The sequence below is a fragment of the Ovis aries genome, chromosome X (assembly GCF_016772045.2).
Source record: "Ovis aries strain OAR_USU_Benz2616 breed Rambouillet chromosome X, ARS-UI_Ramb_v3.0, whole genome shotgun sequence".
In the NCBI taxonomy this organism is placed as follows: Eukaryota; Metazoa; Chordata; class Mammalia; order Artiodactyla; family Bovidae; genus Ovis; species Ovis aries.
Genome location: NC_056080.1, coordinates 84,442,256 through 84,505,664, shown reverse-complemented (window position 1 = coordinate 84,505,664; position 63,409 = coordinate 84,442,256). Strand labels below are relative to the sequence as shown.

General features: G+C 41.6%; 1 protein-coding gene across 1 annotated transcript; it reads left to right on the top strand.

Moving 5' to 3' along the window:
* The first annotated feature begins 9,840 nt into the window (after nucleotides 1–9,840).
* Nucleotides 9,841–14,402, top strand: GPR50 (G protein-coupled receptor 50). The gene is given in 2 exon segments (NM_001009726.1): nucleotides 9,841–10,027; nucleotides 12,862–14,402. Coding segments are annotated over 2 exon segments (1,728 nt in total).
* Nucleotides 14,403–63,409: the final 49,007 nt, after the last annotated feature.

The following is a 63,409-nucleotide window of genomic DNA, read 5'->3' as shown; positions in this document are numbered from 1 at the left end:
AAACACAATGGGAAAACAAGGCTGGAAGGTAAGATAAGTTTGGTTATAAAGTGAAACTTAAATATGAAATATCTGTTTAAGAGGGTTCAGAAGCACCAGAATTCCTAGCATATTTTCAGGAGGTGTTCTGAAGATGCAGGGCAGGCAGGAAGCTTCTTTTTTTTTTTTTTTTAAAGTTATTTGATTTATTTATTGGCTTCACTGCTCAGCATATGGAATCTTAGTTCCCTGACCAGGGATTGAACCCTTAGCCCCCGCACTGGAAGCGTGAAGTTTCAACCACTGGACTGCTAGGGAAATCCCAGGGGCTTCTTTTTGACACTTAGTCCATCAGGTGCCCCCTCAGATCAGAGTCTTGCAGGTCAGGCAGAAGCAAGAGGCTCCAAAATGCCTATGGTTTCTGTTCCAGATGAGAACTCAGTGCACCCAAGTGTCCCCGGAACACAGTAATCACCTTGATCTAATTACCTGGGGCCTTGGGTCCTGGCAATTGATGTCAGCCTTGGCAATGAACAAACAGAAGCACCTGTGAGGGCTTGGCCCTTTTTTGACTTGGGCTAGTGTAGGATTGTTTCCTTATTTGACTCCCTTTACAGAAAGTTCCAAAGATTCCTTTAGTGACTCTACAAGCAAATGGTTGTTTCATTGCAGTTCGTCCTTCATTTCTTTAATATTCTAGACAGCCATGTCTCCTTGACTGGCCCTCCACATGCCCTACTCTCCAGGCACAATTTCCCACGTTTCACTCATGGACCTCCTTCTGCCTGAGATGGACACAGAAGGAACATTAGACAGTCCTGATCTGATCTGGTGGCTAAGGTGACTAAATTATATAAGTGAAAGTAAAATTTTTCTTAACTGCTTGTCAGTTATTGTTGTTGTTCAGTTACTCCATCATGTCTCACTCTTTGTGACCCCGTGGACTGCAGAACACCAGGTTTCCCGGTCCATCACCATCTCCCGGAGCTTGCTCAAACTCATGTTCCATCGAGTCAGTGATACCATCTAACTATCTCATTCTCTTTCTCCTGACCTCAGTGTTTCCCAGCATCAGGGTCTTTTCCAATAGCATTGTGTAAAAACAGCTAGATGGAAGTTCACCAAATTTGGAGGCAGCCCTAAGATGACCTGACTGTAGGTGAAATGGGTTATACAAAATTCTCTGGGAGGAGTCCTGCAAAGAATCCTGCAAATCTACATCTTCCAGGGCATCTAAAACTGAGGTTGTGAGAGATACTTACTATACCTTTAAGATGTCATCTGTAGAAGACAGGCAGTGGTATCAAATATTAGCCAAAAAAAAAAACAAACAACAAAAAAACCTGGAAATGTCAATACCTTAAAGCATAGGAGTCTACTTGTAGCCAAGCTGCTACTCAGAGGACAGCCCCATAGTGCTGGGTATCTCAGGTGAATGAGAGGCAAGGACTTCTTTTAGGATGGCTCAGGAATCTCCTGTGTGGATGGAGGATGCTGAATAAAGCAATCGGGAAATATGCACAGTCAGTATCTACTGGAGGCAAGATGGCCAGATGATAGCCACAGGGTAAACGGGGCTCCTCCGGCTTGAATCAACAGTCTGCTGCTCAGAACTGACCAAGCCCCTTTCTGAGGGAAAGTGTGAGAGGAAGGAAGGCTCTTTAGCAGCCAATGCCAAGTCCTCATATTTGACTTATTTAGGATCAGTCATAGGGTTGCTAGATAAAATATAGGATGCCCAGTTACATTTAAATTTCCAATAAACAATGGATATTTTGTAGTATAAGAATGCCCAAATATGGCACAGAACATACTCATAATAGGAAGATTTTGCTAGTATTTATTAGAAATTCAATTTCAACTGGACATCCTATATTTTCATCTGCTAACATAGGCAACTCCCCTCAGCAGGCCACCAGATGACAGCAGGAAGGGGGTGTGGTCAGGCCTATGGCAGCAAGGTGGCCCTGTTACCAGGGAGCTGAACAGGTTATCCTCAGGCATTGGGCCAGGAGTTTATGAACTAGAACAGGTATATAGTTGTAAAGAACCTGACTGACAATGCAGGAGACGTAAGAGACATGGATTTGATCCCTGGGTCAAGAAGATCCCCTGAAGGAGAGCATGGCAAGCCACTCCAGTATTCTTACCTGGAGAATCCCCATGGACAGAGGAGCCTGGTAGGCTACAGTCCACGGGGTCACAAAGACTCAGACACAAATGAAGCAACTTAGCATGCACACATGCACTCACACAAAGTCCCAGCAGGATCTCAGTCTCAGGAGCAGCCTGGGCTCTGAGTCACTGACTGCCAGGTCTAGACTTCCTTCAGTTGCCAGGAGCTAGGGGTAAGCCTGAGTGGTAAGAGCAGGGTTTTTCTAAGAGGGGTCCCTGGAACACTTGAATCAAGAATTATCTGGGGCACTTGGGAAACATGCAGATTCTGGGGCTCCACCCCAAACCTACCAAATCAGAATCTCTAGGGGACAGCCTTTGAAACCGGAATTTTCCCTAAGGAGTCCTGGTGGCTCTAATTTGCACTAAGTTTCAGAAACAGGACCATCGAGCCAAGAACAAGGCCTGAAATCAGTGAGGTATCTTGGGGAAGCCACAGACTCTGGAGTCAGACCACCCAAGCTAGACTTCCTGTGCAATCTGGAACAAGTGGACATAACCTTTCTGGCCTCAGCTTCTTTATCTGTGAAACAGGGATAGTCATTGTGCCCATCTCATAAGGCTATTGTCAGGACTGAATGCGAATATGTGAACACAGCACTCAGAACCATGGCTGGCTCCTCAGAAGGACACCCACACGTTAGCCAGCATTAGGGGCTGAGTGAACCCACTGGGGAGGAAGAGGATGGGCTTGGGCCTGATGGGTTCCCGTGTCCTATGCTTTGCAATAGAGGGAGCTAAAGCAGAGTCCCTGGGACAAGCTGCTTATTGCACCAGAAGTCATAAGGTTGATTAATAAGAGGGACAGTCTTTAAACGCACAGGTGATTATGCTTGGCTAGAATGAGCAGCTAGGAAAATGGATATTGTTCATTAAGCTCTAATTATCAGGTAAATTGAATAAGGGGACAGGAGTCCATGTGTTACTACAAGTAATTAATGTGCTGCTCCTCTCCCTGGTAAGCCTTTGATTTGGACCACCTAACCTGGAGTGTTTATCAGGCACTGGGATCCTGGAAATACTGGCTGCTAATTGTTTTGGTGAGTCCCTGATTGTGCTAAAGAAAATGGATGAGTCCTTCTCCCTCTAATGACTCAACCAGGGGAGAAGATAAAGTGGTCCTAGCCATGATGAATTAAGCCTAGAGGATTTTGAGAGGACAATCATTCTTTTGTTCATTTAACAAATCTGAACAGTGTCTCCAAGTTGGTAATGTAAATGTGACCAGACATAGTCTGTTTAGGAAAACAAATCTCCTGCCCCAAACTGCTCCTGAGCTGGTGGATGTCATGACCTGGCTGGCTCCCCTTTCCGGTGGCTTGATTCCTGCCTAAATCCTTTGAGATTCCAGTCTTGCCCCTGGAGTCCTGCAGGCCACCCTCGGTCTGGAACTAGACCTTCCTCAGCCTGGGCTGGTCCTACGTTCTGTCAAAACCCAGCTTCCTCAGCCCACTGTGGACTTCAGGTCTGACCTGCCTCTAGACCAACCATCTTCCATGGAGTATGTCAAGAAATCCAGAAACAAACATTGTATATTAATGCATATATATGGAACCTACAAAATGGTGTAGATGATCTTATTTGCAAAACAGAAATGGATAGATGTAGAGAACCAACGGATGGAAACCAAGAAGGGAAGCAGGGTGGGAGGAACTGGGAGATTGGGATTGGCATATATACACTAGTGATACTATGTGTGAAATAGATAACTAATGAGAATCTCCCCTAGATAAGGAAATGGCAATCCACTCCAATTGGTAATCTAGTATTCTTGCCTGGAGAATCCCATGGGCAGAAGAGCCTGGTAGGTTCCCAGTCCATGGAATGACAAGAGTCAGAAATGACTTAGTGACAAAACCACCACCAGCGAGAATCTACTGTGTAGCTTAGGGAACTCTACTCAGTGCTCTGTGCTGAGCTAAATGGGAAGGAAATCCAAAAAAGAGGGGATATATGTGGGATACTTGGGTTTGAGCCCTGGGTTGGAAAGATCCCCTGCAGAATGGGATGGCTACCCACTTCAGTATTCTTGACTGGAGAATTCCATGGATAGAAGAGCCTGGCAGGCTACAATCCATGGGGCTGCAAAGAGGAGGACACGACTGAATGACTTTCACTTGGAGCTTGATGGCTAATTGACTTTGCTATACAGTGGAAACTAACACAATATTGTAAAGCAACAATACTCCAATAAATTAATAAAAAAGAAATCTGATTCTTCCTTCTAATGGAAAATACACAAATCGGATCAGTGATGCATCTCAGGTACCAGTGAAAAGGTGAGTCACTCTGTATGTCCCTTTCCATCTAACACACTGTCACATGTCATGGGGGACTGGGATGATGGTAAATGCCCATTGGGTGGCTTCTGCTAGGAATTAGAGCCTAGAGGCAAGAGCCAGCTGAGGGCAGAGTCTCTGATGTCTCAAACAGCCTCTCTTCTCTATGGAAGTGTAACCAAATAGAGCTTATAGAGTATTAGAAATGTTCAGAATAAGGAGAATAACTAGCGGTTATTGAATGCTTACTCCGTTCTTGAGAGTGTTCTAAGTGCATATATTGTCTCATTTAACTCTCCCATCCATTCTAGGATGAGTAATGGGGCACTATTATTATTTTCATTTTATAGCTGAAGAAATTGAGACAGAGGCTAAGTCACATGTGCAAGGTCATGCAGCTGACCAATGGCAGAGCTGGGTTCAAGCTTGTTTTCATATTTAAGAATTGGGTCAATGCCCTCTGTGCCTCGGGCATTTGCTCGGTGCTGGGGTAGGAACAGTGGGGGTAGTAGGGACTAGATGAGCTGAGCACCTTCCAGACTGCTGTGTACCATCCCAAGAGGAGATAAGACACCCCCAAATGTTCAAGAACAAACGAGCTATGTTTTACTTGTACTCAAACTGAAAGACATTTTCACTCTTACTGGGTTTGCCCCAAATTCTCATTTTGCCACGTTTCATATGTTAAATTGATGATCAACGCTCTAATGTGGCTTTAGCACAGGGTCCAGTAAGGTCAGAGGAGTTTGGAGGCTCCCAGTCCTTGGCTATACTACCCTCCCAGGGTGAGAGAGGAGGTGTGAACTGGCACTCAGAAGCCCTCTGTCTTTCTTGGGCCAGTGGCTGCTTGGGGGCTGAAAGTGAACTCAAAATGTTCATAGCAACATTACTCATAATAGCCAAAAAGTAGAAATAGTAGAAATAGGCTTCCCTTGTGGCTCAGCTGGTAAAGAATCTGCCTGCAATGCGGGAGACCTGGGTTTGATCCCTGGGTTGGGAAGATCCCCTGGAGAAGGGAAAGGCTACCTACTCCGGTATTCTGGCCTGGAGAATTCCATGGACTGTATAGTCCATGGGATCACAAAGAGTTGGACACGACTGAGCAACTTTCACTTCACTTCAGAAATAGTTCCAAGATCCATTGATGGATGATTAGATAAACAAAATGTGGTCTCTCCATCTGTGGAATACTATATGGCCATAGGCAGGAATGAAGCACTAATACCTGCTACAACATGGATGAACCTTGAAGATACTATGCTAAGGGAAAGTAACGAGACACAAAAGGCCACATTTTGTACGATTCTATGTATATGAGACAGGAATCAGATTAGTGATTGCTAGGAGCTGGGGGGTTGGAGGCAATAGGGAGGGACTGTTGATGGATCCAGTTTCTTTTCAGGTTGACGGAAATGTTCTGAAACTTAATATTGATAGTAATGATGGTTACACACCTTAGGGACTGTACAGAAAACACACTCAACTGTGCACTTGAAAAATTTGCATATGGTATATGAATATATCTCGATAAAAATAATCAAACAAAAAATAGAACAACAAAAAGGAGAACACAGAACCCACTCTATTAAGTCTCAGAGCAAAACACTATCTTATGAAGTTGGATTGTGGGAGAAAGGCCCTGGGCTGAGAGGATATTGGGCCTGTGTTTAAGCCTGGGGTCCTCCACTGACGTTGGCATGGCTTTGGGGAAGTCCTTTCTCCTCTCGGTGTCTCAGTTTCCCCACCTGTTAAATGGCATTGCTGTGAGAATATATACCTGATGGGATTTTGAAAGGTATAAAGTGCTTATTTTAACTTACAAGGCACTAATTACAAGCGAGGTATCATTATAGTACTGGAGGGTGAACAGAGAGCCTAGAAGTATGATGAAAGGTAACCTTCTGCCATTGCCTCCATAATAAGAGATCTGAAAATGTGGCACTATCATTGTGTGTGCAGGGAAAAAAAAAATCATTCGCTTGCCCTCACTCACTTTTTAAAGAGAATGCCAAGTTGCCAGCTGCCATCCTGACTGCCAGTTCCACCCTGATCTTCAGTTTTAAAAAGATGAGAAATTTTGGGGGAGGGGAGATAAATTATAAGTTTGGGACTAATATATACACACTACTATCTATAAAATAGATAAACAACAAGGACGTACTGTATAGCACAGGAAACTATACTCAGTATCCTGTAATGACCTTTAATGGAAAAGAATCTAAAAAAGAACACTTATGAATCACTGAATCATTTTGCTGTATACCTGGAACTAACACAATCTTGTAAACTAAGTGTACTTCAATAAAACACCTTAAACAAGATGAGAAATGTGGGGGCTGAGATGAAAGATTTCTGTATCAACAAGAAGAGGGGGAAAATCTTTTAATATCTACCTTCCATACAGAATGCCCCTTGGCACCACCTCTGATTGGGATGTCTGAGCTTTCAGTGTTGGGGGTCCTTTGGGAGACTGTGTACTCTCCCTAATCTCATAATAAGTGGCCTAAGGGAAAGGATCACCTTGGGACCCCGCTGGGTTCCAGACAGCAAACTCTCCATACAATTCTGTCTGCTATCTGTTGTGTTTTCTTGAAGTTTCCCAACCTCCATATAGGTTTGTAAGGTTTTCCTGGGATCCCCAGGGAACGTCCAAATTCTGCTCTGTTTTGAATCTATATCCTAACTGCTTGCAAATCCCCAGTAAAGTGTTTCTCTCCATCTTCAGTTATTAGCACTTCCTAGCAGGTCTTTTAGAAAGACACAATTCAAAATCTTTTGGAAGCTTAAATAAACCATATACACTGCCCTCTACCCAGTAAAAATCTCTCCCCTTAACTGTTTCAATATAATTGCACATGGAGCTTGTCCTACCTTTTCAGAACCTGACTGGCTTTCTTCTTCATAGGTATCCACATAACGGATTCGATATCCATCTGTTTTTCTTAGGATGGGGACCATTTTCAGAATTTTTTGTTAAGATAATTCATAAAGATAAGAAAATTAGCCAAATGAAAATCGTTGCCTCGTCCACTTGTCTGGTATGGAAACATCCAAGCCCCATGAGGTTATGATCAAGCCGTGTTGGAACAGGGACAGGGGCCAGGGATCAGGTGACCCTCTGTCCTGCTCATTTCTCAGTCCCAAGGAAGTCTAGGCCACAGTCCATCTAGAATCCCCAGTGTCCTGGGCCTCCACTAGCTCTGGGCCATCTGATCTCAGGACAGTGCACTGGATAGCAGTTTGCCAGCTCCCTTTACAAGTTTTCTTTTGAGGGGGGCAATGGGTAGGGTCGGGAACGCTCCAGTACCTTAAGTCATTAGAATGCTGGTTTCTTTTTTCATTCAAATTTTTATTTACTTGAATTAAAAACCATTCTTTGCTACAAGTAAGAGGATCTAAACCCTTGGGGAACCTGCATCAGCAGCCAGATGTGAAAGAACGACTTCACGGTGCTGACGAGGTTTCGGCTTTGGCCTCTTTTTAGGAGCTTACGGTTGCCTAGGGGAGACATCGGAGCCTGTTGGGGGACTGCGTTTATCTCGAATCCTGGCTGAGTTCGGCCCTGACTGCGCGCGGCCGGGGCTCCAGGCGACGCGCAGCAGTGAGATACTGAATGAGAAAAGACTCCGGGTGGAAGATTGTTCTTGCAGTTTCCCTTCTCAGCGTGCGCAGAATGTGGGTGAGGCGTTCATGTTCAAACAAACAAGGGGACACATTACTAGTTTGGACCTCTCAACTAGAGAAGGTGCATGCGATCTTGATTTTTTCCGTCGCATCTGTCTTTCCCTTAAAGGTCCCTGAATGTTGAAGCCATCTGCGGAAACCTCCCCCCAGCCTTCCTCCCCCTCCCACCATCCAGGTGGTGGCGCTCCGGGACAGTGCAACCCCCTCTACCCCACTGCAGCCAAGTCTGGGACAAGTTTCAAGGTGTTTGCTGAAATTGTCTGGGAGACTTCTCAATCAGAGTCGTAACTTTGAGCAGCTGGCACGAAATCTACCCCCAAGACCAAGGTCGTTGAGGGACCGAGTATCCGAATCTCGCCCCTATATAGAGCCCGAACCTCTAGGATTTCGAATGGCCTATGAGCTCCGAGAGCCTGGGCGAGCCGCAGGGAACTGTGACTCCTGGGGAAGGGAGATTCGCGGGGCCGGGGGGGGGGGGGCGGCCCGACCCAGTTGAGGTCGAAATGAGACCCCCGCAAGGGAAAAGGATCGAGAGGAGTTATGCCTGGGGCGGGGCCGCTGTTCTGCCGAGGGCTTCTGGGTTGCACAGCCCGGCATCTCCGCGCCTGTCCCGCTGCTCTGGCATAGCTCCTGGAGCTCATCAAGCGCTCCGCGCCACTCGGTTAAGCATGCGGGGCACCTAGAGAGGAAACGCGAGTCGGAGCCGCTAGCCTGGGGTTTCTTTTTGAGCAGCAGCAGTCCAAGAGAAGGGCTTTCCCCCACCCCGCCCCTGTTTAACTTTCTCCCAGAGCAGCCTCCAGGGTACCAGGCAGCGGGGAAAGGATGCGCTCACATTCTCACTTGTCCCAGAGTTGAGGGCAAGCGACTCCCTTCCACCTCTCCTCACTCCCAGAGTACAAACTCTGCTCCCAGAGCCTGGCATAGGGGCCATCTCCTTAAGGAGAACACAAGTCTGGGACTGGACTAAGTGGCCACCCGCTGCTGCCACTAAGAGAGTCAACCAGCCAGGCACCGGAGTGGGGATAAGTTCCGTAGAGACTGGGGTGCAGATTGGGGATGGAAGCCGCCTGCAGCAGCTGTCCTCTGCTTCCCACACAGTACAAAAGGCTTTGAACAGGCAAAAGTAATAGGATGGGAGGAACCTCTCAAGGACACTGCAGGGGTGAATATCTATGATTCAAGGGGCCACTGGCTGCCCCCTACACTCTGTTAGGGGCTTCAGACTGGCTTGGGTTGGCCCTGGACCCCAAGAGGGACTCTATTGCCCTGCTCTGCAATCTACAGGGCTGTGCCAGGGTGTTTGCGTATGAAGAGCGAGGGAGAACTTGCTAGAAACGGATGTGCAGTGGCTGGTGCGGGGAGGTGGATTCCGAGCTGATCACAATGCAGGGTACCTGGGGACGGCGGTGGGAGGGGGAGCGGCTAGCGCCAAAGCACAAACAAGGCAGTCGGAAGCAAGACGACACCTCGCGTTGGATTTGTCCAAAACCAGTTAGAGATCAAAGAGGGGGCGGTCAGGGAGCTCTGATTGGTCGGGAGGAGGGGTTTGGGGTGGAGCTAGCCACCTCTTGAGGCTTTAAAAGCTCATCGGAGAGGGGCGGGAATGCTGTCATTTGCTCTCAGACTCTCGCAGGGGTGGCAGCTTCCCTGAAGCTCCCAGCAACAGAACAGGTGTTCGCTGTCCGGACCTGGCTGGGAGGACCTAACGATCCTCAGCAGCAACATGGGACGCACCCTGGCGGTCCCTACCCCATATGGCTGTATCGGCTGCAAACTGCCACAACCGGACTACCCACCGGCTCTAATCGTCTTTATGTTCTGTGCAATGGTTATCACCATCGTCGTAGACCTGATCGGCAACTCTATGGTCATTTTGGCTGTGTCGAAGAACAAGAAGCTCCGAAATTCTGGTAAGACCCCCTACCCACGGTGCAGCCACTTCCAACCCCTAGGGTGTTAGTTTGGGTGCCTGGAATAGGGAACATGTGGGAGGCCCTGCTTCCCATGTCCCGGCGAATCGCGGTGGTGATATTCTGCCAGGGGGGAGGTCTCATCAACTTAGAGCTTCTCCAGGCTGCGGACATTCGGAGAAGCTCTGGGCGTCCAAGTGCAAATCTCAGGTCCCTGAGGTGTGCAGCAGACCGCTGAGCCCTGCCCCGTCGGGGACCTGATGCAGAGGGAGCCGGCACCCGAGCGGAGAGTCCAGCAGCCGCCCGGGGACAGCACGCCGAGCCGGACGCCGCAGAGGTGGCCGCGCCGAGGCAGCGCGGGGGGAACTGACGCGGAGGGAGCAGCGGGGTTGCGACCCGCTTCGGTAAAGTTAAGTTCTCCGCGGCCGAGGCGGCATTTGCCAGAGCGCGGCGCGGCGGCGGTGGAGCCCAAGCCTGGCCGAGACCCTGCTCGCCTCAGCCCTGTCACTCCAGGGCGGCTCCCGGGCGGTGGAGCGCAGACCCCTCGAGCCTGCGGGTGGATCAGAGCTGTCTGAGCCCGCCAGAGCCGAGCTCTGTCCGCCCGTCCCAGGGCGCACGACAGAGAGAGGCGAGCGGGCGGCTGGGCGCAGCAGGCGGTGGCAGCGGCTGCGGCGGAGACCCCAAAGTCCGTAAGCGAGATGTCGGGGGTCGCAGGACGAGGCGGCGGAAAGGTTCGGGAACTCGGGGTTCCGGAGGCACAGAAGACAGCAGAACCGATAAGGATCGCTGGAAGGCTGAGGGAGAGCTCAGACGGCATAATGGGGGACCGCAGGGAGACCGCAAAGCCTGGGGATCTGGGATGGGGCGGAGCGCAGATCTAGATTCCCTTCGTGGCTCGCCAGTGGCAAGGGGAGGGGGCCGGCTGCGAGCGGGCCATGGAAACCGTGCAGGAGGGTGCTGGGCGCTGTGTGTCCGGGGCGGGGGCGGCGGACACTGCGGGCCCGCGAGCAGCGTTTGCAGGTTGGGCCGGAGAGGACTTTTGGGAGGGGGAGGCGGAGGAGGGGCAAAGGGGCCCAAACACCCTGCTCCGGCTTCCGGAGGGAGGGGGCGGTGCCCAGGGTCTTCGCCGCCTAGATCCTGGCCGGCTGGGGCCCGAGAGCAGAGGGGAGCAAGGGGATGGGATCTGAAGGGGATAGGCACCGACGGGACCCGGGCCGGAGGGGTACCAGGGATAGGAGGGCGCCAATCTCTGCGAGATTACTTTGCTTGGACGAGGAATCACAAACACCATAAAGTTTCTAGAGGCACAGAACAGCACAGTCATGAAAAGTTTTCTTTTAAACTCTGATAGGTGTGTCTGATTTCTCCGCTGTCCCCCAGAGGCTCAGGGCGGCCCGTTGGCATCTCACCTGCACCCCAGCAGTGCGGTCCGAAGGTGCCCAAAGCCGGAGCGCCCCAGAGGGGAACGCGCCTGCAAAGTCCGTTTTCTCTTCTTTCCTTCTTCTCCTTCCTTTCTCTCTATAATTGAAATAAAGGTGTTTTGGTTGTCGTGGTTTTATTTTTAAGGCTTTGCTTCTCTTCTTCTCCGATATGATGACTTTGAGGGAAAAACCTAGAAAGAACTTCTTGGGTAGAAGCACTGAGGCCCCGCCTTGGCAGCGCGGGCGGAAGCCGTCAAAAGGAGCCGTTCCTTTGCCCTTTTAAAAGTGCTCATTTTCTCCCAGTCCAAGATGAAGTGCAGTATTTTGCCAAATCAATTCTCATTAGCAACGAGGTGTTCCCAGAAAAAGGGATCGGTGTCTGCACTTTGACCTTACAACTTTTACGAACAGCGTTCCTATCGCCGCCCTACGAAACAGGAGCGGAGGCATGTCTCCCCTTCCCCCATTTCATGTTTAGCTTCAGTAAAGCCTGGGGCCGGGCGCCTGGAGCCTGTGTGCAGGGGAGCAAACGTGCTGATGCTGGGGCTCTGCACCGGGACCCGCGAGGAGCAGGCTCTTCTGCTGATCCTTGCGGAGATTTTTCTGATTTTTTCCCCCTCCTTGCTCACTATTTCTCAAGACAAAATTTTATAGGGCCTTCCTACCTCACCCGCCTCAGTTTTTACTCTTACGTTACCTGGGAAATGGTAAGTATTTACAGGGTTAGGTCTGAGATTCTTGTCTGATCCCGCTGGGAAAGACCGCTTAAGACAAGGACGGCCTCTAATGCCGTTTCTCAGGCAGTTCTCTTTAGGCGCGTTTGCTGTTGTAAATGCAATGGTTTAAGTTAGAGAAGGCAGGGGGCAAATTTATGTTTTGGGGTAGGCGAGGTTGAGACTTCTTGACAGTCCTCCAGACTCTCCCTCGCACCCCCTCATCCCCACCCTCCAGCCTGTTTTCAACGGACAGCTCCATCTAGAACCCAGTGCTCCCTTCCTACTCCCCTCGCCAAAAGTTTACATTTTGTTTTTGTTTAAAATAGTGTCCGCGGGTCTGTCCGTGTGTGGGGGAGTGTGGTCCCCCCAACACGCTTGTTCTGTGGTAACTTCACTTCTTTCCCAAAGCAGCGATGACATTTTCTGAAAGGGAAAACAAAACAAAACAAAACAAAACAAAAAAAACAACTTGGTGAAAGGACAGGAGCTTGAACCTGCTTGTGCATCAAAACCACTTGGGACATGCTTGTAACTAAAAATAAAAACACGACTGTATTTCTTTGAAAGAATTCTAAATAGTCACTTACTCCAGCTGGCCTTTCCCTCCAGCTTTATATTTGTAGATTTCTGAAACTTAACCATTTATTCCTCTCTGTCTTTCCTCCTCCCCCCCACCCCACCCCTGTATATTTTTCAGGCAACGTCTTCGTGGTTAGCCTCTCTGTGGCTGATATGCTGGTGGCCATCTACCCCTATCCTCTGATGCTACATGCCATGGCCATCGGCGGCTGGGATCTCAGCAAGTTACAGTGCCAGATGGTGGGGTTCATCACAGGCCTGAGTGTGGTTGGTTCTATCTTCAACATCATGGCCATCGCCATCAACCGTTACTGCTACATCTGCCACAGCCTCCAGTATGAGCGCATCTTTAGTGTGCGCAATACCTGCATTTATCTGGCTGTCACCTGGATCATGACCGTTCTGGCTGTCCTACCCAACATGTACATTGGCACCATCGAGTATGATCCTCGCACCTACACCTGCATCTTTAACTATGTGAACAACCCTGCCTTTGCTGTGACCATCGTCTGCATCCACTTTGTCCTTCCTCTGCTCATAGTGGGTTTCTGCTACGTGAAGATCTGGACCAAAGTGCTGGCAGCCCGTGACCCTGCTGGACAGAACCCGGACAACCAGCTTGCTGAGGTTCGAAATTTTCTAACCATGTTTGTGATCTTCCTCCTCTTTGCAGTGTGCTGGTGCCCTATCAATGCGCTCACTGTTCTGGTGGCTGTCAATCCGAAGGAGATGGCAGGCAAGATCCCCAACTGGGTTTATCTTGCAGCCTACTTTATAGCCTACTTCAACAGCTGCCTCAACGCGGTGATATATGGTGTCCTCAATGAGAATTTCCGAAGAGAATACTGGACCATCTTCCATGCGATGCGGCATCCTGTCCTGTTCCTCTCTGGCCTCCTCACTGATGTCCGTGAGATGCAGGAGGCCCAAGCCCACACCCGTGCCCGTGCCCGTGCCCGCACACAAGCCCATGAACAAGACCATGCCCATGCCTGTCCTGCTGTGGAGGAAATACCGATGAGCGTCCGGAATGTTCCTCTACCTGGTCATGGTGCAGCTGGCCAACCTGAGTGTGTCTCTGGCCACCCTAAACCAGCCTCTGGCCATTCCAGGTCTGTCTCTGCCCGCCGCAAATCTGCCTCTGCTCACCCTAAGTCTGCCTCGGGCCAGTCCAAGTCTGCCACTGTCTATCCCAAACCCGCCTCTGTCCATTTCAAGCCTTCCTCTGTCTATTTCAAGGCTGACTCTGTCTATTTCAAGCCTTCCTCCAGCCACCCCAAGCCTATCACTGGTCCCTCCAAGACTGCCATCAGCCCTGCCACCAGCTTCCCTAAACCCACCACTGGCTACACCCAGCATGCTACCATTCACTCTGAGCCCACCACTCTTGACTATCTCGAGCCCATCACCACCAGCCACTCTAAGCCTGTCATCGCCAGCCATTCTGAGCTTGCAGCCTCCTGCCACTTAGAGTGTAACATCTTTGACCTCTCTGACCCTACCTCCAGCCCTGCCAGTGACTCCTCCAACTCTGCTGCTAGCTTGCTGGACCCTACCGCTGCCGCTGCTGCCACTGTTAACCCCACTGTGGTCACCACTGATTACCATGAGATTGTGCTTATTGATGTTGATGCTGATTCTGATGAAATGGCTGTGTAAAAAATGCTCTTGGAGTGGCCAAGCAATGGTCCACTTTTAAGTTTGCCTAGCATATGTAATGCACACCGAGATAGCTTAGTGAATCTGCCCACAGACAGATGTGCGTGGGCATGGACTCACAGACATGGTAGAAGCTTCACCCACCTTTTCAGGCATACTCCTCCTTTGCATTATGTACTCTGAAAAAGCGTGAGTGTGTGCGCTTGCTATTAGAGATACCAAATTTCCCTCACATTTGACTTCTGTTGTTTTGAGCTTCCCTTTCCTCCTGGAATTAACTGTGAACCCACAGTGATCCTTGAACTTGTAGGCTATGATTTTTCCCCACGCCTGTGTAACCCATTCTCCCCTCTCATTTCCTCCTCCTTGTTTCTGCTTTCTTCTCCCATTCCTCCAGGGATGGGGGAGGAGCGCATGCTCAGTGGTAAAGGTGCGCTATGTTAAAGCCTTCCTTCAAGCTTTATGTGTTTAAGTGTGTAACTCTTTACTGTACTTTTAATGGCAGTCCGAAAGGCAGTTATGATAAAGTACAAGTACTTGAAAAAGTTTTTCTAAGTTCCAGCAACAAACTATGACCCATATCTGAAGAACACACTTAATAAGATCTTACTAAAAGAAATATTCATGCCTATGAGATCAAATGGCAAAAGGAAGGATGTGGCTGCACCGAATCATTTCTATTTTGTGAAAATTCAAATGTTGGTGCTGATTTTTATAGTCAAACACGAATGTAAATGATGAGATGTTTTTACATTATTTGTAGTTGCTTACCTTTTTTCAATATTTGCCAGGATTTTCTTTCACTTAGTTCCAGAAAAACAAATCCATCCATAACTAGTTTTTCCCCAGGTCCAAATTTATCATTGCTGAGATCATTTATGTCATGCTTTTAATATTATAATTCACAACTCCTCTTTATCTTAGAGATTTTTTTTACACAGCTTGATTTTTTATGTAGTCAGTTTTACACCTTTCTTTTTCATTTAAAAGGGAATTTGAGGTAATAACTGGTAGCCAGAAGTGAATGGAGTATTGCTTGAACTTGTAAACGAGTGCCTCTCTAAAAGCCTTTCTTTCCTGCCCTGTCCCTCTGAGCCTCCTCGCTGTGGTGGGGAGTGTGGAGGGACATGGGGAGGAATGCTTGCCAACATCAGCCAAGCTCACCACCTTGGTGGAGGTTCTGTGATCCACAGCATTAAGTTGTTGGCAGCCCAGGGAATGATTTTTTTCTCTAGAATTTAAGAAAACATTGTTTAATAAAAATCTCAATTATTGATTCAAATCAGCACTTAAAGCAAAGTTTATTGTACAGACGTTTGTAAGGATAATGGAAATGTATTATACTGCCTTAATTCAATTCTGTATTTGTGCTAGCAATTAAATAAAAGCATTTTTGTGTCCTTGGTGTGTGATTTGTGGATAAAGTTGCTTCTCCCACCAGAGTTACTTATGGGGAGGGCTAACAGGTAGGTGGAAAAGTGTCCCCCTTGGGGGGACCAAGAGACTTGGATGCAAGCAGTCTCCCTGTTATACCCCAGGGTGAATCACATGACCCCTCTCTCCACAGCTGTGTGGCTTAATGAGCTGGTCCGGGTGTGGTGGGGCAGAGGAGGGCTCCCTGGGTGTGGTGTGTTCTTCTCACTGATGTGGTGACAATGGACAACATGACCTGCCTGCTCTGGGACTCCTGGACCCTGCCTGTCAAGGCTTCTGAAAATAGGTCCTCTTTTACCCTCATGGAAGGAGTAGAGTGGGGCCTAAATTATGTCACAACTCCACAGACTGCTGGGACCAAATAACAGAGGTCATGATCCAATGGGGGCAGGCACAGGGGTGAGGGACAGAAGGATGGGTGGAAGTTAGGTGACAAGATCCCAGCCATGGGGCAAGCCTCCTTGGCTTCAGGAACATAGCCTCAAAAGAATCTCTAATTACCTTCAGGTAATGCCTCAAACAAATGACTCTATAAAAATAAAGATGGATTCAAAGTAATATATGGTAGGATATCAATTTGGTTAAGAACATGTACATTAAAATATGCACATATACATAGACTCACAGAGTTATGCATACCTATGTAGTTGTTCCATCCAGGTTTAACCAGACTGCAAGTATAAACTGAGGTCATCTTCATGTTTGATGCCCAAATTACAGGGGTTCAAGCCCCAACAGAGTGACTGCTGTACCTCAGGCCAATTCTGCATCAACATTCCTAAGTATCCCCGGATATGCAAAAAGGATGCTTACTTGAGTGCTCACAAATTGCTCTGCAGTCTCTCACCGCGCCCCACCCCCTCCGCCCCATGTTTTTTTCATTCTCCCTGTCTGCTGTAACTCAGGGAGCTTGCTTTAGGTAATATTGCAAGTGTTCAAACCAAGGGTGCTGGGTCACGATGCTCCCAACTGGGTGCAGGATTCTGAGAGGTGACAGGAGAGGTGAAAAAAAAAAAACTACTGGCATATTTTTACAACCTTGTTTCACACTCTGCCCTGAGGTGCCTGGCGACACTACTTATGTCCAGAGTGTCTCTCACAAAGTCTCATGAAAGCAGCCACTTCAGCCACTTTGCTAACCAGCAAGATGTGTTCGTCATTCCTGCCTCCCCACCTCCACCCCCATAATCTACTCCCATGGGAACAAGCATCAGTTGAAGTATGGTGCCTCCAGTTTATACATAGCCAAGAAAAATTTTTCTCTGCTCCCCTTTCTCTTATTCTGTCCCTCTCCACTCCCAAAGTCAAGAAGCCTTGTAAACATATCTCTAACTAGCCATGCCCACCATGAGTGGCCAAGGCAAGACACTGAATCTCTGTGATCAGGTTTAAGTGTTTTGTAGCTGTCCCCAGGACAATGCAAAGCTTCTGGTTTTCAACAAGCGGTAATGGAAGGGCCAAACTTACTAACTTCCCCAAAGAGAGAATCTGCCTCCAGGTGAGCCTGTCTCCAGGAACAAGGGATAAAGAAATGGAAGTAAATTTTAAATGACTGCTTTCCCCAATTTCTACTCCTCTTGATTTTCTTTTTAAATGAATATATAATGTATGTACTGTAAAGCGAAAATTTAGCAATGCTTTTACATAGGTATACATCCGTGTAATGACCACTCTGACCCTCCAGAAGGCTTCCTTTTACATCCTTCTAGTCATTACTCCAACCAAAGGCAAACACTATCCTGACCTCTATCACCAAACATTAATTTTGCCTGTTCTAGAGCTTCATTGGAGAAGGCAATGGCACCCCACTCCAGTATTCTTGCCTGGAGAATCCCATGGACGGAGGAGCCTGGTAGGCTGCAGTCCATGGGGTCTTGAAGAGTCGGACACGACTCAGCAACTTCACTTTCACTTTTCACTTTCATGCACTGGAGAGGGAAATGGCAACCCACTCCAGTGTTCTTGCCTGGAGAGCCCCAGGGACGGGGGAGTCTGGTGGGCTGCCGTCTATGGGGTCGTACAGAGTCGGACACGACTGAAGTGACTTAGCAGCAGCAGCAGCAGAGCTTCATATAAATGGAAACATGCACCATGCATTTTTGTCCAGTTTCTTTTTTTAAATAGTGATAAAATATATACAACATAAAATTTGGGAGGGAGGGTCAAAAGGGAGGGGATATATGTATATCTATGGCTAATTCTTGTTGGGGTTTGACAGAAAACAACAAAATTCTGTAAAGCAATTATCCTTCAACAAAAATAGAAATTTAAAAAGATTTACCATTTTAGCCATTTTAAGCGTGCAGTTCAGTGGCATTAAATACATTCACAGTGTTGTGCAATCATCACCACTGTTCATTTCCAGAACTTCTTCACCCCAAACATAAACTCTGTAGCCGTTAAATTGCTGTTGTTGTTCAGTTGCTAAGTCATGTCCGACTCTCTGTGATCCCCATGGACTGGCAGCACACCAGGCTTCCCTGTCCTTCACTATCTCCTGAAGTGTGCTCAAACTCATGACCATTAAGTCAGGGATGCCATTCAACCTTCTCATCCTTTGTCCACCTCCTCCTCCTGCCCTCAGTCTTTCCCAGCATAGGGGTCTTTTACAGTAAGTTGGTTTTTTTTTCTTGCATCAGGTGGCCAAAGTATTGGAGCTTCAGCCTCAGTCCTTCCAATGAATATTCAGGACTGATTTCCTTTAGGATGGACTGGTTTGATCTCCTTGCAGTCCAAGGGACTCTCAAGAGTCTTCTCTAGCACCACAGTCTGAAAGCACAAATTCTTTGGCACTCAACTTTCTTTATGGGCCAGCTCTCACATCCATACATGACTACTAGAAAGACCATAGCCTTGACTATATGGACCTTTGTCAGCAAAATGATGTCTCTGCTTTTTAATATGTTGGCTAGGTTGGTCAACTTCTCTTCCAAGGAGCAAGCATCTTAATTTCATGATTGCAGTCACTGTCTGCAGTGATTTGCAGCCCAAGAAATTAAAATCTACTGTTAATTCTTTCTGTCTCTATGGATTTGCCTATTCTAGGTACCTGATATTAATATAAATAGAATCATATATTATTAATATTTCTCCTTTTGTGTTTGATTTCTTTCACTGAACATAATGTTTTCAGGGTTCATCCATGTTGTAGCAGGTGTTAGTACATCATTATTTTTATGACTGAGTACATCATATTATGTTAGTCTACTCATTCATTGATGGACATTTGGGCTATTTACACTTTTTTGGCTGTTATGAACATTGATTTACAAGTATTTGAGCATCTGATTTTAATTCTTTTGGAAATACATTGACTAGTGGAAATGTTAAATAATTCGTTAGTCTGGCTTCTTTTGCTCAATTAATTATGTCTTTGAGATTCCTTCATGTTTTTGTATCAGTAGTTTGGGGTGATTTTCCATATTTATGTAGTGCTCTAAAACTCTTGAGAGCCCCTCAGACTGTATGGAGATCAAACCAGTCAATCCTAAAAGAAATCAATATTAAATATTCATTGGAAGGACTGATGCTGAAGCTGAAGCTCCAATACTTTAGCCACTTGATACGAAGAACTGACTCATTAGAAAATACCCTGATGCTGGGAAAGATTGAAGGCAGGAGGAGAAGGGGACAAAAGAGGATGAGTTAGTTGGATGGCAAAACTGACTCGATGGACGTGAATTTGAGCAAGCTTCGAGAGTTGGTGATGGACAGGGAAGCCTGGTGTGCTGCAGTCCACAGGGTCGTAAAGAGTCGGACATATCTGAGCGACTGAACTGAACTGAACAGTATGAATATACTATAAGTTACTGATTGACTGTATTATTGATGGACTTTTGGGTTGTTTATGACTTGGGACTACTATGAAAAATGCTTCTATATAGATTTTTGTGCATGTCAATTTAATTATAATTTTACCTATAGTGAAGTACATAAATCTTCAGTGTAAAGCTCAATGAATGTTTACATATGTACACATCTATGTAACCACCACACACATCAAGATATAAAACATCTCCAGCACTTAGAATGTTCCATTATGCCAGCTTAATTTTGCTGGTTCTTATATTTTATTTCAGTGGAGGTATATGGAATATACTCTCTTGTATCTGGCTTCTTTTGCTTACCATTTTGTCTGTGAGGTTTACTCTTATCACTTTGGGTAGAAGCAGTCCATCCATTTTATCACTGTGTAGAATTCTGTTATATTGAGTATAATAACTTCTTATCAATTCTACTATAGATGGACATTTGGAGTATATTCTAGTTTGTAGCTATTATGAAGAAAGTTGTTAATGAACATTCTTGTAGTACATATATGAACTCATTGCTCTTGGAAATATACCTAGGATTGAAATAACTGAGTTGTGAGTATATATGTATTTAGTTTTAGTGAAAAGTGAAAAGAAAGTGAAGTCACTCAGTCGTGTCCAACTCTGCGACCCCATGGACTGTAGCCTACCAGGCTCCTCTCTCCATGGGATTTTCCAGGCAATAGTACTGGAATGGGTTGCCATTTCCTTCTCCATTAGTTTTAGTAAGCACTGTCAAATAGTTTTCCAAAGTGGTTGAAACAGCTTGTATTTTCACTAGGCATGCATTAATTTCAATATGCTCTGTATTCTTGCCAACATTCAGCATTTTCAGAACTTTATTTTTTTACTTTTTATTTTGTATAGTGTTAGCTGCTCAGTCATGTCTGACTCTTTGAGACCCCATGGACTGAAGCCTGCCAGGCTCTTCTGTCCATAGAATGTTCCAGGCAAGGGTACTGAAGTGAGTGGACATTCCCTTCTCTAGGAAATCTTCCTGACCTAGGAATCGAACCTAGGTCTCTTGCACTGCAGGCAGATTCTTTACTGTCTGAGCCACTAGGGAATCCAGTATTGGGGTAAAGCCGATTAATAACATTGTGATAGTTTCAGGTGAAAAGCAAAGAGACTCAGTCATAAATATACATGTATCCATTCTCCCCCCAGTTCACCTCGCATCCAGGCAGCCATTTTAATTTTAGCTGTTCTACTGGGTTGTCTACTGCTATTTCATTGTATTTGCAGTTTTCAATTCTTTAATGAATAATGTTGTTGACCATATTCTCATATGATCATTGACCATTTGGATATTCTAAAAGTGAACAGTTCATTCAAATATTTTGACTGGTTTAAACTTGAGGTTACTGTTTTCTTATTGGAAGTAGAAATTCTTTATATTATATATTCTGGATATGAATAAATATATTTCAAAATATCTTCTCCATCTGTGGTTTGCGTTCCCTGTCTCGTATCTTTTGATGAGCAAAAGTCTTTAATAATATGAAGTGCAATTTATTAGTTTTTTTCTTTTATGACTATGCTATCTGTTTAAGAAATTTCTGATTATTCTAATATAATGAATATATTCTCCTCATTTTCTTTTGGAAACTTTATTATTTTACCTTTAACATTTGAGTCTTTGCTTAATCTCAAGTTAATTCTCTGCATTTGGTGTGAAGTAGGGGGTCAGTCTTCTTTTTTGTATATAGTGAAGGTTCATATTCTCATTTAATCACCATTTATTGAAAAGACTGTCCTTTGCCCAACTGAACTGTAGTGGAGATTTTGTTGTAAAATAGTTAATCACACAGAAATAAAAATTAACTATCTATCATCAAGTTGTTTGTGAACTATCTGGTCTGTTCCATAGACTGTTTGTCTTGTCTTGAACCAACGCCACAATGTTTGTTGTTTTTAATTGAACTATAGTTTCTATACAATGATAAGAACACATGTTAAGTGTAAAGATAAGTGGGCTTTTACTTATATGCATGTTTTTATTTTACCATCTTCCAGATGAAGACATAGAATGCTTCTAGTACTCCAAAAGGCCCTTTAACTTGGTCAGTAACTTTGCAAAAATTGACCACTAGTCTAACCATTAATATCACAGATTAGTTTTGTACATTTTAAATTTCATTAAGAAGAATAGAATAGCACGTATGCTTTTGAATCTGATTAGATTTGGTAAACATTATGCTTTTGAGAGGCATGTGTGTTGTTGGACGTATTAGTAATTTTTAAAATTTGTCATAGAAACATTTAATGATGTGGAACATATTCAATCGATATTAAGCTGAAAAAGCAGATAATAAAAATAGTATGCAATTTTGCTAACAAAATAAAAATACAAATATGAAAAGACACATTTTAAACATCTTCTATAGTAGATATATACACACATATATTCTTGTTGAGATATAATTCATTTACTATGTGAATTCACTCAGTCGTGTCCGACTTTTTGCGATCCCATGGACTGTAGCCCACCAGGCTCCTCCATCCATGGGATTCTCCAGGCAAGAATACTGGAGTGGGTTGCCATTTCCTTCTCCAGGGGATCTTCCTGACCCAGGGATCGAATCCAGGTCCCCCGCATTGCAGGCAGATGCTTTAACCTCTGAGCCACCAGGGAAGCCCTCATTCACTATAAATTTCATCATTTTAAAGTGTTCAATACTATTTTTTAAAATTGAGTATAGTTTATGTACAATATTATATTATGTTTCAAGTGTACAATATAATGAATCATAATTTCAAAAGCTATATTCCATTTATAGTTATTATACAATATTTCTATATTCCAATATATCCTTTTAGCTAATTTATTTTATACATATTTTGTACCTCTTTATCCTCTACCCCTATATTGCACTCCCTCTCTGCCACCAACTGGTAACCACTAGTTTGTTCTATATATTTGTGAGTCTGTTTCTTTTCTGTTATATTCAATACTTTGTTTTATTTTTTTAGATTCCACAATATAAATAATATCATACAATATTTGTCTTTCTCTTCTGACTCATTTCACTAAACATAATATGCTCCAAGTCCATCCATGTTGTTGCAAATGGCAAATTTTCATTCTTTTTATGAGTAGTATTCCATCACATACACACACACACACACACACACACACACACTTACACACAGTATGTATATATAGTACATATATGGGACTTTCCCACTGGCTAAGCAGTAAAGAATCCACTTGCAGTGCAGGAGACATGGGTTCAGTCCTTGGGTTGGGAAGATCCCCTGGAGGTGGGCATGGCAGCTCACTCCAGTATTCTTGCTTGGAGAATCCAATGGATAGAGGAGCCTGGGTGGCTACAGTCCATAGAGTCATGAAGAGTGACTGAGCATGAGCGCATAGTACATATATAGAGTGTATACACACACACACACACACACACACACACACACACACGAATGCTTCTATGCTCATAACTTTGTTAAGCAGATGAAATGGACCAATTCCTTGAAAGACACAACCCACTAAAACCCATGCAAAGAATTTTGTGTTACTCCAAACCTCTTAGCCAGTGGCCACTAGGCTTCTGGTTTTCAGAACTATTTTAGTCGTGAAGGATTGCCTTTCAAACCTACTGAAGAGCTAAGGGAGGAGAATGGAGTTAGGGTTAGTTAAAGCACCACCAAACTTACCAAGATTCGTCTTTTTTCTTAAATTCTCTTTGGGTTGTTGCAAGATTTACATAAATTTCCAGCTTTCTGAAAAAGTTGATTTTGACAGTTTTTGCAGCATTCTCCTTGCTTTTATGGAGAAACACATTCTTGGAAGCCTTTTTCCCTGCCCTGCTGTGCTTCAATTTTCTTCTCTTGGGCAGTATGTTGTGGAAAACACTCTGTATCAATTCTTCATTCTTTTTTTAATGGCTGTATAAGACTCCATTGTTCCAATGTTGCACAATTTATTCACACATTCTCCTATCTATGGGCATTTCAGTTATTGCCAATATTTTGCAATTGCAAACTATGCTGCAATGAACATCTTTGTACATGTATATTTTTGGATTGTTGGAAGTTCATCCTCAAATATAAATTCTTAGAATCAGAATTTCTAGGTTGAAAGGTTATGTTAGGTATGGCCAATTTCCCTCTGGAAGCATTGCAGTGATTAGTATTCTAAACAGCAATGTACAAGAGTGACTGCTTCACCACTAGCTCATCAATAGATTTTGTCATCACACTTAAAAAATTTTTGCCTCTCTGATAGGTAAGAAATGGTATCTCAGTTTTAATCAACAGTTCTCAAATTATGTACCAAATTTGAACATTTTTTCATGTATTTAAGGGACACTTTTATATCTTATTTTTTCATTGAATTGCCTATATATATATATATCCTCACTTTTCTATTGAGTTTTAGTCCCTTGCACTCAATTTTTTAAAAAATTTCAAATTGTTCTTTACTTTTATAGAGTTGTTAATCACAAGTCATGTCTGAGATTTGACATTTTTTCTTGTCTAAATATTTTATATTAAATTAAATGCCCTTTTCAGTGGCTGTGGTTCACTTTGATTAAATTCAAGCTATCTGACCATGTCATTAATTGACTGTTCTTAATTCTGGTGGAAGTTTTGGAGATCACCCACAGTTTCAGAAAAAGTTCAACAGCCTCAGTAATTTCCATCAGAGCCAAGCCATACAGGGACTGAGATTCCACTGTTGAACAAAACTCCTGTGTGGGGTTGGGAGTGGAGATTGGAGGAGTTGTCAACAAGTTTTCAGACGTCAGTCATCATCATCAGTCATCATTTGTCTGTGTGTGAGAGAGACATATTCAGCAAAAAATTTTGAGCAAGGAGGATGGGTTATAAGCATAAAAAGAATACTTTTAAAATGAAGGTTCCCCTACATGCATCACAGCTTTGTCATGGCGAAGGGGCTTGCATAACTCAATGAAGCTATGAGTCATGCCATGAAGGTTTACCCAAGACAGATGGGTCATAGTGGAGTTCTGACAAATCCTGGTCCACTGGAGGAAATAACAGCAAACTACTCCAGTATTCTTGTCAGAAGAACCTCACAAATAGTATGAAAAGGCAAAAAGATTTGACACTGGAAGATGAGCCCCCCAGGTCAGAAGGTGTCCAATGTACTACTTCAAACATCTACTTCTGCTTCACTGACTACGCTAAAGCCTTGGGCTGTGTGAATCACAACAAACTATGGAAAATTCTTAAAGAGATGGGAATACCAGACCACCTTATCTATCTCCTGAGAAACCTGTATGTGGGTCAAGAAGCAAGTTAGAACCTTACTTGGAATGGTGGACTGGTTCCAAACTGGGAAAAGAGTATGACAAGGCTGTAAATTGTCATCCTGCTTATTTAACTTATATGCAGAGTACATCATGCAAAATGCCAGGCTGGATGAAACACAAGCTGGAATCAAGACTGCTGGGAGAAATATCAACAATCTCAGATATATAGATGATACCACTCTAATGGCAGAAAGTGAAGAGGAACCAAAGAGCTTCTTCTTCTTCTTCTTTTTTTTTTTTTCCTAGTAAGCCCAGGTCTCTTTATTTTTTTATTTTTATTTTTTGTGGTTTTTATTTTTTTTTAATTTTAATTTTTACTTTATTTTACTTTTACAATACTGTATTGGTTTTGCCATACATTGACATGAATCCACCATGGGTGTATATGCATTCCCAAACATGAACCCCCTCCCACCTCCCTCCCCACAACCAAAGAGCTTCTTGATGAGGGTGAAAGAGGAGAGTGAAAAAGCTAGCTTAAAACTCAACATTAAAAAAACTAAGATTATGGCATCCAGTCCCATCACTTCATTGCAAATAGATGGGGAAACAATGGAAACAGTAAGATACTCTATTTTCTTGGGCTCCAAAATCACTGTGGATAGTGACTGCAGTCATGAAATTAAATTAAAAGACATTTGCTCCTTGGAAGGAAAACAGTCACAAACCTAGACGGCATATTAAAAAGCAGAGACATCACCTTGCCGACGAAAGTCCATTATAGTCAAAGCTATGATTTTTTCCAGTAGTCATGTGCAGATGTGAGAGTTCAATGATAAAGAAGGCTGAATGCTGAGGAACTAATGCTTTTGAATTGTGGTGCTGGAAAAGACTCTTGAGAGCCCTTGGACTGAAAGGAGATCAAACCAATCAATCCTAAAGGAAATCAACCCTGAATATTTATTGGAAGGAGGAGATCCAATCATTCCATCCTAAAGGAGATCACTCCTGGGAGTTCATTGAAAGGACTGATTTTGAAGCTGAAACTCCAATACTTTGGCCACCTGATGTGAAAAGCTGACTCATTTGAAAAGATCCTGATGCTGGGAAAGATTGAGGGCAGGAGGAGAAGGGGATGACAGAGGATGAGGTGGTTGGATGGCATCACCAACTCAATGGACATGAGTTCGGGTAAACTCTGGGAGTTGGTGATGGACGGGGAGGCCTGGCTTGCTGTGGTTCATGGGGCTGCAAAGAGTTGGACACGACTGAGTGAACTGAACTGATGCTGAAGCTGAAGTTCTAATACTTTGGCCACCTGATGCAAAGAGCCAATTCATTGGAAAGAAGTGACTTTTCGTGATGCTGGGAAAGATTGAAGGCAAAAGGAGCAGGGGGAAGTAGAGGATTAGATGGTTAGATAGCATCACCGACTCAATGGTCATGAATCTGAGCAAACTCTGGGAGATACTGGAGGACAGAGGAGCCTGGCATGCTATAGTCTCCAGGGTCACAGAGTTGGAGACGACTTAATGACTAAACAACAACAACAAATAAAGGATAGCAGCTTTGGGCAGATTAGCTGGGAAAAAAACCAAAGGTTCAGCCAAAGAAACAACCATCATAGACTGGATACATAATTTTACTGAATATCTATTATGTATAAGACCCTCTTCTAGGGCAAGCAGTCTATGAGAAATACAAGACAAACAAGGGCAAATCTGACCTAATTTAGAGGCATGAAACTAACGATGTTGCCTTTTGTTTAAGCTATAATTTAACATGTTCTCAGTATATGGTAGGGATCACTCAAAACACTTTACTTCTCTTATCTCGGCTGCTGCTGCTGCTAAGTCGCTTTGGTCATGTCCGACTCTGTGCGACCCCATAGACAGCAGCCCATGAGGCTCCCCCATCCCTGGGATTCTCCAGCAAGAACATTGGAGTGGGTTGCCATTTCCTTCTCCAATGCATGAAAGTGAAAAGTGAAAGTGAAGTCACTCAGTCGTGTCTCTTATCTCTAGTTCTCATAAAATGTTACTAGGTTCATATTATTACTCTCTCTCTCTCTCTCTTTTTTTTTCTGAGAGCAGATTGAGGCAAAGAAAGGTTAAGAAACTTGTCTAGAGTTGCAAAGCTAGGAAGTTGTGCAATTGAATTCAGATCTGTCATTACGCATTATGAATAGTACTTTATAGTCAATGTAGGGCTTCCCTGGTGGTTCAGAGGTAAAGAATATGCCTGTAATGCAGGAGACCTGGGTTCAATCCCTGGGTTGGAAGATCCCCTGGAGAAGGGAATGGCTACTCACTCCAGTATTCTTCCCTGGAAAATTCCATGGACTGAGGAGCCTGGAGAGTTAAAGTCCATGAGGTCCTAAAGGTCACCATATTTTTAATCCTGAGAGAGAATTTAAAGGTTTGCATTCTTTACATTCTCTGTGACACTACCACCTACCTCACTGCCTATGTTGAAATCTCAGATTTCTCCCATGACTCCCAACTCACCTACATCAATTTAGTTTATAAATTCCAGTAAATTCTGCCTCTTCAACAGCTCTTAATTCATCTTTCCTTCTTAATCCTCATAGTCACTTTCTTAGTTTGAATCACCATTTTGTCTCAGATAGATTACTTAAAAATGCTTCTGAACCCCTCTCCCTGCCTTTCTAATCTACTTGCATCAAGCCAACTTAGTATTATTCCCAAGGTGCAGACCTAAATATGTCTCTCCTCCAGGCTCCTCCTAACTTTAACTTGATAGTAATTCTCCCTTGACCCACTCTATGTCATATATTAAGTTTATTAATCCTTCACCTGTGGTATATGTTGCAAAATTTACCCATTTGCCAGTTGTCTTTTGACTTTGTTTATGGTACATTTGCCATGCAAATTTTGAAGAAGTGATCAAATTTATTAATTTAGTTAATTAATTGCCTCTGTAATTTGAGTCATACCAAGGTTAAAGAGAAATTCCCCATGTTTCCTTGTAGTATACTTGCATGGTTTCATTTTTTACATTTAGCTCTCTAATCCATTTGAAATCTATTTTTTTGACTGTGGAGTGAGATATGGATGTAATTTTATCTTTTTCCCCTTGAAATCATCTGGTCTGTTTTGTGTGTGTGTGTGTGTGTAGTTGTCTGCTAGTAACTTCCTGTTATATATTCCTTCTATAGAAATTGGTCTGTTTCAACTTTCTAACTCTAACAGTGTCAATTTTGGTAACTTGGGTTTCCTTAGGAAATTATTCATTTCCTCTAGGTTTTAAAATTTGGTTTCGTATTAGTTAACATAGAGTTGCACAAGATTTTTAAAATTTCTTTTATTTCAGGGGTGATTTCCCTCTTATCTTTTCTTATTTTGCATATTTGTGTGCCCTTTCTCCATTTTTAATTTTTCAGGCCCACTGTTTTTCTAATCTCTTCTTCATTAATTTCTGTTTTTATCTTTATTATGCCCTTTTTGCTTTCTTTTGGTTCACTTTAAAAAATTATTTTTCTAGTTTTATGAGCTGCTGTCTTAAGTCAATGTTTTGTTTTTTTCAATTATCTGAATAAAAATGTTTAATGCAAACATTTCCTCTCCCCCTGGATCACTTCTTCAAATGTATTCCATGGATTCTTATATGTTGTGGTTTATTGTAATTATTTTTTAATTCTGTAATTGCAGTTTGTAGTTCTCATTTCACACGGAAGTTGTTTAATAGGAGACCTCTAAAGTTTTAAGTAAAAGGGGCTTTCTATTTTTGTTTTTGTTAAAATTTTCTAGTTGTGATTGCGTTTTTAATCAGAGAATGTTGCTTGTGATGGTCACATTTTATGGAACTTACTGAGATATTGTTTGTGATCTGATAAATGATTAGTGTTTGTGATTGTGTCATGGACACTGTTATCATGGTGTAGACTTCAACATATGTTCAAAATACCTGTCTTGCCAGTTTGTTTCCTAATCAATATGTACATTCTATCTCCATCCATACTATTTTACACTTGATTTGTATTACACTGAAATGGTTTATTAAAATCTCCTATTATTAGTGAATGTTTATCTATGACTCCTTGAATTCTTTTAGTTCTTGCTTCAAAAATGTGGCTGCTGGTGCACAATTCTCCTTCTTTGCCATGTTTAATACTTTGGGGATTGAATTCTACTTTATGTGATATCAGGATCACTACACTTTCTTTTGTCTTCCATTTGTCTGGTGAACTTTTGTCTATCTATCCCTTTATTTTTTGTCTTTCTGAATGATTTTGTTGTAGGAGTATGTCTTGCATACAGAAAAGTTGTCATGTAACCAGCTTTATTGAGGTATAATTTACCTAACAGAATTTGCCTGTTTTAAGTGTACAAACCAATGATTTTTAGTAAATTCATATAGAGTTTTGCAAACATCAACCACAATCCAATTTTACAACTATTAAATGATATCTTATTGTATGGGTAGACCACATTTTGTTTATTCATTCATTGGTTTATGGATATTTGGAGTTTCCACTTCTTGGTTATTATGAACGATGCTCTTATAAACTTTTGTGTACAAGTTTTCAGTTCTCTTGAGTATATATCCGTAGGAGTGGAGTTGATAAGTGATATGCTAACTCTGTGTTTAAATTTTTGAAACTATGATGGTTTCAGTTTCTCTCTATTCTCACTAACAGTTATAATCTTTCTTTTTTTTATTATAATCATTCTAATGGTTATGTAATAATATTGAAGTTTCAATTTGCATTTTCCTAAAGGCTAATGTTTTCCCAGATGGCACAATGGTAAAGTATCTGCCTGCCAATGCAGGAGATGTAGGTTCAATCTCTGGGCTAGGAAGATATTCTGGAATAGGAAATAGCACCCACTTCAGTGTTCTTGCCTGGAGAATTCCATGGACAGATAGTCCATGGGGTCACAGAATCACACGTGACTGAGTGAGTGAGTACACAGAAAGACCAATGAGGTTAAACATCTTTTGTGAGACTTCTCTGGTGGTCCAGTGGTTAAAAATCTGCCTGTCAATACATGGGGTATAGGTTCAATTCCTGGTCTGGGAACTAAGATCTCACATGCTGCAGGGCAACTAAGCCCACCTGCCACAACTAGATAGCTTGTGTGTCATAATGAAAGATCCCACATGCCACAACTAGCCAAATAATAAACAAACAACAACAACAAAACCATCTTTTCATGTACTTATTTATCTTTCCTATATCTTTGGTGAAGTATCTATTCATATCTTTTTGCCCATTTTGAGACTGGCTTACTGGGCGTTTTCTTTTTGACATGGGAGAGATAAATATTCTATAGAAAGCTCTTATAAGACAAATAAATACAACTAGTTCTCCCATTCTCCGAGTTGTCTTTTCTCTTTGTTGATGTATATTATCATGCTTTTTAATTTTATGTATTTTTGATGTTTTGGCATCTTGGGGGCCTTGCTGACTCTAGAAGTTCTGCTCATCCTGGGGCTAGCCAATTCCTGGAGATAGTAAATGATTTCCTCTAAACATGCCTTTTATATACAAACTCCAGAGCCCACACCCTCAGCCAGCTCTTCTATGTGGTTCTTATACTCCAAGCTGCACTATTCTTCTGTTTTATCATCCTGAAAGTGAAGTCGCTCAGTCGTGTCCAACTCTTTGTGACCCCATGGACTGTAGCCTATCCTCCGTCCATGGGATTTTCCAGGCAAGAGTGCTGGAGTGGATTGCCCTGGGGCAGGTGTTAGATAACTAGGCACAACTCCTATGCCCCAGAGCCTCCTTACCCTGCTTTACCCACTCCTTCCCATGGCAACTACAGTCAAGGCTTTTGGCTATATATTCTCTTGCTTCCCATGCCTCTGGACCAAGCTCTTGCTTCCCCATATGGCTCCCTGCATGGCATATCATGCCTCTTATTTCTAGGGATCTGTGACTATAAATTTCTTCCTTCATGACAGTCCTTGAAGTGTCCACATGTCTTACCACATCTTACTGAAACAAATCCCAGTTTCCCTTAAAACGATGGTATCCTTTAAAGCACACAATTTTCAATGTTGATAAAGTTTAATTTATCTAATATTTTCTTCTGTCACTAGGTTTTGGCATCATATCTAAGAAGGCTTTGCCTAAACCCAGGTCACACAAAGACTTATGTTTATATTTTTCTTCCAAGATTTTCAGTTTTAACTTGCATTTAGGTCTGTGACCCATTTAAAGTTAATTTTTATGTATTTTATGAGGTAAAAGTCTGGTTCCATCCTTTTTCATGTGGATGCAAAATCATCCCATCATCATTTATTGAAGAGATATTTCAGTCAGTTCAGTTCAGTTCAGTCGCTCAGTCCTCTCTGACTCTTTCTACCCCATGGACTGCAGCATGCCAGGCTTCCCTGTCCATCACCAACACCCAAAGTTTACTCAAACTCATGACCATCGAGTCAGTGATGCCATCCTACCATCTCATCCTCTTTTACCCCCTTCTCCTCATGCCTTCAATCTTTCCCAGCATCAGGGTCTTTTCAAATGAGTCAGTTCTTCATATCAGGTGGCCAGAGTATTGGAGTTTCAGCTTCAACATCAGTCCTTCCAATGAACACCCAGGACTAATCTCCTTTAGGATGGACTGGTTGGGTCTCCTTGCAGTCCAAGGGACTCTCAATTGTCTTCTCCATCACCACAGTTCAAAAGGATCAATTCTTCGGCGCTCAGCTTTCTTTACAGTCCAACTCTCACATCTACACATGACTACTGGAAAAACCATAGCTTTGACTAGACAGACCTTTATTGGCAAAGTAATGTCTCTGCTTTTTAATATGCTGTCTAGGTTGGTCATCTTTGCATAAATGTTCCCTTGGTATCTCTAATTATCCTGAAGAAATCTCTAGTCTTTCCTATTCTATTGTTTTCCTCTATTTCTTTACATTGATCACTGAGGAAGGCTTACTTATCTCTCCTTGCTATTCTTTGGAACTCTGCATTCAAATGGGTATATCTTTCCTTTTCTCCTTTGCTTTTTGCTTCCCTTATTTTCACAGCTATTTGTAAGGCCTCCTCAGACAATCATTTTGCTTTTTTGCATTTCCTTTTCTTGGGGATGGTTTTGATTCCTGTCTCTCATACAGTGTCACAAACCTCTGTCCATAGTTCATCAGGCACTCTGTCTATCAGATCTAGTCCCTTAAATCTATTTCTCACTTCCACTGTATAGTCATAAGGGATTTGATTTAGGTCATACCTGAACGGTCTAGTGGTTTTCCCTACATTCTTCAATTTAAGTCTGAATTTGGCAGTAAGAAGTTCATGATCTGAGCCACAGTCAGCTCCTGATCTTGTTTTTGCTGACTGTATAGAGCTTCTCCATCTTTGGCTGCAAAGAATATAATCAATCTGATTTCGGTGTTGACCATCTGGTGATGTCCACATGTAGAGTCTTTTCTTGTGTTGTTGGAAGAGGGTGTTTGCTATGACCAGTGTATTCTCTTGGCAGAACTCCATTATCCTTTGCCCTGCTTCATTCTGTTCTCCAAGGCCAAATTTGCCTGTTACTCCAGTTGTTTCTTGACTTCCTACTTTTGCATTCCAGTCCCCTATAATGAAAATGACATCTTTTTTGGGTGTTAGTTCTAAAAGGTCTTGTAGGTCTTCATAAAACCGTTCAACTTCAGCTTCTTCAGCGTTGCTGGTTGGGGCATAGACTTGGATAACTGTGATATTGAATGGTTTGCCTTGGAAATGAACAGAGATCATTCTGTCATTTTTGAGATTGCATCCAAGTACTGCATTTCAGACTCTTTTGTTGACCATGATGGCTACTCCATTTCTTCTGAGGGATTCCTGCCTGCAGTAGTAGATATAATGGTCATCTGAGTTAAATTCACCCATTCCAGTCCATTTTATTTCGCTGATTCCTAGAATGTTGATGTTCACCCTTGCCATCTCTTGTTTGACCACTTTCAATTTGCCTTGATTCATGGACCTGACATTCCAGGTTCCTATGCAATATTGCTCTTTATAGCATTGGATCTTGCTTCTATCACCAGTCACATCCACAACTGGGTATTGTTTTTGCTTTGGCTCCATCCCTTCATTCTTTCTGGAGTTATATCTCCACTGATCTCCAGTAGCATATTGGGCACCTAATGACCTGGGGAGTTCCTCTTTGATATCCTATCATTTTGCCTTTTCCTACTCTTCATGCCTACTCCAAAATCTATCTCCCACAATCCTCGTGGAAACTGGGCAAATTTACTTGATTTTGCTGCCTGGATTCTCCAGAAAACAGAGACGAAATGCTCTTGCAAAAGCGCATGATGATGTAGGCACCTACCCCTCAAGAGTCTGGCCTTTTGAATCCAGCCCCATAATAGCAACTTGACCTGGTCTATTGTGGTTTCACTGAGTGCCCTTCTAGTTCTCCATTCAGGAATTCTGGAGCTTGGGTGTGTTCTGACAGTTGCAGTGCTAAAGAGACCTTATCTTTTGATTTGCCAATATTCAACACTTTAAAGAATCGATTGGCTTTAGTTTGAATAATTTAGTTCCTGTGTTTTCAGTCTGTTTATCCTCCCAAGGAAGAAAATGCTCTTCCTGTCCCTTCCTCCCCCCTGATTCTTCATCCTCCTCTTCCACGCTTTTGTCCCTGGTGTCTCCTAATGTCGGAGTGGGCAGTTAACAGATGTGGAATATCTGTGTACTGTGGGTCTTGGAGAGACTTTTGTTCTACAATGCTATTTTACAAACGGGGAAATCAAGGCTACAGAGGTTCTGGGTTACCAAGACCACACAGCTAATCTTTTATTCAAGGAACCAAGAAGAGCTATTAGGTCCGTTTCTCATTCTTAAACACCCGTGTCTCCCAATCCTATGCTCATTTACTCTGCTAGATTATGCTTCATGTATTTTAATCTTATTCTCCCATTTTATAGATAAGGAAACTGTATCTCAGAGAGTGAAGCAGACAGCCACCCAGCTAGTAAGAAGAATCAAGAAGCCAGTACCAGATGCCCAGTTCATCAGGGGCATGGATCGAACTCACATTGAGTGAGGGATTAAAGGTGCATTGAAAAAGTGCTGCTTCAGGAACAGCAAATGGCATTGCCACACCACTTATGGTCCATTCTTGCCAGCATTTTGACTTTGACCTGGCAAGAAAACAAAGCAGCAAGAGAGTTGAAGGTGGTACGTAAAGTCAATGTGAGAACTTCTCCCTACTTATTCCTCTGTGATGGCACCTTCAGTAGGTTTTCTATGAGATTCTACTGAAGTGAAAGAGAATATAATCTTTTTGTTCCCCTCATTTATTTATTTATTTTAATATAAATTCATTTATTTTAATTGGAGGCTAATTACTTTATAATATTGTATTGGTTTTGCCATAGATCAACATGAATCTGCCACAGGTGTACACGTGTTCCCCATCCTGAACCCCTCCTCCCATAATCTTTTGTAAAAATTAGAGACAGGACTGTCCTATTGAATTGCTCTTTACGGGATGATCTAAGTGAAATGTTTCCCAGAGGATACTGTATTTTCAAGGAAAACCTTTATTCAGCTACCAAACACTTGAAGGAAGACTTGGCCTAAAGAAATGAAGATAATGGTAAAGGGAAGGGAGCATTTGACTCCTGAGTCAAGAGGACCCAAGAATGTATTCCTGGCTTCCAGTTCAGTTCAGTCACTCAGTCATGTCTGACTCTTTGCAGCTCAGTGGGCTGCAGCACACCAAGCTTCCTTGTCCATCACCAAGTCCTGGAGCTTGCTCTAACTCATATCCATTGAGTCGGTGATGCCATCCAACCATCTCATCCTCTGCCATCCTCTCCTCCTCCTGCCTTTCATCTTTCCCAGCATCAGGGTCTTTTCTAATGAGTCAGAATGGTGGCCAAAGTATTGGAGCTTCAGCTTCAGCATTAGTCCTCCCAATGAATACTCAAGACTGATTTCTTTTAGGATTGACTGATTTGACCTCTTTGCAGTCCAAGGGACTCTCAGGAGTCTTTTCCAACACTAGGGTTCAAAAGCATCCATTCTTTAGTGCTCAGCTTTCTTTATGGTCCAACTTTCACATCCATACATGACTGATGGAGAAACCATAGCTTTGACTATATGGACCATTGTTGGCAAAATGATGTTTCTGCTTTTTAATATGCTGTCTATGTTTGCCATAACTTTTCTTCCAAGGAGCAAGTGTCTTTTAATTTCATGGCTGCAGTCACCATCTGAAGTGATTTTGGAGCCCAAGAAAATAAAGTTTCTCACTGTTTCCATCATTTCCCCATCTATTTGCCATGAAGTGATGGACTGGATGTCATGATCTTAGTTTTTTGAATGTTGAGTTTTAAGCCATCTTTTTCACCCTCATCAAGAGGCTCTTTAGTTCTTCTTCGCTTTCTGCCATAAGGGTGGTGGCATCTGCATATCTGAGGTTATTGATATTTCTCCCAGCAATCTTGATTCCAGCTTGTGCTTCATCCAGCCCGGCATTTTGCATGATGTATTCTTGGTTTCGCTACTCAATAACTAGCATCTGAGACACAATTTCTAATAAGTTTCCATTTCCTCTTCTATAAAATGAGGCTCAGAAATTCTCCCTATCCACCTCAAGAAGCTATTGAAAGCATCAAAGTGAGATGGTAGATGTTAGAGTGTTTTGGAACCTCTAAAGCAGTGGATGCCACGATGGGTTAGCTGGGGTCTCTGACAGCAAAGTGCTTAACTCTGTTCCCATCTCAGAGTAGGTTACTACACCATGAGCTTCTTGACAGAGGGCTAGTATCTCATCTCATGTTTATCCTTTATCCTGTGAACATGTAGAAGAGTGTTTGGCATGTAGTTTGTGCTTACTATATCTCCATTCAATGAATGAATTATCCAGAAAGTGAAGTGAGAGTCTTTCAGTCATGTCTGTCTCTTTGCAACCCCATGGACTATACAGTCCATGGAATTCTCTAGGCCAGGATACTGGAGTGGGTAGACTTTCCCTTCTCCAGGGGATCTTCCCAACCCAGGGATTGAACCCAGATCTCCCACATTGCAGGCAAATTCTTTACTAGCTGAGCCACAAGGGAAGCCCAGGAAAACTAGAGTGGGTAGCCTATCCCTTCTCCAGGGGATCTTCCCTACCTCGGTCTCCTGACTTGCAGGCGGATTCTTTACCAACTGAGCTATCAGGGAAGCCCAAATTATCCAGAAACTAATAGTCATTTGTCCAAGGATTTGCCTCCATGAAGACGAAATCAGATGTATTAGAGGATCTCTGTTTCCATCAGACAAATTGTGGACAAAATATCATACGCAAATATATTTTTCATAAAGGGTTAGAAGAAGTAATTTACTTGTTTGATTTTGTCATTCCCAGCAATCCCACAGCTGGGAATACACACCGAGGAAACCAGAATTGAAAGAGACACGTGTACCCCAATGTTCATCACAGCACTGTTTATAATAGCCAGGACATGGAAGCAACCTAGATGTCCATCAGCAGATGAATGGATAAGAAAGTTGTGGTACATATACACATTGGAGTATTACTCAGCCATTAAAAAGAGTACATTTGAATCAGTTCTAATGAGGTGGATGAAACTGGAGCCGATTATACAGAGTGAAGTAAGCCATAAAGAAAAACAACAATACAGTATACTAACGCATATATATGGAATTTAGAACGATGGTAACGATAACTCTGTATGCTAGAGAGCAAAAGAGACACAGATGTATAGAACAGTCTTTTGGACTCTGTGGGAGAGGGCGAGGGTGGGATGATTTGGGAGAATGGCATTCAAACATGTATAATATCATATGTGAAACGAATCGCCAGTCCAGGTTTGATGCATGGTACAGGATGCTTGGGGCTGGTGCACTGGGATGACCCAGATAGATGGTATGTGGAGGGAGGTGGGAGGGGGGGAACGGGATAGGGAACACATGTACACCCATGGCAGATTCATGTTGATGTAAGGCAAAATCAATACAATATTGTAAAGTAATTAGCCTCCAATTAAAATAAATAAATTAAAAATAAATAAGTAAATAAAAAACAAAACAAAACAAAAAAAGATCTATTTGGACTCACCACACAAACATGCCTGAATGCATGTTCACAGGCTTATTCCTCTTGCCGTTAGCTAATCGACAAATTTCCTGGTTTTCCATTTCAGTTTGGAAAAAGCACTTTTCACTGCAAATTAACCAAATTGGAAGGAGAGATTCTGTCAGAATGACTTCTGGGCAACTCACTGAAAAAAATAGTAATGCCAGAGATTTTTCTTTTAATTCAATTTAGGTAAAGTCAGCAAAAGAGAGAAAAGGAAACTTTGAACTCCAAAGCCATCAATTTTCACATGAAAACTGAGGCCCAGAGAGAGGAAGGAACTTGTTCAGGGTCACATCTGTATATTTTAATGGTCTGAGAACAGAGAGAGCAATTGGGCAGAACATGTCTTATTCCAGAGTCACAGAATTAGTTGTATGTTCTGATTTTGCAGCTGGGTGAATTTGGCAAGGGACTTATTGGACTAAGCTTATTTTTTGACCTGAAATTGGGTATAGGTCACACAAACAGTAATTCTCACTACATAGGTAATTGTGAGCACCAAATGGACTAACATAACCCCTTCTCCAGTGTCTGGGACAGAGTAGGTGCTCAGTGAGTGTGAATTTCTTCTTCTTCTCTTCCCCTTGATTTCCTTTTTGATTAGCCTGGTGGCTAGTACATAATAGGGACTTTCACAATATTTGGTGATTGGCTGTCACCTTGATGTGTTGCAATGCTTTAAGGACAATTCAAGGAAACTTGGATTTGATCCCTGGCTAGGTAAGACCCAGTGGAGGAGGAAATGGCAACCCACTCCGGTATTCTTGCCTGGAAAATTCCATGGACAGAGGAGCCTGGTGGGCTGCAGTCCATGGAGTCATAAAGAGTTGGACATGAATGAACAACTAAGCACATTTACACATGCACACGCACAAGTGTTTGAACACTGGCATATCTGCTCCTTGGTGCTCTCACTTGCCATAAGACCCTTGCAGAGTAGAGGAAGCTGGAGGGAGTGGGGATGAAAACAAAACTGTCAGAAGACATGTATCTTGATAAAGCTATAATTCAAAAAGATACATGCACCCTTATGTTTATAGCAGCATTATTTACAATAACCAAGACATGGAAGCAACCTAAATGTCTATCTACGGATAAATGGATAAAGAAAATGATGTGGTACGTATATACAATGAAACATTACTCAGCCATAAAAAATGAAATGATGCTATTTGCAGCAACATAGATGGACTTAGAGATTATCACACCACCTGAAGCAAGTCAGAGAAAGACAAATATCATATGATATCACTTATATATGGAATATAAAAAGATACAAACTTATTTACAAAACAGAAAGAGATTCACAAACATAGAAAACAAACTTATGGTTATCAAAGGGGATAGGTGGGGAGGGGGAGGGATAAATTAGAAGTTTGGTATGAACAGAAACACACTACTGTGTATAAAATAGATAACCAACAGGGACATACTGTATAGTACAGGGAACTATATTCAGTGTCTTGTAATAACTTATAATGGAAAAGAATGTGAAAAGAATATATATATATATAGTTATATATATATAGTTATATATATATATTTATATGTATATATATATATGAGCATATATATATATAACTATATATATATACAAGCTGAAACTCCAGTACTTTGGCCACCTCATGCGAAGAGTTGACTCATTGGAAAAGACTCTGATGCTGAGAGGGATTTGGGGGCAGGAGGAAAAGGGAACGACAGAGGATGGGATGGCTGGATGGCATCACCGACTCCATGGACGTGAGTTTGAGTGAACTCCGGGAGTTGCTGATGGACAGGGAGGCCTGGCATGCTGCGATTCATGGGGTCGCAAAGAGTTGGACACGACTGAGCGACTGAACTGAACTGATACAAAGATACATATGTTTCTAAATCACTTTGCTGTACACCAGAAAATAACACAACATTGTAAATCAACTATACTTCAATAAAATTTAAAAAATAACTGTTAGAAGAACAACTTCTTCCTCCAAGCCCCTGTCCACACAAGGATATTTTCTCTTATTTTGACACTTTCCACTTCATCTCATAATGGTCAAAACTGGCCTATTTGAAGCCCAGGTCAAGTGCCATCTCTTGTGAGACCCCACAATATTTCATACAACTCTGGTTTACAAAAAAAGAAGTGAAAGCTCAGAAAGGTTAAGTAACTTGCCCAAAGCCATGGACCTAGTAAACAGCACAGCTGAGGGATGAGAATGACTAACACTGAGCACTTCCTCTGTAACATAGCTACTGTTACCATCTCTCCCAGTTTACAGATGCTGCAAATTGGCATACAGATCTGCAGTTGCCCTGCTAGTAAGTGACAAGGTAAGATTCATAGTAAGATTTGCTGAATCATCCTACCAGGAGAGGGTTTCTCAATTTCAGCACCATTAACATTCTGGGTTGGAAACTTTCGTGTGTGATGGAGGGTTGCCCTGTGAATTGGGGGATGTTTGATAGTATCTCTGGCCTCTACCCACTAGATGCCAGTAGCATACCTCCCAAGTCTCCAAACATTGCCAGAAGTCTTCTGGGGGGCAAAATTGCCCCCTCCACCTTCATATGACAACCTGCTCTTGGACCACTGGTTATCAGCCCTTACATGATGGAACTCCTGCTTGGTTTCAAACCTGATGCATTGAAACAACTGACGCATTTGGAAAAAAAGAGATAATCTTGCTTTCTAGGAAATTCTCTCAAGGATGTTCTCAAACTCATGTGTGACTTAGAGTTTTTAGTTTTGCCTAAATGTTCTATGAACACCTGTTAGGATAACTGGAAAAAGTCTATTTAGTTAGTACAAAGGTATAATTCAGAAAAAAGTGAAATAAATCAAAGATAGAATTATAGATATTTTTCCTTACTTTCCATTTCTGTTTTTGACTCAAACCCAAGATGAGCTGTACATTTTGGGGTGTTATTCAAACTCCTTTCATCTTGGGCTTCTGCACCTTTCAAAATTATGATCTGGCCAGGATGTTCATTTAATCCTGAATCTGAGACAATGTATTGTAGCTATTATGATGGCTGAAGATATCTTGGGAAGGGATGATGAAAAGGGACATCATCTTGATCCTTGAAAACCTTAGTTCTCTCACCATGCACACTGCATGCCAAATCTTCTGTGTCCCGAGCCTTCTTTTACTCCAGTTAGGGCAAGACCATGACAGAGAGAAATTCTCTAGGGGAAGCAGATATGTATTTGGCCTTGAGGTCATAGAAAAATCTTTTCCTGCTCAGATCCTCAGTTTCCTTCCTGAGCAACATGAGAGATGCACAACAACTAACTATGAATGCTACCAAGTCTCCATGGCTAATAAACCTAGCACTATTGTTAGCCCTTAATACTAGTCACTTGCATTTATAAAGCATTTATTAGATATAAAGGAGATACACTATTTCATAGACTCAAACACACAGTCTCTTCTTCATGTTTTAACATCTTTGAGATTTAAATGCATCCTAAAATTGATGACATCTTCGGTTAGAAGAAATTATTTTTCAACAAATTGGGAAAACAATACAGAGTGGTCAATATTTTATTTTCAAAATAGGGACACCTGAAACAAATACTATCTTACATCATTTCATTTAGAAATAGAAATGTCTTTTATGAGAATGTAGGATAATCCCCACCCCCAAGAAAGAAAACTTTCAACTTTACATTGATGTAGTATCTAAAATAAAATTTAAGGATTAAAAAAATTAATGTCTATTTGGCATGACTTACCACATTACCACAATCCAGCATCATCTGAGAACAACTGGTCTCTCTCCAAATATCTTCATATCCGTTATTTATCTGGATCCTCAAACACACTATGAAGTGAGGGCAGTAGTTAATATCATCATTTTACAAATGAGTTAGCTGAGGTTCAGGGGAAATAAACTTCATTTTTCAAGATGATATTACTAGAAACTCAAAACATGTAGTCTAAAGGTTCTTGTTTTGGAATTTCATGTTAGATGCATGGTGTAGTGTGGAAAGACTTGAAAACTGTGGAGCTGTGTCCAAGGGGCAAGTATTTCAAGTATAGTGAAGATTATCTTTCTAAAGTCACAAGACTATTGGATGAAATCTGACGTTTTGAGGTCACTGAAAACAGAGTTGTTCTTGTCATATCACACATGATTTTACTGGCTTACATAGTATACACAGAATACTTTGTTATATTTGATTTTTATTATTTTCCATTAATGTAGTAATTTAGCCTGGTCAACTTGAGGTTTAGGATGAAAAGAGTTTGATTAATAAAACAGTGATAAATTTGGCAATGTTGGTCATTATATTTGTACATATGGATTCATCCCAGGCATAGGAGAAAAAGGACAGATATGTTTCTGCTGGGGCAGACCCTGGACCAAGCACTCCAAAAAACCAATTGACCGTTCCATTCATGTACAAGTTTTTGTGTGGATGTATGTTTTTATTTCTATTATGTATATACCTTGGAGTTAAAATTGCTTGGTCATGTTGTAACTCTGTGTTTAAACTTTTGAGAAACTGCCAGATTGTTTTCAAAGGTGGCTGCACTATTTCACATTTCCACTAGCAGTCAATGAAGCCTCCAGTTTCTCTGCATCCTTGTCACAACAATCTTTTTGATCACAGCCATTCTAGTGAGTATAAAGTGGTCGATTTGCATTTCCCTCATGACTTTTTCATGTGCTTACTGAGTATCTGTATATCTTATTTGGAGAAATAGTTATTTAATAGATTTGACCATTTAAATATCCATCAACAAATAAGTGGATAAACAAAATGTAGTACATCCATATAGTGGAATATTATTTTCAGACATAAAAGAATGAATTATTAATACATACTACAACATGCATGAAGCTTGAAAACATTATGCTAAGTGAAAAAAACCAGATACAAAATATTACATATTGTATGATTCTATTCATGTGAAATGTCCAGAAAAGGCAAATCCATAGAGACAGAAAGTAGGCTAGTGGTAACAAGGGACTGAGATAGTAGAGAATGTGGAATGACTACCAATGAGTACACTTTCTTTTTGAAATGATAAAAATGCTCAGGAATTAGTGATGATGAATGCACAATCTAATGAATATGCTAAAGCATATTGTGAGCTTTAAAATAGTGAATTTTATAGTATGTGAATTGTATCTCAGTTTTAAAAAGCAAATGATCATAGATGTTTTCATGTATTTCTGAACTCTCCATTTTTTTACATAGATCTATATTTCCATCTGTCCTTCAATACTATGCTGTCTTTTAAATTTTTTGTTTCTTTTAAAAAAAGTTTTATTCTATATTGGAGCATAGTTGACTAGCAATGTTGTGTTAGTCTCAGGTGTACCATGCTGTCTTGATAATATCGTTTTTATGTTGCCTCAAAATTAAATAGTGTGAAACCTTCAACTCTGTGCTTGTTAAAGATGGTTTAATAAATTTTAGTATCATCTTGTCAATTTCTGCAGAAAATCCTGTTGAAATTTTAATTGGGAATTTGTTAGATTTATCTAACAATTGACCTGAACTCACCTTGCTCTGAGATACACTCTTACTAGTGGTAGAGTGAGCCTTCTCAAAGGATGCTAAATAAAGATTAATATGGACAAATGGGGAAACAGGTTTAGAGAGATTAATTAACTCATACAAGGTTACAGCTCATGTTGCAGGTGTGATTGAAACCTGGATCTGATTCACAAGCCTCTGTGCTTTCTCTGATGCCAGATTGCTAATTTTAGGATTTTCAGTGAAAATTCGGTGTGACTCCAGTGTGCTGTGGCTGCTAAAAGATGATCCTAATTGGTCTGCTATTTAGAAAGAGGGTGAAAGTCGCTCAGTCATGTCCGACTCTTTGCAACCCAGTGGACTATGCAGTTCATGGAATTCTCTAGGCCAGAATATTGGAGTGGATAGCCTTTCTGTTTTCAGAGGACCTTTCCAACTCAGGGATCGAACCCAGGTCTCCCCTGCAAGGAGATCCAACCAGTCAATTCTAAAGGAAATCACTACTGAATATTCATTGGAAAGACTGATGCTGAAGCTGAAACTCCAATCCTTTGGCCACCTGATGAGAAGAACCAACTCATTGAAAAAGACCCCAATGCTGGGAAAGATTGAAGGCAAGAGGAGAAGGGGATGACAGAGGATGAGATGGTTGGATGGCATCACCAACATGATGGACATGAGTTTGAGTAGGTTCCAGGAGTTGGTGATGGACAGGGAAGCCTGGCGTGCTGCACATGGGGTCACAAAGAGTCGGACGCAACTGAGCGACTGAACTGAACTGAACTTAAAAAGAGGGAGATGGGAATTTTGCCCTCCTCTGGCCTATCAGAACTCTTCTCAGGTATTGTGTCCAGTTCTGGGAAATATGCTCTTAGAGGGCTTGGGAACAGACTTTACCATCATGTTGAGCAGAGAGCTGATGCTGGGGTACAAGCTTCCTACAGTTCTGTGCAATGTGGAAGAGCTTCAGTTTAGCCCAGGAAGGGAGAAACCAGGGGAGAAAAAACAAATAGCCTCAGAGATTGGAAAGGCTGTGTTGGGAAGCTTCTAGTGGCAGAACTTGTGAAAAAGTATTTAGGGTTTGGCTCATTGAGCTCAGGGACAATTTCAGCTCTCATAGTCCACGAATTCATGGTCATTGGAAGTTGTGGTCTGTGCCTTATCTAAGTGTGTTCTCCTATTCTACTACTTTGCACAGGACCTGAGCATAGTACTAACTCTTTAATTGTTTCTTGAGTCAAACAAAACCCTTGCTATAAATATAATGGAATCATTAGAAAATTGAATCTCAACTATATTGGAGTTTAACTTGACAGTGGAATTATTACCTAATTTTTAAACCCCTGAAACAAAAATTCTTTGTTAAGTGATACAATATTTATGTGAATTAGCACCAACCTTTGGGATGGCATTAAGCATTCCCCATTAATAACGGCTTCTGAGTGATAGTGTATACTTGGCAAGGAATGGGAGCATTTATGGGTTTTCTCTCCCACTATTCACAGCCTTTCAATGAAAGCAGTGGCTCACTTGAGGTGAGGGAATAAAGGACAAGGGAGCACTTGGATTCTTCCCTGTGCTCTTCACATTGGGACTGGTGAACAAGGCTGACTTCATTCCACAGCTGGATTGATATGCAAATTTACCCCCACTAATTGGCTTCCCCAGCTGTCTCCAGAGGGCGGATGTATTCTTTTATAAAGTGCTGTCTAGGGCAGCATTGAGAACATTAGGACTACTTAATTGAATATCAATGAATCTTTATAAACTAATAATGATGAAGAGCCTGGGAAGCTTGATGTAGGTTTGGTGTATTGGGAAGAGGAGAGGCCTGATTTGAATTTGTGGGACGTGAACATTTCTCTGGGTTTTATAAAATTCAATTTAGGCTGCTTTGACCTGAAGTCCTTGAAAGCCCCACAGGTGCCTTCTTCAACATGTGAGGTGGTGCGGGTTGATCATGAGCAAATGTGTGGGTCTATGTCCACTCCCCATAGATAGACAGACACACGCACACCTTCCCCTAATACAGAAAAATTTCCCCTAATACAGAAAAGCAAGAAGAGTCACTACTTTCCCAAAGTCAGCTTCAGAACCTAGGGCACTGCCACCAAACTGAGAATACCTGCTCTTACTGCACAGCGCAGTGGGGGGTTGTGTCTCCTCTGTCCTGGCAGAGCTGACATTTGGACACTGATTTATGCCTTCAAGTCCTACCAGGAAGTCTGCTGAATGGACCAAAAGACCAAGTCAAACTAAAAGAACAAACAAATCCCGTGCAGTTAAAAGCAGCTGGGCTGGTTGGTGCTAAAAGTCTCTGGGATGTTTAGAAGTTCACTGAATTGTACCTAAGAGGAGGATTTCATTTTCCTCCTTTTCTCTCCCTCCCTCTAAAACCTGTGTTTCTAGACCTTCGAAAGCATTATACAAAAAAAATACAACAAAACTGCAGTATCACTCAAAGAAATAGACATAGATTGATGGAACAAAATAAAAAGTCTAGAAACTGGCCCCAGTATATAAGAATTTATTATACATTAAGGGTATTCTTTCTGATCTGGGGAAAGGACAACTTGATCCATTACAGGCAGTGGAAGAATTGGTTAACTATTAAATATAAACATTCATTATTAAAGATAGACCTCACAGGATACTCCTAAACAAATTCTGATTGTTTAAAAAGTTTGATACGTGTTACTCTCTCCATACATCTCCCCTTCTCCCTCCTCCATGTAAAATAGATAGCCAATGGGAATTTGATGTATGACTCAGGGAACTCAAACAGGGGCTGAAGGGTACGGTGGGGAGGGAGTTGGGAGGGAGGTCTGGGAGAGAGTGGACATGGGTATACCTATGGCTGATTCTTGTTGATGTATGACAGAAAACCACAAAATTCTATAAAGCAATTATCCTTCAATTAAAAAAAAGTTTGATATGGGGCCATTTAAAATGAAATGAGATAGACATGCATAAACATAGATGGCTAGACATGAGATATTATTAGTTTTAAAAATCCAATTGCAGAATTCAATTCTCTTTTGAGAATTCAAATCTCTTTTGAGAAAACTCTATATAAAAATATCGCCAGTAAAAATAATTGCTTAGTTTATCAGAGAGAACCTTTTCCCTTGCATGACATACTACAATGACACTTTGACATATACTCATAAAAGCAAAACAAAACCCCCCACAGAATCTCTGTGTGTTTTGGAATAAGCATGAAATACACTTTGATTAAAAAAATAAAAGCAAAAAGAGTTATCTATACAAAAACAAATAATGAAAGAGGCAATGAGCTGAATAATAATGTGATTTGGGGGTAAATAAAACATTTTCAGCTTGAAAGCGGAGGAAGAAACCATAAAGAGAAACTCTAATAAACTTGATTTTAAAAAAGAACTACAAGTCAAGAAAATCACCAAAAATAAAATTAAAGGGCCAATGACAGAGTCAGAACAATATTTGCAATGAATATATATATCAAGTATTCTGACAAGTCAATAAAAAAAGATGAATCTACTCAATAGAAACACAGGCCACAGATATGAACAGACAGTTCACAATAAAGAAATACAAAAGCCAATAAACATGAAAACCATAATAGCAGTAAAACCCACAAATTTAAAAATGCTATCTTTATTATCTATCAAATTAGGAAGCTTTTCTTTTAGTGCTAATGCCAAGTTGTGGCAGAGATGTGAGAAGAACATTCATCTACACAGCTGGAAGGCAATTGGCAATGTATATCAAGAGCCTTAGAATGTTTCATAGACTTTGGCCCAGGAATTCTATTTTTATGGACACACATCCTAAACTCCTGCAGAGGTTCAGTGTTTGAAGATTTACATATAAAGATTTTTACTCATAATAGCCTCAAATTGTGACTAACCTAAATGTTCATGGATTGCCATTTAGTTCAATATATTAGTTAAGTAATTATTAGTCAAGCAATTATACTATTGCTATATGAATGTTACATAAAAAATTTTAAAGTATTTTAACAGAGTACTGATATGAGGAAATGCTCATTCTCCAGAAATGGAAAAATAATACATAAAGGAGGAATCAAGATTACTCTCTCCTCTAAGTAGTTTCATTTTAAAAAGAACTCTCCCTGACACTTCATTCTCTTCTAACTACCTGACCAAGATTCCTTTTCTTCTATTTATGTCCAAATTTTTCATAAGAGTAGTCCACAAACTCACCTCTTTTTCATTCTTAAAGCATCATGATTTGGATTCTAGCCCTGAATCTGCTCCCAGAAACTAACCACTAATGTCATCTCTGTTACTAAGTGTGGAAGATCCATTGCAGGTCTCCACACTGGTCAGGGCTGGTTTGTCTTCTTCCATGTGCCCTTTTAAGATTAGGTTCCCAAGCAGGAATCTTCTGACTATTCACTCTCTTCCTAGGTGATCTTATCCACTCTCAGGATTTTCATTATTACCTTGGGCAGAGCACGCTTGTGATTCCTATCTTTTGGCCAGATCTCTCCCTTCAAACTTCAGAACCGTGTCTGTCTGTCTGTTGGATATTTCCATCTGGAAGTCCCTCAGTATAGTGTTTACTGTTTCACTTGGTGGCATCACTACTCTTTCAGTAGGAATGTTCACTACTCTTTCAGTAGGAATGTCTTTGTATGCTATTTCTCTCTTTTCACCTTCTCTCTCTCACCCTTATCTTTATTCCCTCACTACCCACTAAGAACATGCATGCACATTCAACCTCCTTAATAGCAGGCACCATGGCTTAGTTGTCAGTGTACCCAGCACCTTGTGTAGTGCCTGGTACCCAAGTAGGTGCTTAAATATTGATTAAATGAATGAAGGAAATTATTGACTTTTTATTCACATTAATTCTTTAGACTCTTTCACTGATTTTGCTTGTATTTTTAAAGCAAAGAGAGAAAAATGTAAAAATTGCTTTCCTTCTGCTATCTTTTGTGGGAATAATATCAAGCAAAAAATGAAAGTGCCCACTTTACTCCCTCCAGTCACATTAAAGGCTGAGCCCTACAACATTTTGCTGCATAAACATCTTGATCTTGATTATACTTGTAAGTACATGGTTAAATGTAAACACATATAAATATGTCCTTTTTAATGGAAGTACAGTTGATGTACAAAATTGTGTTAGTTTCAAGTGTATAGCAAAGTGATTCAGTTATATATACATATATATGTATACATATGTTGTAAATTGTAATCACATTAGACATATGAGAAGCAATTTATTCTTTCACCTAACAAGATATCATGGATATCTTTACAGGACACATAAATCTATCCCTGCTTTTTTTATGGCTACATAGAGCCCCATTGTGTGGACATACTGTAATAAATTGAAACATTCCTTATTGATAAAAACTTAGGTTGTTTACCTAAGTAAATATTTTTATAGAAGGAATTATAGATTCTTTGAAATGGAATTTTAGTGTTGTGAAGCATATAGATACAAAATTTTATTACATATTACCTAGTATTATACATATATAAATGCATGTATCAATACACACATACACATATATATATATATATGTATTTACATATGCTCATTCTATTTAACAGGCCATGCATATCTAGTTCCTTTTACACCCAGTAATCTATGATATTACCAACCTTTTAATGCTTACTGATCTGACTGGAAAAATAGTGTATTATTTTAATTTTTATGCTCTTATTTAGTAAAACTGAACATATTTTAATACATTAATTGACTGTATTATTTAAAAAAATTTGTGAATAACATCCAGTATTTTTTGATCATTTTATAATTAATTAATTTTTATTTTTGGCCGTGCCAGGTGGCATGTGGGATCTTTGTTCCCGAACCAGGGAGCTAACCTGAGCCCCTTTTGGAAGTGCAGTCATAACCACTGGAACACCAGGGAAGTCCCTTTCAATCATTTTTTGATTGGATTGTTTGTAGAAATACTTTGCTTAGAAGAACTATTAACGCTTTTGTCAAATATACTGCAAATATTTTTCCTAGTCTATTGCTTGTCCTTTAACTTTGTATATATAGTTTGTCATATAATTTAAAATCTTCTAGGTACTGATATTGTCAATATTTTGCTTTATGGTTTTTCCATTTGAATATTTTACTTATATATTACTTTCTACTTTCTTGTAAAACTCCAGTTTTTACATGTTGCTTTTTAACTTACCTGAATATTTTTTGTATATGTGTGAAATAAAGTTGCATATTTTATTTCAAATAGATAATGGTTCCTATGTGCTATTTGTTGAATAATGTTTACTTTCCCCAATGATTTGTAACTATCATAAACCTTATTATACATTATGTTCATGGACAGGTATATATGTCTGTTTCTAGAATACTTATTCTGTTTATTTGATCTACTTGATTCTTTCTGTGCTGGTAATAGGCTATTTTAATAGATTTTGATATTTATAGTATATTTTGATATTTAGTACATACGTTCTTTATTGTTCTTATATAAAAATGTTCTTATTTATAATTACATTAAATCTTCCAGAAGAAACTCAGAGTCAACTTGTAATGTTCAAAAAAATTATCATTGATTCTTTGATTGGAGTCATATTTTTATAATAATTTGCAAAAATTCTGTCTCGTGATGATATTGTCTTTCTCTGTAGGAATCAGGTGTGTCCCATCCATTTGGATCTTATTGTGTGTCCTTTGATATGATTTGGGTTCTTCTAAATCCTTCTAGATTTGCTGTTCATCAAGCTTCTGTTCTGACATTTGGGCCAGTCTGGATAAAGTAGATTTTTCTTAATGAGTAATTGGATATGCAGATCAGGGACAAGGAAGGGAATGATTGTCTCAGAGTCACACAGCAAATTAATGATGGGGCTAGGCTGATGGTAGAGACAGAGATGGAGAAAGAAAAATAGGGAGAAACAGGGATATTTTGCACAGAAGGTAAATTATCTTTGCAAAGGGAGGAACTAGGATACACCCACAAAATGGGTGGAAGGAGTGATAAGGGCAAAGAGTGGGGGACCATTGTGCCCCTCTTCTGCTCACAGAACTTACTGTCAAGAGGGTACAGAATGTGCATAGTGTGCTTAATACACAATTATTTGCAGTAAGTCTGTTATTAGAAGATCAGAAACTCTGGGTGGGAGCTCCAGTCATTTAGAGACTGTTAACTATAACCAGACCCTCCATTTCTCAGTGGTCTGGGAAACAAGGATTATTCGTAGATGGTTGGACTAAGTCAGAAGTTATTTAGATAATGCATCGTGAGCAGTAGCCTCTACTAGACAGATTACCCAGCTAAGAGCTAGGAAGCCTGAGTCATAGTTTTTCCCCAAACACGAACTCACCAAGGGAGTTTGGGACAATCATGAAATCTCTCTGGGCTTCACCTTTCCCTAATGCAACACTGAGATGCTACCTGATCCTGCCCTATTTACCTAAAGGGGCACTGGTAGGTTAGGACCAGGGTCAACCTGTAAGTAAACAATGAATGCAGGGAAGAAGACAACATGGTCACCATGAAAAGGGGTGCACGGAGCTCTGAAGAAGTAGCAGTTCAGCTAGATCCAGAGGGAGAAGAAGAGGATGACAGGGTGGGCATTGATCATGATGGGGAAGGAAGCTTGACTATGACACATGCTTTGGAGCCAGCTGTAAGCAAGAAACCTCTAGAGGTAAGATAAAGAAAACCACAAGAACTAGGGCAGGTGAGAGGAGGGAGGTAGTTGTGAAGAATTTCCAGGATAACATTGCTGTGTCTGCAGTGTCCTGACTAAAGGCATTGAGAGGAAGGGAAGGCCAGGGGTGAGAAAAGCTGGAGACCTCTGCAGGGGGAGTATTGGTCCATAGGGAGGACAATAGCTGCTGTGCAGTCAGAAACAATCTGGTGGGGACTTTACTTATTAATCTGATTGCAACCGACCCATGAGATGATTAACAGTAATTCACATCCTGGGGAGTGAGAGGTTTGATGGCAGCTTCAGCTGGGCTGAGAAATGTGATCTGTGGTGGAGACCGTATCAGGAGAGAAGGGGCCAGAGTGGCAGCGGGGATGATTCTACTTGGCAGCCTATAGCCAGGGAAGCTGTTCACTCTTTGCTGAAATGAAACACTGAGCCGATGAGCCAGCCATTGGAGATGTAGACAGTTACAGGACAAGGAGCTGACAGTCTGGAGACAGCCTGCAAATGTGACCCAAAGAGCTGGAGGGACAAGTGGGAACTCTTCAGGTTGAGTCAGGCAAGAGTTGAATCTGGGTAAGGAACTCTGCTTCTTTGGGGTTTATTTCCCAGAACATACACAGGGAAGACATTGTAAGGACTCTTGCTTTAGGGGAGACTCTAATAATTGCAAAGCCTAGAGTCAGAAGAGTTTGAGCAAGCTCTGGGAGTTGGTGATAGACAGGAAGGCCTGGCATGCTGCAGTCCATGGGGTCGCAAAGAGCTGGACATGACCGAGCGACTGAACTGAAGTCAGAAGAAGGCTGTCATAGTTCCAGTTTTGGTTTGGAAATTGTTTTGTGTGTAGGTACTGGGGAGACCCAAAGACAGGACATGGATATTGTACCAGCAACCACTGGTGGAGCAAGGAGCCTTGGTGACTCGGCTGTGTCATTGGCAGAAGGACATTGGGCATGCACGTTGTCTAGGGAGAGAGGCATGCCCAGGCTTGAATTGCAGAGGGAAAGGAGAAAAGGAAGAACAAAGTGGCTGAGGTGTTTCTGAGAAGGCGACGACAGATGAGGAGGAAGAGGCTGCCTTTCAAGTTACAGCGGGAAACAGAACTCAACTGGAAAAGGAGCTATGGCGGCCATATGGGTCCCAGGAAACAGTCCCTGCCCTGGAGCCAGGAGCCTCACCCCCTTGGCTCCTCGAAAGAGGCTGTTGTGCAGGAATCCGCTGAGCAGGAAAGGCCAGGATAGAGGGGGTGGCGGAGGTAGGGAGGAGGGCTTCCAAGGTCCATTGAAGGGAAGGAGCAAAGAGAATGAGCTCAGCAGACCCAGCATAGATGGAGTGAGAATACAGAGGTCACCTCCAGCCTGTGATAGGGGAAAGCAAGGAGCTGAAGGGGGAGGGGAATAGGGCAGAGAGTTCAAAGGCAGCCTCGAAGGACTCATTAAAATGACACAAACACAAATCACAACTCAGCGTAGGAACATGTACAACAAGTGGCCTAAGAATGCGTAAGGCCAGAGAGGTAGCCGTTGGGGCCCTGGGAGAAGAGAAAAGGGATGTCACTTCAGTATAAGGACAAGGCTGAAGACAAAAAGGATAGTGTATTGTTGGGGAGGCCAAGGGGGCTGGGGGCTCTTCACAAGGGGCAGCGGGGAGGAAAGCCAGAAGGGAAGGCTGAGTTTCTCACGCAGTTTGCATTTTCTAGGAACTGCAAGTGGAGGGTTTCAAGATATAGGATTCTGAAGGTGAATTTGGGAGAGAGCAGGCAGCACTGTGAAGATGAAAAGCAAAATAAATTTCAAAGGAAACATTATTTAAAGCAAACTCCACTTTCCCTCCGCAAAAGATGAAATATAGGAGTGGAAGGATATTTCCACTGTACCTACACTGCAAAAATGGGCTGAAAACAACAGGAGAAAGGTCCATCATAAGAAAGTTTTTTGCAAGTGTTAGTCACTCAGTTGTGTCTGACTCTTTTGTGACCCCGTGGACTGTAGCCCGCCAGGCTCCTCTGTCCTTCGCTATCTCCTGCAGCTTGTTCAAACTCATGTCCATTGAGTCGATGATGCCATCCTGGGCCCCCTCTAAATGTACAGAAGCAGACTTCCTGAGGAAATGGATATTTTAAACTCCTCATTGCCTATTTGTTCACTAGGTTTTATATTATGTGTGGTCCTAATATTGTATCTGCATGATGGAAATTGTATATGTACAGTCGTGTGCCACTGTACATCTCTTTCCAACATTATATTCAGTGACATCTTATTGTTAGTTTGAAATCTGCTGTAGTGAGTGTATGTATACCATGGGAATCGGAAAATATTAAAGGCTTGGTTGATTGTCAAGACTTAAGAAAGGGGTGGTGAAAATATTAATAATGCAAATGAAACTTAAAAATGTGTTGTGTTTGTAACCATAACATTTGTGAACAGTGCAAAAAATAAGGAAATAGTCTTCCAGTATTTGAAAACTATCCTCTGATTCAGCAAAAAGTCACTCATATCACTGATAAACAAGTGAATTTCTACCATCTGTAATGCAGAAACTGAAAGACGCTTTAATTTAATGTATATAATTTCTATGAGGGCAAAATATAGCTTGTTTGTAATCATATATCAGAGTTCATGATAGTTACTTTTGTTAAATTATGGTTAACTCTGTTTGCAGCCATAGATAGTCTATGAGTGCAATAGCTTGGCAAAAATGAAAAAAAAGTATTATTTAAGTATAATTTATAAAAGTATAATTTATTAAAAAAGAGTATTGTATCAGGTTGGTCAAAAAATTCATTTGAGTCTTTCCATAACATCTTATGTTATGGAATATATTCAATATATTTTATTATTGTTTGTAAATTGTGTGCTACACATCATTTGTGTCATATGTACAGACATGCACTAGAGCACTATTGTTTTAAGGAAAAAAATGCATTTCCTCTAGCAAACAAACTCAGTAAATTTCTAAAGACAGATTTATTTTTTAAGGCACACTTCTCTGTATATCTCAGTGTGAAACTCAGTTTCTAGATAATAAAGTCAAACTCTTTATCCTCATTCTGCTTAATGGATGTAGATTCCATGGAAACAAGTGACGAATAGGGCACCAGTGCCTCGGAGTTAAGGCAAATTTCCCCCTGAGACTCTACAAATATATTTAGAGATGACCAGTGAAATATTATGGTCCCTTGGTCGAAAGCAACCAAAGTAGAACCATTATGAAAATTAGAAACATCCAAAAGATACTGGCATAGAACAGCGTGAAAACTAGAGTCTAAGAGTCAAGACTTGGATACCACTAGTCCCATGCTTTCCACTAGTCTCCTCAAATTCCCTGTGAACTTAGGGCTTTATCAATTTCAACTTTAGGAGCTGGTAAGTGTACTATAACTTCTCTGAAGATACATTCACTGTTGACCTATAAGAAGAAACTGCTTTCCTTTTAATACTCAAAGTGAAAAATATTTTTTTTTAACACCCAAATAGTTTTTGGTCCAAAAGCTATTCTGCTGCATTAGAGAGTGTTAAGAAAATTTTGATTGCTCTGAAATACATACATACTTATATACATATTAATTTCCATATGAAAATATTCAAACATGCATAATGCAATGACTCCCCACATGTTCATCCTTCAGCTTCAGCACTTAACAAGATTTTGCATTTGTACCTCAAGTTATATTATTAATATAATAAAAGAACCATTCATAGTTATTTAAAGGAATTTCTTACTTAAGTTTTTTGTAAATGAAAGGATTCCTCTCCTTCTTCCACATTTCCTCTCTACCTGTCCAAATTCTGTTTCTCTTCAAAGTGTAGCTCCAATGACGCGTTCTCCAGAAAGTCCTCCCTTAGAGCCTTTCCCCATCCCTCAACACCTGTAAAGATCCCCAGTCCTCTGAATTCTCATAACCCTTCTTAAAGCTCTTATACAGTTCTTTGCATTCTCCTGGACTTTGTGTTCTTGTCTCAACCCTTCTCTTAAACTCTCCTATTCATTTCTGTACCTACTACTACTACCCAGGCTAAGACGTCATTTCTTTCTATGTGTCCTATTGCTCATAATGATGAGTGTATTAGTTTCCTCAGGCTGTTGTAACAAAGTACCACAAATAGTACTAACTACAGGAATGCATTGTCACCTAGTTCTGGAGGCTGTGTGCTGTACTGTGCTCTGCTAAGTCACTTCAGTCAGGTCTGACTCTTCGTGACCCCATGGACTCTAGCCCACCAGGCTCCTCTGTCCATGGGACTATCCAGGCAAGAATACTGGAGCGGGTTGCCATGCTCTCCTCCAGGGGATCTTCCTGACCAAGGGATCGAATCTGCGCCTTCTGCATTGGCAGGCGGATTCTTTACCACTAACGTCCCCTGGGAAGCTCCAGTTCTGGAAGCTGGAAGTCTGAAATCAAGATGTCAACAGGGTTGGTTCCTTCTGAGGGCTGTGAGGGAGAATCTGTCCTAGGCCTTGTCTCAACTTCTATAACCTCAGACATTTCTTAGCTTGTAAGTAATTCCTCTTCCTTTGTCTTCACGCTGTGTTTCTTCTGTAGGTATCTGTGTCTAAATTTCACCTTTTCATAAGTACACCAGTCATATTGGTTAGGGTTCATCAGAATCGCCTCATTTTAACTTGATTACCTCTGTAAAGATCATATTTGCAGCTAAGCTTACTTTCTGAGGTATTAAGGGTTAGGACTGCAACATGCCTTTTTGGAGGGAACAGAGCTCAACCTACAACAGTTGGCACCCATAATTGTTAGTCAGATGCCTTCAAGGATATAATAACTTCTTTTTTTTTTTGAGTGGATTATCATTCCTAAAGTAGTTACTCTTGAAAATCCCAAATCAGCCTCCTTAGAACAGCATACCCCTGTGTGCTCCCTTTCTAGAAAAGTGGACAAAGCACAGTGACATGAGGACATATTTATTTTTTCTCTCTTACTTTCCAAATTTTTAATCTCTTAATCCAAGTCTTTCTAGAGAAACTGTATAAAGCATAGCTCTCTTGTTTGTATTATATAGCCTAGAAGAAAACATTTTATCAGTGATCCAAAGATTTTATTTTATCCAATAGAAAAGGGATACATTTCCCATTTAATTTTTGGGCAACCACTCAGTCATTCACTCACCTGTTTAACCAATATTTATTGAGAACTTTTCTATGCCAGGTTCTAGGTTGGCACTGTGAGCACAGTGGTGACCAGCCACAACTGCTGCCCCCACAGGAATGTGTTACGATTGAGGGATATGCAATTTCTTAAGCGCAGCATACCCATCAGAAGTTGGTTCATTTTCTAGGGCTTCTGTCTCCTCATCTGGGTCTGGCCAGATTTCACAGCCCAATCATCTATCAGCATTTGATAATTCCAATGACTTCCAATTTCTAACATCTCTTCTCTCCTCTCTGAAAAACAGCTTTATGAATACTCCTTTCTTTGTGGTACTAGCCATTTTCTCAGCCCCTTTTCCAAGGCTTTTAAGAGTCATCATGGCTATTGTTTCCTTTCAATTAGACTGAAAATTTCCCTTGAGAGTTTTATTTAGGTTGTTTCCAAACTGTCCACCTGCTCTCTAGACCAGTGGTTTTCCAACTTAGTGGGCAGTGAAGCTTAGTGGTGGTCCATGAATCCAAGAAAGGAATTGAAGTAGCACTGACTTAAATGTTGGTAGCAGAGGATTAGAGAAGTAGGTGGTTAAGAGGAGTGGTTCACCAACTTTAACACGTATAAGAATCCCCCAGGATGCTTGTTTAAAGCACATATTTCAAAATTTCACCCTGAGTAATTCGATTCAGTAGGAAGCCAGTAGCCATTGGACTGCACTTTGAGAAACACTGAACTGGAGCACATGGTGCTTGTGGGAAAGGAAGGCACATTAGGACCCGAAAAGGCAGGGCCAAGTCACTGAGAGCCTTCAGTGTCAGGTTGAATTATCTGGACCTTAGACTTTCTACTCTAGGTGATTGATGGAAAGCTGGGGGAGGCTGTGTGGCCCGAGAGAGACCCACCATTAGAGAGAACTTGGGTCTGGTGGGAACACTCACCTTGGCAAAGAGGGGAGGCAGAACCAGTATGGAGTCTGGGAGCCCAGCAGGGGTGCTGGCGGAGGGTCCCAGAGAAGGAGTGGTGATGAACGAGGGCCTGGACTAGGGACACTGTCCATCCAAATGCATTCCTTCTGGGTGCACTCAGAAAGGAGAGAGTCACTTCCAAAAACCTGGGCCAAGAAGGAAGAAAAGCAGTTGCTCTTTCCCCGATGGCATGTGGAATTTTGCTGGTGACTTATTGGAATTCTTCCCAAAGCTGGAATTACCCAAGCAACTCACTGAGGCCACTTGAAAGGGATCTGATGTCGTAGTTTGCTTTAATAAGTCAACTCTGCAGAGATGTACATGGAAGTAATCTGTCGTAGTCAGGAAAAAACAAAGAAAATTTCCAAAATTTTATTCTTGGAAGCTGAACACATTAGTGCTGAACTGGACTTTAAAACTCACTTAGATCAGTTCTCTGGCTGACAACTGGGAAAATGAATTGCTGTCCCACTGAGCATTCAACTAAATAGAACATCTTACCCAGTGGTCTTCAGACTATTGGATGCATTCAAACCATTTTAACTGTTAAAAATGTGCATTATTGCTTCTCTTCTAAAATCCTGATTCATTCAGATGAGGAGGAGGCCTTGAATCTACATCTCTAAATCAGTTTCTCTAGGTGACTCTACTGCAAGTGGTCAACATCCACACTTCAAGAATCATTGCCATAGAGAACTTTTATCTGTTATCACACAGTTATCCTGGCTTTGTCTTTTTAAGGTTCTGCATTAAGCACTCTGAGGGGTTCACAAGGAAAGAAGCTGAGTCCCTAATCCCCAAGGGACTCACAGTCTCCAAGGCAAGCCACCTAAGCACAAAACTGGATTTCAGGGGGGAGATCGACAAATAATCCTGAAAGGGGCAGAAAAATAATGCTGGGATGTTTCCAGCAAGGGAGCGGGCTTATTTTTAATCCAGTTGCTTTTATGAGACCAGCTGCAGAGGTGGTCTGGAAGTAAAGAAGTAACAAGACTGCATTGTTGAAAGCCATGAAGATTATGCCTTAGGAGTGCCTTTCATAGGCATCCTTGGAAAAGCATCAAGAGATGCTTTTTTATACATCAAGAGATGTATAAGAGAACTCAGTAAATAAGAAAGAACAACAGCCCCAGACAACTTGGAGAGTAAATCTGTAGTGTTTCCTTCCAGAACATTTTAACACTGAGGAGTGATAATTCTCCTTGACCTAGCTGTCAGCAATCACCAAGGTCACCCAGCTTCCTCCTGTCGCAGCTAAGGCAATTAGAACCTGAGAGGTGAAAGCCCTTGAGCAGGTCATGTGGTGTTTGGAGTCAGTGCTAGAGCCCTTTACAAATTCCTCTAGGTCATGCAGGAAGGCCCTTTAATGGACCCTGTTCTACTAGCCCCTGGCTGTCTATCACCTTCTGGTAGCTCCAGATAGGATGCTGAATGCCTACTCTGGGCACTCAAAATGGACTTCTTCTTAGCACATTTCTCTATGTGGTTTCCTAGTGATGATATTGTACTGGCTAGCACTTACTATGTGGCAGGCTTTACTTTCAAAGTAGCTTTTTATCTACAAAACCCTATTTATATATCTATTTTAGAGATGAAGAGAGCAAGCTCCAGAGAAGTTAAAGAAATCGCCCCAGTTCACACGGTTATTGAATGTCAGAAGTATGATCAGAATGCAGGGCAAAGCAGTAGAGCTCATGCCTCTACATACCATACTGCACACCCTCCTGGAGCTGTTCTGGGACTCAAGTCTGTCTCCTCCACCAGACTGTGAGCTCCATGGGGGTCAGGAACCATGTCTGTCTTGGTAACTGCTGTATCCTCAGTACTGAATACAAAGTAGACATTCAGTAAATATTTTTTGGATGAATGAATAGAGTTGGGCTGAGCTGACACTGATAAAATGATTCAGTGCTGTCTTTAGAACCAGTCCTGTTTCCACCATTAATTCCCATGACCTTTGTTAAGACCTGCCCTTTTCTGGACTTTGGTCTTGCCTTCTACAGAATGAAGGTGGTACACTCTAAGAGACCTGAAATATGTGACAGTTTAGAAGCCTTCACCATCACTAAATCCAAGGCTCCTGGGAGGGTCAGGCCAAACCTATGGTATGACCTCGCCCTGGCCCTAAGCCCTGTCATTTATGCTCCAAATCTTGGTGTTATGTTCAAAAGTATGAGATAATAAGTCGGGGCTGGTGAAAAGGGGAAGGGTCAAACATTTGGAAAGTTGGGGAGGAAATATTCTTGGGCAGTTTGGAGCTGAAATGGAGAGGACCAAGAAAAAGTTGGTGTTTGCATGTAATTTGCACAAGTGAGCCATCCTTAGAGGTGGTTCTAGTCAGAGAATAAATGTATCAAGTAGGCCATCCATGTGGGCTTCCCAGTTGGCACTGTGGTAAAGAACCCTCCTGCCCATGCAGGAGACATAAGAGATGCAGGTTCAGTTCCTGGGAAGGGAAGATACCTTGGAGGAGGAAATGACAACCCACTCCAGTATTCTTGCCTGGAAAATCCCATGGGCAGAGGAACCTGGTGGGCTACAGTCCATGGGGTTGCAAAGAGTCAGACACAACTGAAATGACTTAACATACACTCAGGCCGTCTATGTGGTAATCAAACACTCTGTTTATTGATGTTTATTCCAGGGCAAGTTTAACAAGATAGAAAACACACTTGAAAACACAAAACATTCAGACCTCCAAGACCAAGAATCAATAATTCCAGATCCCAGCAGACAAGCCAAGCTTGCCTTCACAGCTTGTTCTGGAGATAATCCAGTCATCACATGAATGTAACACTTTCTACGGTCCAGGTGGCCCAGACCAGAGAGTCTTGGGATGCTCTCAGAAGGATGGAAGCCAGCCTTCCTAGGTCTTTAAAGAAGTGACGATGGAGCACAAATTTAGGAGATAATGGTCTTCTGATATAAACATTCTAGCTGCCCTCCCCACCTGGGCTTCCCTGGTGGCTCAGATGGTAAAGTGTCTTCCTGCAATGAGGGAGGCCTGGGTTCGATGCCTGGATCAGGAAGATCCCCTGGAGAAGGAAATGACAACCCACTCCAGTGCTCTTGTCTGAAAAATTTCATGGACAGAGGAGCCTGATAGGCTACAGTTCATGGGGTTACAAAGAGTTGGACACGACTGAGCGACTTCACTTTCACTTTCTTTCTTTCCCCATCTTACAGATAAGGAAACTGAGATTCTGAACAACAAAGCAACTTGAACAGAATCATACAGCTCCCAAGTAGTGGAGCCCAGAATCAAAGCTGGGTCTGTGTGACTGGAAACTCCCCCTCCCCCAGCTCCAGCCTGCCCCTCTGCTTAAGCTCTCTTTGGCTAATCCTTAATGACTAATTAGTTGTCCCATCATTAAAAAGAATCAGAGAAAGGCAAAGGAATGGGGATCCCATGACCTGCTGACCTTATTGTGTCATTAAAAGGAGATAGCTTTGAGTCAAAACATGGTGGTTTTCTTCTATAAGAGTCTCATATTCTCTAGCATCCTCTCACTTCTGAGAAGCTCCCCCTCCACTCTACCTCCCACATGAAAATGTTTTCTGTTCTGGGAAAAATGAGGTAATATTTATAAAGTTCTTAGAACAATGCCTGACATATATAAGCCATAAATATGTTTGCTATATAAATCCAATAAACATTATTATCGTTAAAAATTTTTCAGACAATTCAAAAAATGTAAAGAGGAATGAAAATCACATTTAGTCCCACACTAGAGAAGCCATAATTAACATTTTGATGTTGGTGCAGGCTTTTATAATGTGAAAAGAAAACTTTTTTCATGATATTTGATGCACATTGTCTTGTAACCTGAGCTTCTCACTTAATGATGTGCTGAGGACCTCATTTAATGTCAGTAAATACAGATTTGCATCATCATTTTTAGCACATTCATAATATTCCTTTGCATTGGTACACAAAGAACTTAATTGACTAAATCCCACTAGTGGACATTTTTCTAATATGCTCCATTATTGTCTGATTCACGCACTTCTCCAGATCACCCTGCTGAAAGCTTGCACTAATCTGCATTCACATCAACAATACATTTCCACTATTAATAGTTTGATCAAACATCTTTTCAAATCTTAATTAACTTTTGGTGACTTTTTCATTTGTGTTCTTTGCTCATTTTTCTGTCCAGTTATTTATGTTCTTATAGATTTTTAAGTTTTTAAATAGTATGACTGTTAACTTCTTTGTTAGGTATATTGCAAATTTTTTTCACAACTTGTTGTTTCTGTGTGTTGTGCAAAAGAATTCAATTTAAAAGTAATAAAATCTATCGATCTTTTACTTTATGGCTCCTGTCTTTAAACTCATGCTAGAAAAGGTTGCCTTCTGTACTTTAAGAGTATAAAAATATTCCACCTGTATGTTATTTTACATATTTATAGTTTTATTTTTCACATTTAAACCTCTGACCAACCTGTAATTCGCTCTGGTATATTTCCAGAGGATTTAAGTCAGCTCTTCAAATTTTGGCATTCAATTTCTAACATACTCAGTTCTTGAAAGAGTAGGAATGAGGTTTTCTCTATCTCTGAAGGAAAAATGTAATATAAAACTTGACTAGCATCTTAGCCTGCCTTCTAGAGACCTGCACTACTCTTTCCAGTCTGGCTCACAAAGTGCTACTAGTGATTGAACAGCCTGCTCACCACCTTTGTATAGAGTTTCATTAACTTGAAGATTTTTTTTCTGACTTTGCTCATCATTCCTACTGAGGATACTGAACCTTTTTATTACAAGGAAAATATTCCATGGGGGAAAGACAGAAATAAGACAGGCAGAAAGAATATGGCTAAGGAGAATCCATTACAAATTTGATATGGGTAGGTAGCAAGGAGGAAATGAGTGACAAGTGACAGAACTTTAAAAAAATCTACCTTCAGGGATCAGAAGCCAGAATAAATGGAGAAGACTAACAATTGTCAAAAGCAATGACTTAAAGATGATAAAAAGTACGAACCCAGGAGTTGGGACCCTGGGACTCTGGTGTCAGGTTTTTCACATGGAACTTAGACAAGTGCCGTCTCTCCTCTAGGTCTTGGTTTCTCTACCTATAAAGTGTGAGTGTGAGAAGGTGGTTGGGGTGGAGCAGATGAATTAGACTCAATTTGGTCAACATTTATTGAATGGCAGTTAGGAGCTAGACACAACTCTAGAGACTTAGCTCACTCTGCTTTCTTCCTGTTCAGCCCAAGTATGGTAAGGAGCATTAAAATTTCCAGCTGGACCTTCTGGAACTTTCTGGTCTTGGAGAGGATTGTCAGATCCAAGAAGGTAGCTAGATGTGAGGAGGAATTTGGTGGGATAGAAAGAAGCAGTCAGTTGGGTCAAGTGTTGCAGAGTCATATGAAACATGCAGCATATAGGGCTTGAGGATCTGCCAGTCACTCATCACTGGTAGATCTTGTCTCTAGGTCTGTTTTGAAATTCACATAATGACCATCATCTCTCAACCAGGCTAAATGCTTGGTGCTCTGTCCATACAGGACGATTTCATCGCTTATTCACTCATTCATTCATGAAGTAAACACTGACTGAGGCAGTATGTGCAAGGCACTGGCTTTTGCCCCTGCCCATTGGCCTTTCAAACCCAGGGTGGCTCAGATGGTAAAGTATCCACCTGCAATGTAGGAGACCTGGGTTCGATCCCTGGGTTGGGAAGATCCCCTGGAGAAAGGAATGGCAGGCAACCCACTCCAGCATTGTTGCCTGGAGAAATCCATGGACAGAGGAGCCTGATGGGCTACAGTCCATGGAGTTGCAAAGAGCTGGATACAACTGAGTGACTTTCACTTCACTTCAATCAGCCTTTCATGGAACTACAACATTAGGGCTCTGGCTATTTGCTTGCTTTAAATGCTATTTTGCCTCTTTGCCTACCAGAGCTGCTCCTTTTGGACAAAGTATGCATTTTCAGAGTGGCTTCCAGCTATGAATCACATCCTTGCAAATCATGGTGACACTTTTAAGCTTGTATTTCCCTCCTTGTGTTCAAGTATCGATGCCACTCTTTTCATGTCCCATACGCCATCGGTATATAGATATTTGAGACTGTATGTTTTGTTCTCTACCCCCGGTCCAATAATTTTCTCCTAAGAATTACCGGGCATCTTTGTAGATGACTCTTTTGAAATGTTTGTGAATGGGAAGGGGAGAGCTTGTGTAGCTGTTTAAAGGGAGTATGAGGTTTAGGGGAGGCTTTTTTTTTTTTTAAGATAGGAGAGACTTGAGGATATTTAAATGCTGTTTGGGAAGACCATGTAGACAGAAAGGATAGACAATCCAAGAGTACAAAAATAACTCATTGAGTGATTCCTTGAGGATTGGGATCTGGGGAACTTGTCCCAGGATGGGATTAGGAAGAAGGGAAACTTCTGCTGGAAGTGGAAGGAAGATGGATGCACTTGGTTGCAGGCTTGGTGGCTGGAAATTGACATTCTCATCTGGTGGAGTCGATTTTCTCTGAGAAGCAGTTCATTCTAAAATGTATGGGGAATAATGGCGGGTGGTTGAAGGCTTGCAAAAGATGGATGTTCAAAGAAATAATTATGAAGAATTGAAAAACAAAGCGCTTTAGGAGAATAGGAGACCCAGTTGAGGTGAGTGAATATATAGCAGTAGAAGCACACCTTGGAGATATTGTAGGTTTGATTGAAGACTACTGCAATAAAGTGAATATCACAATAAAATGGATCACACAACTTTTTTGATTTCCCAGTTCCTATAAAGGTTATGTTTACACCATAGTGTAGTCTATTAAGTGGAAAATAGCATATCTAAAAAATAATGAAGATACTTTAATTAGAAATGTAGTATTGCTAAAAACGCTAACATCATCTGAGGTTTCAGAAAGTTGCAATCTTTTTGCTGGTAGTCTAGAGACTCTTGCATCAATGTTAATTGTGACTGACTGATCAGGGTGGTGATTCTTGAAGGCTGGAGTGGATGTGGCCATTTCTTTTTAAAAAAATTATTTATTTTAATTGGAGGCTAATTACTTTATAATATTGTGGCTTTTGCCATACATTGACATGAATCAGTCATGGGTGTACATGTGTCCCCCCATCCTGAAACCCCCTCCAACCTCCCTCCCCATCCCATCCCTCTGGATTGTCCCAGAAGCACCAGCTTTGAGTCCCCTGCTTCAGGTATCAAACTTGCACTGATCATCTCTTTCACATGGTAATATACATGTTTCAGTGCTATTCTCTCAAATCATCCCACCTTCGCCTTCTCCCATAGAGTCCAAAAGTCT